Source organism: Lutjanus erythropterus, chromosome 4, assembly GCF_056507025.1.
Source record: "Lutjanus erythropterus isolate fLutEry1 chromosome 4, fLutEry1.hap2, whole genome shotgun sequence".
Taxonomy (NCBI): domain Eukaryota; kingdom Metazoa; phylum Chordata; class Actinopteri; order Lutjaniformes; family Lutjanidae; genus Lutjanus; species Lutjanus erythropterus.
Window position 1 is genome coordinate 24,709,903 of NC_139320.1, and position 62,362 is coordinate 24,772,264.

General features: G+C 38.1%; 6 protein-coding genes across 6 annotated transcripts; 5 read left to right on the top strand and 1 right to left on the bottom strand.

Moving 5' to 3' along the window:
• Positions 1-4,590: 4,590 nt before the first annotated feature.
• LOC146328400 (capZ-interacting protein) lies at positions 4,591-29,218 on the top strand. The gene is made up of 6 exons (XM_084717410.1): positions 4,591-4,611; positions 24,010-24,096; positions 24,185-24,256; positions 25,168-25,236; positions 27,154-27,360; positions 28,111-29,218. The coding sequence occupies exons 1-6, from the start codon at positions 4,606-4,608 to the stop codon at positions 28,522-28,524; spliced, it is 855 nt and encodes a 284-aa protein (XP_084573536.1). The 5' UTR covers positions 4,591-4,605; the 3' UTR covers positions 28,525-29,218.
• A 2,689-nt stretch (positions 29,219-31,907) lies between these two features.
• Positions 31,908-38,408, top strand: c15h3orf52 (chromosome 15 C3orf52 homolog). Its single transcript, XM_084717411.1, has 8 exons — positions 31,908-31,992; positions 33,794-33,871; positions 34,441-34,506; positions 34,744-34,782; positions 35,165-35,297; positions 36,211-36,371; positions 37,639-37,709; positions 37,839-38,408. The coding sequence occupies exons 1-8, from the start codon at positions 31,918-31,920 to the stop codon at positions 38,035-38,037; spliced, it is 822 nt and encodes a 273-aa protein (XP_084573537.1). The 5' UTR covers positions 31,908-31,917; the 3' UTR covers positions 38,038-38,408.
• A 4,290-nt stretch (positions 38,409-42,698) lies between these two features.
• guca1c (guanylate cyclase activator 1C) lies at positions 42,699-47,480 on the top strand. Its single transcript, XM_084717412.1, has 4 exons — positions 42,699-43,624; positions 44,180-44,329; positions 45,001-45,088; positions 46,021-47,480. The coding sequence occupies exons 1-4, from the start codon at positions 43,430-43,432 to the stop codon at positions 46,155-46,157; spliced, it is 570 nt and encodes a 189-aa protein (XP_084573538.1). The 5' UTR covers positions 42,699-43,429; the 3' UTR covers positions 46,158-47,480.
• Positions 47,481-49,554: 2,074 nt separating this feature from the next.
• On the top strand, positions 49,555-50,092 carry thrsp (thyroid hormone responsive). The gene has a single exon (XM_084716392.1). It carries the CDS (start codon positions 49,636-49,638, stop codon positions 50,053-50,055), a length of 420 nt encoding a protein of 139 aa, XP_084572518.1. The 5' UTR covers positions 49,555-49,635; the 3' UTR covers positions 50,056-50,092.
• A 262-nt stretch (positions 50,093-50,354) lies between these two features.
• On the bottom strand, positions 50,355-52,998 carry ndufc2 (NADH:ubiquinone oxidoreductase subunit C2). Its single transcript, XM_084717415.1, has 3 exons — positions 52,758-52,998; positions 51,190-51,333; positions 50,355-50,549 (listed from the first exon to the last, which is right to left on the bottom strand). The coding sequence occupies exons 1-3, from the start codon at positions 52,894-52,896 to the stop codon at positions 50,500-50,502; spliced, it is 333 nt and encodes a 110-aa protein (XP_084573541.1). The 5' UTR covers positions 52,897-52,998; the 3' UTR covers positions 50,355-50,499.
• Positions 52,999-54,086: 1,088 nt separating this feature from the next.
• Positions 54,087-60,331, top strand: rab30 (RAB30, member RAS oncogene family). Its single transcript, XM_084717413.1, has 5 exons — positions 54,087-54,195; positions 56,710-56,808; positions 57,059-57,142; positions 57,236-57,419; positions 58,613-60,331. The coding sequence occupies exons 2-5, from the start codon at positions 56,716-56,718 to the stop codon at positions 58,861-58,863; spliced, it is 612 nt and encodes a 203-aa protein (XP_084573539.1). The 5' UTR covers positions 54,087-54,195; positions 56,710-56,715; the 3' UTR covers positions 58,864-60,331.
• The last annotated feature ends 2,031 nt before the right edge of the window (positions 60,332-62,362 follow it).

Below are 62,362 nucleotides of genomic sequence, written 5' to 3' on the forward strand. Positions count from 1 at the left end.
TGGCTTCCTGTGTCTGCTGGTCCATGCATGCAGACACAGGAAGGTGCAAAAAAATGGAGGTTATATAGAGGAGAGGTCTGCAGAACAAATCTTTCGAGAAAGTCTGCAGGGGTTCACTATCTCACCTGCTGGTTTCTGTTCTAGCTGCTCTCCTTGTGGCATCTGGCGTCATCTTGCTCTCTCTCCTCCTGCCCAAACCCCAAAGCTTTGCCTGTACTGATGACTGTGAGGTCAAGTGTTCACTGTGAAAGCTGCTATAATGGAGAACCCTGGGAATTCAGTAACTGCCCCTTTGGAAGTGCGAGGTGTTTTATATTGTGTGAACATAAAGCCTGACCCCAAAAAAAGTAGGAAAAGTGGATGGAACTTCCAGGTCTAAATAGTGAAGCCAATGCAACAATACCTTAAGCCTACCTTCTTTCAAATGGCCAGCAGGAAGCGACTCTGCTGGTTGCAAAAAGAAGTCTTGTGGCAAAATGACCCTACTTCTCACTTGATTTATGACCTTGGCGAATAAAAGTTTTCTAATGTGTTTATAGTCTCAATCGCTAGTTTCAAATCTTCTTCAGTGATGTTGATTAGTAGATTATGGTCCCATTTAGAGTAACATAGGCGATAAAGAAGGATATGCTTTAGGACAAGGCTACAATGTGATTGACAAATCAGTCTCAGTGAGTCCATCCAGTGCTGTCACAGTGGCTCTGTCCCCTAATTTGCCAACAGTTGGCAGTTTTGTTTCTCTGCTATAAAGAGTCAGATGTCCACCAGTGCCACCTCACTTTCAGTCTGCACTCTTGTTGTCACAGCTGGGTGACTGTAAGACAACAACCAGGAACTCCCACAACGCCTTTAAATGCCTTTAATGGCAGTGATAATGACAATAAGCTTCATTTATAAAGCCCTAATCACCTCATCTTTTAAAGCTTTTAGCAAACAGTTTCCATTGTTTAATGAACCATGTTACACACAGTAGATGTAGATGTGATAGATGACTGATTCTTCCTCCGAATTAGAAGAGTTCCCTGCAATTTGGAGGATAATTTATGTCTAGTTTGTGTCTATGAAGTGTTTGTTCTTGAAAACTCTTTGACATTTGGCCTACTGAGAGAAAAATGTAAAGTCTCTACAAAACAGAACCTGTAAATATCATGATGATGAATTTATCAAACTGAGATAACTCCAATGTTCTTTGTCTCCACCATGACTGAGGACTAAGATGATGTAAGGAATATTGCGCGGTCAGTATACCAGCAGGAGAAACAGTCTCTCCTGCAGTTGTGTGGTGTGTTGTTGGTGAGTCTGAAACCAATCCATTAGATGGCTTCTCTACATTTCAACACCACAAACCACTTGAGTGACTGACTCTCCTTCCTCCTGGCTTCAAGCAGGACACCACAGTTACTCCCAGATCTTTCATCCTCACTCAAAAGGAAACTCAAAATGAAAATACTGACATAAAAAATGGCTAATACTTACGTTATGTTTACATGCTTGCCTGCTGTGAGTGTCCAGGACTTGCATCATAGGAAAACCAGAGAGAATCTGCAAAATGACTACATTCTGAAGGGAACAGACAGCATTAGAAATGTGCAAATGTGAACACAAACTCTTGCAATGCTCCAACACATGATAGAGTAGTTGCAGGAGGAAGTGAGGCTTCATATGCGGACATATCAGACAAGCAAGTTAAGGCCTGGACCTGATGAAAAACCTGCAGCCTGTGGTTCGTGTGTGAAGTGGAGTTCTTTAACCAGCTATAGTCAGCTTAAACTCCACCTTCTGCTTTTTCTTCAGCTTTATCATCAGCTGTTTTCTAGTTTTGCATCTACATTTTTTGTTACATTAAATTATACTTGATGGAAATGTTGATATATTAAATAAATAGATGGAACATAAACTATTTTTTTAAATTAATAGCACCCAAAATTATAAAATACTTACAAAATACTTGTAACATTATTTATCAAGATAGTTTTGGTGTGAAATATTAGAGATGACTACCTTCTCTCCAATATAATGTATGAGATGACTTTGTGGTGCTCAAAGTGCAAAGAAAATATATTTGAAAAACTCAAACAGCAATGTCTCTTTATAGAAATCATGACCCAGTTACTCGAGATAATCCACAGACCTTGTTTTGAGCAGTTTCATGCACAAACTATTTTCTTTCTAACAACCTATGACAGCCAACCACATCACTGTGCAAACTGCAAAAGGAAAGGTGTACCAACTCATGGACGAGAGGTTACAGCTCAGCCAAGGAAGATGCCATTAATGTTTATATCCCATGCTTTCATAGTGCCATGCTACTCTTCCATGTAGTGCAGGGGTGGGCAATTATTTTTCATGGGGGGCCACATGAGAAACTGATCAGGCTGCCATGGGCCAGACAAAAATAATATAAGGTTATAAGGTTCTGAATTGCCATGTGATGAATTGTGGGCTAATATTGTTTTGGCAATGTCCAAAACTTTGTGTTTTAAAGTGTACCATGCATGGCTACAGGCTGCAATGATAGTTGTAGCAAAAGTAGAAGAACATAAACAACATGGATGTACAGCATTGAGTGAACAGAGTTAGAGATACAGTTCATCATCAACGAACACCAAAACATTCTAGGTGGATAAATAAAACTACAGAGGAAAGGCTACAGAATTGTTTTTTTATATTTTAGATAAATATAACTTTTTTAAAAATCAGGGTTGATATAAGTGGGTGGAGGACCAGTTAAATAGCGCACTGCACAGTTACTGTGTACACACTGACAAGCTGAGTCAACACAGACACATCCAGATATGAGAAAGTGCCCCCTTCAAAATAAAAGCACACATAGCTATCCTGTACATATTGTGTACTGTTCAGGTGATCATATGGTAAGGTTTAAAAAAAGGTAAACAGAAAAGTTTGTTTGTTATCCACAGGTTACATAGTGCAGAAAACTGCTGTTACACTCTGCACTCTGGAATGAAACCTTCAAAATGTTTCTCATCTGGCCGCATTCCAATCACTGATGTCACTGCAGGTGTTTTCCATCAGCTGGTGAAAGGCAGAAGACCTGCTGACATAACTCATGTGCGAGGAGCAAAACATTCTTAAAGGTTTTAACTCATAGACAGCAGGCCTGCAGCACTGTTTGACTGGTAAAGCAAATGGCATAAATGATTTGATTTAGCAATATTATTTTTTTCCACTGCTACCATCCTCTGGCGAATGTTTACATTTCTGCCTCAGTGATAAGAATGTGAGAATAACAAATTTTCCTCCCCATTTTTGATTAAACTGTTTTCTGGTGCTCAGTACTATTAAAGCTCCATATGGTCCCTACCAAGAATACAAATCCACATGTAGATTTTCTATAAGACTTTTTTTTATTGCTTTTTCAGTATTGGAGCAGACATTACATAAAAAAAAAAGAAAAGAAAGAAAGAACATGCTGCACATTCCTCATGCAATGTGTATTACAGGCCACCATACAACAATATTACACCTCATGTTCATCCACTGAGCATAAATGACGACATGATGCACAGAGAACAGGGATGGGCCATTTGATTATCAATAGTCATGGTGATAATCTCTAACTTATGTAAAGCTTTTAAATTTATGTACTGCCACTATCTAATGCTGAAACACTAACAAGTGATCATTTACATTGATTTTAGATGCTCTCACCATATTTTGCTTATTGGGTTACACCAACAGGTTGTGGTTAAAAAAAACATTTTATTTAAAATTTCAGTTTACATCTGAAAACCCATCAATCTACAAGAAAAAAGAAATTTGTATTTGAACCAAGATGATTAATAATTATCATCACTTTGTCGCAAGTTAACTAAAAACTAAAGCTAGTGGTGAAAAAACTCAAATGTTTTTGTAAAAACTGAAATAAAAATAAAAATAAAAACTAGACTTTAGTGGTGAAAAACTAACTGAAACGATATTGTGTGCTTTCAAATTTAACAAAAATAAAATATAAATATAGAAAAATGTCTTTACTTTGAGTCTTTGCCAACACATGACTGAGTCAACTGCCTTCACAAAGCCTTGTGTTTGTAATGTAATACCTATTTTTAACTTTTTAAATTTTGCCTCTGTCAAATACCCTTCATATAATAGTATATAAAAAAAACTGAACAGTGAAACTAAATCAAACTAAATGAAAACGAAACATTTTAAGTAATAAAAACTAATCTGAAATGAGCAAACTAACTCTGGAACCTACCTGAAACTAAACTGAAAATAAACTGAATTGAAATAAAAACTAACGAAAAATACAAAACTCTCATTTGTTGGTTTTAAAAAAGCTCCAAATGTTGTGTTTTATTTTGAAAGTCTTTAGCAGAAGTAGCATTCCTTTAAAACCCGACTAACTTGACGGCGCACTGTGAGCCAAATGCGCGTAAAAGTTGTCCACTCCTCCTTCCCGTCCATGAGGCTGATTTGGCTCCAGATATAAACACAGAGTTGCTGTCTGTCTGTCCGCGGTGCTGCGCTCCTCAGTCTCCTCCGTCTTCTCTCTCAACCAGCAGACAGTTTGCATCAAGAGGCTGAAAAACAGAAAAAAAAAAAAAGCAGCAGGGGACGATCTCTGGCACATTCCCCAGGATGGAGGTAACAACTATCTGACTCTGAGCGGAGTTTTCTGTTGTAGCCTGCACTTTTAGGCCACTTGAGCAGATGTTTTTAACATTTAATGTGGTTTTGCGCAGCCATGTGTGGTTGAAATTAAAACATTACATCACTGCAGCACAGTGAGAGACTTTATAGTAATAGTGTGTTATGACTGTGATATTTCTGGAGGGACTTGGGGCCGGCTGTACAACCACTTACCATTTAACAAATCGCACTGTAGTTGTATCAGTACGTCTTCGACATAGGGGAGAAAGGGGGCAGTTGCAACACTTTTTGCATCCTTCTCAGTAACTCAGAGACTATTTGGACAAGACCAACATTTTTTTTAAAATATATTAAACTTTAAATGTGTGTGCTAACCATCCTTACCATTTAAAGATGATTATATATGGCAAATTGTTTGCAATATTTAAAAAGAAGAAGTTGCAACAGATCAAAACTCTGGACACAGTTGCAACACAATCAGGGAACGGGTTACAACACATTAAAATACATTAAATTCAACTAATTAACATTTGCTTTTTGCCTTATAAAGTATAGTGTTCATATGTGCATTGTTTTACAATAATAATATAATATTGTATATTTATTTAGTAATATTTATCATGTAACATTTATTGTTTGTTTATTTGAGTCAATGTGCAGATGTTACAGATGCTGTTCAATATCATTGGAACAATTTGCAATGCACCAAACGTGTAAATTTCTATTTGTGTGAGCTATCCCACTATGTACCTGATAATGACTTGTTTATGTTGAGAAGTCCTGTTGTGTGGTCTGTTTTTAATTTTAACATGTCACAACCATCCCGACCCTAACAGCCATGACAGAACATCATGCGCTACTTACTTACACATTGAGTGAGACACATGCTAACCGTGCTATTTAGAAGTCAACAAAACAAACCTTAAAATTAACTGTGCATGTACAATATGAGTTTCACCATCCTAACATGTTTGTGATTAGTGCAATAAGACCTGTTGCCACTGTCCCCAGTCTCAGGTGTGTTGGCGCCTCATCACTACAAAAGTTTTAATGATCTTTACTTTATTTACCTCTTTGATATTATATGTGATGTAATACTAATATTTATTAATACAAATATAAAACTAATATTTTTACTTATGACAAACAATGTTATATAATATATTACATATGATATATAATAGTTGAGTAGTTCAGTAGTTGCACTCTATAAAAGGATGACTGTACTTCTCTTTCCTAAGGGTGTAGTCATTCTGTTATTAAAGAGCATACAGTTCTACATACACACACACACACACACACACACACACACACACACTTTTACATAAGTAGATTCACCAAAAGCAGCAGGATTTTGCCTCTGGTGCCTCTTTGGCTCATATTTGAGCTTCAGGCTGGTAGAGCTAAAAAGTAGACTTGCGGTAACAACTTCATAACAACTAACCACCATGAGAGGAAGGAAATGTAGCTGACAGAACATCTGTCACGAGCTGTAGTTTGTGCACTGTGATAAATGTGTAGAGTAAATACCATTAGTCGATTTTCTTTTCACCGTGTTTTGCTTTTAGGTCTGAATTTTCTCATTATCAGCAATTTCCCGCCCACTGTGCCCTCAGCTGACAGGCCATGCTTTCTCTTCTCAAAGGCCAACTGTCCCTCTTGCACTGAAACTCAAAAAGAAAAAAGTGTGCTTCTTCATGGTATAGGAGGCCCGTCCAAGTCTTTCCACATATGTTTTTCCCTGCAGGGTCTGCTCGCAGGTTTGTGGCCTCCTCCCTGCAAAACAAGCTGTTCCCTCAGACTTTTAACATCAGTCTCAAGTATTTAATGTCATGTGGCAAATAGGAAGAGAAACACCCATTTTTCCCCACAGCACGTGAGGGAGCACATTAGTAATCTACCACAGAACTACTCTCATATATTTAGAACACTCAACCTAAGGACTCAGATATGCTTTAGGCCAGTTCAGCTTCAATTTAAGACATTTGTCTTCTTTCCCTGTTGTGAAGAATTGAGAGAAAAGAAATTGGACTGCCCCCAAATCTGGAAAAGGTGAAGGAGTGGTTAAAAAGACTTTCTTAGATAAACATTTTGTCTGATACAGTATAGTCACAGTTTCTGTGAGATAAAGTTGTTTTTGAGAGAAGAAAAAAAAATGCATGTACAAGCTGAACACTGAGATGGTGAAAGCAGGTTCAGTTATTACTGGGGAGTCCCAGCTTTTTCTGGATGAAACCTCACAAACCAAAATCAAACCACACAAGCACAGTTTTCACTACAAGCTATTAGCCTCGCAAGTGATTAAGAGGGTGTTGCCAATTAGCAGCACTGCAAATTATATTCAAACCAAATGCTCACTTGCTACTTCTTAAAGCGATAGTACCAATATGGAAACCAAACAATGAACTGCTGTGGACAGGGTCAGCGGCAAAACGTATTTCAACCACCTAAAAAATCTAAATCAGTTTAAATGTATGTTATATATAGAATATTTTAACCACTTTACCTTGCAGTCAGACAGCCTTTTACGACAGAAAACATTTGTTATAGAGGGCAAATATCACCAAACAAGACTCCATTGACAAAATCAGTGATTTTAACTTGCAGAACAGGGGCATTGCTGGTCTACTGCCACCTCAATCTGCCACTTTATTTGTGTTGTGTGACTTCAGTGAATCCGAACTAGCCTTTTAAAACATGTCAGAAAGTCACACAATAGCACAAACAAACTAACTGATCGAGGCCACAGTAGACAAGTAACTTCTGTGTTCTGCGAGGTAAAATGTCTGATTTTGTCAATGGAATTTGGATGGTTTGGAGAGAGCAATACTTGGCTTACATAAGAGTGGTTTCCCAGTGGAGAAGGCCATCTGATGACAAGGTAAATATGTGAAAACGTTCTAATATTGTGTAATATGATATATTATTCTAATAATGGCTCTAATGTTGCTGGCCCTGTCCACAGCAGTGTATTGCTTAGCTTCTGTGCCAACCGTCATCTACCATAGGTAATATACTGACTATGGACAGGTACTTCATACAGGACAACCCCACTTCAAATAATCTGAACTATCCCTTTAACTGTCTGCTTTTGGGTAACAGCGACCTAACGAAGGCACTGTGATACATTTAATTGTTGGCCAGTGATTTTAGAGTGGATTTCTCCCCTCAGATTTATTCACAAATGGATTTATGTCGATGGTTTAGGCAAAATGTGACACTTCCATCGCTGCCACTGTGATTTCCAAGTCTTAAAACTTAAAAACCTGCGAACAGTCCATTGAGTTCAATCAGGATCAGGTCTTGGATGTTTCAGATGTTTCAGACAGTCATCTGACTGTAGCTTCTTGCAAAGTCATTTTGGTCTGACACCCAAACAATGCTTATGGTGTCTTGCCACATCACCTTAACAAGTGAAGTGAAATTTGTTCACTGGTTGTGCAAGTGGATGTTGCTCCTGTTGAGGATATAATTTATGTTTTGCCCTCAATTTTTGATTTGTCACTTCCTGTTTGCTGAGAACTCCTACCAGTAAACAGTCTGACACCTGAAATGCGTTTGGGCAGAATGGATCAGTTCTCCCAGATGTTAGATGCTGGGACAGTTTCATCTGCTGCTGCCTGAGTTTGACTTTGATAGAATGGTATTTTTGCATCCTACATTTTGCCTAAAGCTCTTGTAAACAAGACTAGCCTGTAAAGTCATTCTCACACCCACTGTCGTTCAACGACATCACGTATAAGTTTAAATTCTTCTGTGTGTTTCTGTTTTTAGGAAAGAGTTGTTCATGTTCGCAAACATAGATTTACATCATCCGCCTCAAGCAACCCTTAAAGGGCGATTAACACATGGAAATTCTTAAGTTCTGTGTTTCCCGTGTTGGAACGACAAGTTATTAGGTACATAAACTGGATTTTTTGTGCACTCGTGTATGTATGTGTGCATGTGTGCATGTGTGCGTGCACCTATAGAGATTTGTGTGTGTGTGTGTGTGTGTGTGTGTGTGTGTGTGTGTGTGTGTGTGTGTTAGGTTGTGGGGTGGAGGTGGGGATTTCCTTTGATGGAAAAACAACGCCACAGCTAGAGGAGTGAGTATTTAGGATTGCCTTGCCAACCATATGGTGTGCACATTTATTATGTAATCCATAGTAAAGTTAAGAGAGCAATAACACAGGAACTCAGTCTGTAACAGCCAGACGTTTGCTAATGAGTTTTTCCCCTTTTGCTTTGCAGCAGTACGTCATTTAAATAGTGCCACTATTATTTTCATTATTATTATGATTATTTTTATTATTATTGTTATTATCATTACGCAATGCCTCTACTACTGCTTCTTTGCCAGTCACTGCCACTAGAACTACTACACTGTCCAGCATCACAGACATTGGACATTTTCCCCACTAGATTTTTGAAAAACATATTGAGATATTTCAGACTGTTAGAACACTAATTCTCTCTATTAATAACTGCTCATTGTCGACTGGCTTGTTTTAAAAATGCAATAATTTGACTTCTCCTCAAGAAACCTTCACTTGACCCTGTGGTTTTAAACATTTTTTGACCTATTTCAAACTCAGCTTTTTTTATCTAAACCTTTGGGTTTTTGCTTCTTGATTATTCAAGTGACTAATAATTTACTGTGTGCTGCTGATTCTGGGGTTTGTTCAGTTTTAGTTTTGCTTGATTTAACCTCTGCATTTGATATAGTCAGCCACAATATTCTTATTAATCGCCTTAAAAACTGTTTGCTCTTGACTGATTTAGGTCCTACCTTTCTAATGGATTCTTCTCCATTGCGAGGGGAGAACGCTCCTCATCCCCCACCCCTCTTGTCATGTGGTGCTCCCCAGGGGTTAGTTCTTGGACCCATATCATTTTCTATTATGCCCCCATTGGGTGAAATAATCTGCAGATGTAATATTAATTTTCAGCCACAAGTCTATGTTCCACTGACTTTTAGTAAGGAAACACTTTCTCAGATTATGGGTTTGTCTCTGGATGTCACTAAAGTTCTTGCGGCTCAATGAAACGAAACCTCAGATCCTATTATTCAGCCCCTAAACCTGACCTGTGGCCTTAAAAAGAATCTCGGGAACCTGTCCTCCAACATTAAGCATTCCACCCACAACTTGAGTGTGATCTTTGATTCCGAGCTTTACTTTGACACACAAATCACTAAGGGTGCAACCATGCTCTCTCCAACTGAAATATTGCAAACAATAATCAGGTCTGGTAATAGTCATCCATGTTTTTATCTCGTCACGTTTGGATTATAGTAATTCCCTGTATTCAGAGCTCTGCCGTAAGGCCGTCTCCCACCTCCAGCTCATTCAAAGTTTGACAAATTATGACACAGAGTAAAAGCATCCACTGTTTTTTTGTTCAGAGCTTGTCAGAACTGGACATTATCAGTGACAGATGCAGTCCGAGGTGTTTGCTGAGGCTGTATATTAAGCTGTATGCATTTCAGTGCAGGATGAATGGTTCGCTCTGTCCTGAACATAAAACAGACACCTAACTGACCGTGAAGCACAGAGGAATGTAAAGCATCAGCATCAAGGAAGGCCTATGAAACTTATGCCCAGTCTGTAAGTCACGGTGTTGTTATGGTGGATCCCTGCTCAGATCACACTGCACAGTGGAGTGTATATAAACTGTATAAGTGTTTCCTGATTTTACTGCTTATACAGTTCATTAAAGTCCTGTGATTAAAGTGCTTCCGAGCCATAATCAGATTAGTTGGATGTAGAGCACGTAGTGATGAGAGGACAAACCACCAGCATCTCATGTGACTTTAAAAACTTAGACTCCACTGAGGCTTCCTGTTGCGTTTTTTTTATAACATCCTCCAACCATCCTCCAGTTTCTCTTATATTGTCTCTTTAGCATGCTTTCAACCTTTAGTCTCCATTTTTTCTTTACTTTATTGTGTTTTGAAACCAGCACAGTGACAAAAATGTTGTAATTGCAAAATAAGTTGGAAAACAGAAGCAAGTGGCAGGAAGTGTATGCATAGCTTTTGCAGAATCTTCATATTTAACACAGTAGTTACTGCAGTTTGTCTTCACTGTTTCACAACATTTAATTTCTTTGGCGACAGTAAGAAAACTAGACATGTGAATTAGGCTACCCTAGAGCTGGGTATCACTTTAAAAAAAAATATGAAAGCAGTACCCTTAATGTGATATTGATACAAATAAAAAGAGTACTTCATTTAATAACATCATGTGAATGAAAGCATTCTGGAAATTATCCCCATTTTATGCATTTATTTTTATCACACCACCAACTCCATCAGATACACCACGCTCAACCTCACCACCCCACAAACTGTATGGGTTATAGCTGGTGCAGTTGTGGGCCAGTCACATTTTGCATTAAAAGGACGCCCGTAGTGATTGGCTGTGAAGCCAAACCATACAACATACATACATGTTTTTCTGGATCTGGGTACAAAAAGGATTGAATGCACTCATCATAAATGTAACATTAAAACTTTTAAAAAGTTTTTGACCACTTATGACGCTGTTTAGAAAGATGCAAATAAACACTTACGAGTAAGGTGATTTTCAGCTCTGCTGTATATCAACAGTTGTCAGCGGTATTGTGTCGCAAAATGTGCAGTCAACTAATAAAAAATGATCTGTGGTCGATGTAATTGATGCCCATTTCAAAACATTCAAAATATGACTTTGGAAATGTTTTCAGTTGCATGCAGGTTGTGTAAGAAATATGTTTGACATGTTTTTCAGCTCTGAATGATACACGCAATATGCTGTAGTTGACAAACGTCATCTGTAATGATGTGTCCTAATGTCTTAATGAAAATGCAACTTAATCTGGTTCTGTAGACTCTGAAGGCCAAGTATCAGCTGGAACATTTTCAGCAGGCTCTTATAAACAGAAGATATATTTGATTAAAAAACATAAGCAGCTCACTGTCTTTGGAGCTTGTTTTGTGTGCAGATTGCCAAATTAATCATTTAAAATGTTCGCAGAAGATTTGTGATCACCTGAAGTTAATCTATTATATTGGTTGTGTTTTCGTGTGGGAATGTTTTACTCTCGGTTTGTTGCATTTATTTACATGTCCATGCTGACTTTTCTTTTAAAGTTATTGTGTTGCGTTGGCTCGTTGGAGGATAGTTGCACCTTTACGACCAATTAAATGGTTCATAAAGCCTCATGATTCCATAGCTGCTTTTCATTTTCAGAGTGGTGGTTGTTCTTTCCTTAAACATTATTGTTATTTGCTGCCGTTAGAGGCCCTTCAACTGTATGTGAAGTGTGTTTTTCAGGGATGAGTCTGTGAGGCCCCGCCCCGCTGAGTTTCAGTCTGCAGCAGTGTGTGGGGCCAAGAGATAGCCAAGGAGGGAAATACAGAGAAGATAGTCAGGAGGACAGTGTGATCTCTAGAAGATAAACATACATGCTGTTTGCTTTCAAGGAAGTTATGTCATGAATTGATACATGTAGACTCAGAGGAATTCCTTGAAATAGGGAAGGTGATTTCAGCTATCAACGCTGCACAGCTGTTCAGACAAGTTTTTGAGATCTGAGATGTGTCAGAACCAACATGAGGCAGTGCGTGTTATTGCACGATCAAAGCTGGCGAGGTTTGAACGGGCAGAGAGGCAGCCTGAGACGGGCTTTCAGCTGTCTCATCTGCAGATTGTCCAATGTGTTGGTCAGTATGAAGTCCACAAACGTGAGATTCGTGCAGACAGGTTTTGAGAACGCTGAACCAGGCAAAGGAAGTTGCAATACCAAAAAGAAAACATCATCAACTTTATAACTTACTTCTAAAGAAATCTCTCCGCAGAACAGTTAACCCATACTGCCTGCACCTCCTCAACCACCCTCTTCTAGCTAAATTTGGCACCTAGCCATGCTCCTTATTTCCTTTTTTGGCAGAAAGCAGTGCAAACACAATAAGTGCTGCAAGCTGCTTTTACTTAACAAGTGCCATTTTTCAAAGTCAAGTCTTACATGTTTACTTATGCCAGCTGTTATCAAGCTTTGTCACAACCTAATCGAGATTATCAATATTTCTGTTCCTCTAAGCCATGCTTCATTTTTATTGTCTGTACTGTTATATCGACAATGCAAGGAAATTGTGAGGTTTTCTTTTTTGTTTATTTTTTTGCAGCTTTGAAGGCAGGTGCACACTACAAGTTTGAGCATGAAATAAACCCATTAACCTTTTGGAAAGACCAGGTATAAGATAGATGAGGAAAAAAAATCTAATTAACATTAACTGCTGTCTGAAACAAGACAACTCAGCATCACAGCAGAGACAACAGAGACAAGTCCATGATGTTAGTAGAGTGGCCTTTATATTATAGGATGGCCAATCTAACCAGTTCCTTTATAAGGAAGTAAAGGGAAGTTAGGGTTTCAAAGTTAACAAAAAACAAAAACAGAACCTCATTATTGCAAGTAAAAGCAGTGCATTCAAAAAAATTACTACATGAAAATAAGGGAAAACATTCAAGTATCAAAGTAATACTACTCATTACTGAGAACAATTACTTTAAAATTGTTATATTAGTATATTATTACTATATTATTACTGATGCATTAATGCAGCATTTTAATATTGTTGCAGGTTAATGTGGGTTTAATTTGTATACTATTAATCTGCATCAAACTTGATAACTCATCATTAATTATATGTAAACTCTTAATCTAAAATATATCTAGTAAGTTAAAGGGATAAATCTGATTATTCAGAGTGGGGTTGTATGAGGTACTTATTGAGTGTCAGTGTATTACATACAGTTGATGGTGGTAAATACGCCCCCAGTTTGGCAGGAGTCCTGGTGTGGGAATCTAAGCGATGAACTGCTGTGGACAGGGTCAGCTGAAAAATGCATTTTAGCTTCCCAAAAAAAAGTCCAGCTAAAAAGAATCAATGTCAGTTTAAGTGTATGCTATATGCAGAATATTTTCACTGCTTTAGCTTGCCATTAGACAGCTTTTTCCAATGGGAAACTGATTTTATATTAGCTGCATATCGCCTTTTCCAAACTAACCAAACTCCATAGGCGAAATCAGTAATTTTATTTGGCAGAAGACAGAGCTATTTGTTTGTCTTACTGTGTGACTTCAGCATTATAAAGGTTAGCTCAGATTCACAAAAGTCACCAAATAACACAAACAAACTAACAGATCGAGTCAGCTGTGGATCAGCAACTCTCATGGTCTGTGAGGTAAAACTACTTTACTCTACTTTTTCATCTATGGAGTTTGGTGGGTTTGCAGAGAGTGATATTGGTGTATATAACGACAGTTTACCTTCAGAAAAGGTTGATACAGACCTTATAGGTGGAACTTTTTTAAGAGGTTAAAATAGATTTAAGGGCTGACCCTGTCCACAACAGTACATTGCTTAGCTTCCATGCTAGTGCCTCTCTCCAAAGTGGGGGGCATATCAATCATGTTATCTACTAATTAATACAGTATTGATAAGGATCTAATATAGCCCCACTTCTAAAAATCTTTACTATCTATTTAAGATGTTAAATAAATTGAGTAAATGTACTTAGTCACTTCTATCCACCACCGAATCTGTTCACATGCTCTCCACATCACCCTCCCTGTGTGAAGTCCATGACCTTCCACATATGTCACTCCCAATTCCCATAATGCAGCAGAATATTTGATCCTGAAGTATGCACTGTCCCGAGTTTTGCATGGATGAACGTACATCAAACCCTGTGGCTCTGGATCTCTGCAGCGGTTTGGAAGGCGCAGAGCTTCGCTGAATTAAGTCATCCCCGTGTCTGTGCCACTCAGCCTCCACGTTAACCATCTGATCCACTGTCCAGATGGTTTTTGTCGTGGTGATTGCCGGATCAGAGTGGACGAGAATAACAGAACACCACGCAGAATCCCAAACAAATGCTTGTGTCACAGTTTTCTTGCTTAGGCTCAAAGGTTTGGTGTAAATACTGTATGCACTGAGGTGTTAACATTTTTCATCTTTTCTTACTCATCATTCACTCTCCATTACCTCGCCTTCTTATTGCACAAGAGTTAAGATTATCTTAAGCAGGCTAGTGCAGTTATCATATTGAAATATCACAGTACATTCCACTGACAGGCCTGGCTCTGTCATCTGCTCTCATATCTTCATAATTTGCCTGTCAAATTGCAGTTAAACAGCAAAGCTCAAAAGCTTCTTGAGGTCTTGACTGGTTTGTTGTTGCATTTATCACATCTAAGAAAAAGGTGTTTTGGTTGTGTGGTTTTTCTTGGGAAAAACAACTTTATCAGCAGCGCTCTGTTCTCGGGTCATCAGGATTTATTATCCTTCTCTCTGGATGCTTATTCTATTTAATATTTGTTTCCCCATCCTGCAGAACTAGTCTGTGTCTGCAGCACCTCCCATTTCCCTGGAGACGGGGACTCATAGATGACGAGTGTGTCCATTTACCTCATCATCGCTCTGACTGAGGACCTTTCTAGTGTACTTCTGCACACACCCAACGCATGTGAAAACACATAAACACTGTGCCAGTGAGGGCAGTGGAAAAGTGAGATATTCAGATGAGGTCCAGTCCAAAAGCACATCATGTTTTCCTGGAAAGGCAGCGAGCGAGAAAGTGCCTGTCTGCTCTCGTACCACTTAACAAGTGTAGGCAGAGGGGAGCTGCTCACTGTGGTGGTTTTCCCCGTGGCAGAACATGCTGACTTGTGAAAACAAAGTCTGCACATTCAAACTGAAGCCATTACGCTTGGTGAGCTTATTGAACAAGATCTTGCTGAACAGCTGTGCTTTGGTGTGCTTTATTTATCTTCACATTCACAGATTTGCGCTGTGTGGGGCTCACCAGCGAGAGCTTATGAGGATTGAGAGTAAAAGCCATTCCTCGGGAAGGGTTAAAGATCCTGAGCCAGACATCATCTTTATCAGCTCCATGGTAGATTACATGGCCTGTTGCTCTCTGACCGCCGCTGTTATATCAAGCAGATATGTTGGGATTTACTGAGACTAATATCATGTGCTTCTTCTGCCGTGCCTCTGGAAACAGGGATCACAGGAACAGACAATAGTGGGCTTTGTGTGATCTGTTTGTCTCTGAGTTCTCTCTCCACGTCTGCCCGTCATACAGTAAACCTCGTGTCTTCATCTGCAGCCTGGAAATTAAGGCGCTGGTCAGGATTAACCTTCTCTTATCCAAACACAGCTCACTGAGGATGCACGCACTTTCACTGCTGCACATTCACACTGAAAACCACAGGCTTCTGTAGAGGGGTTTCAGCTGTGGTCATGTGCACTGTGTCAGCCATATCACAGCGAGGTCATGCAATTTTTTTTTTTTTTAGATATAATGGCTCAAAACAGCTGATTACACCTTTAAATATATATTTAAATATATATAATATATGCCATAAGATGATAGTGAATTGTCCATCTATTCTAAAGTATCTACCCATTTGAAATTTCATGTTGTATCATGTTTCATGTTGTGGGCAGTGTTGCTAATCAATGAGCAGGGCTGCTTTATGGTAATATTTGGGTTCACAAAATTGGTGCATCAGTGTGATGAAGCATCTTGATTTTTGCATTGCTCTCTGCTGCACTGTCACCACTACAGGGATGCCAAAGTCATAAGTTTGCAGATATTTTTCTGCTGAATGTCCTGTGAGTTTTCTGAAATCCGGTCAAGAATTTCATGTCTACTGTATTGTGATATACATTGCTATCACAATATAGATTTATATGTACCATATGATTTTAGCGATATCACCCAGTCCTCCCTGTCAGCTGTCTAAACCAGGGGGTTTCAAAGTCTAAGACTCTGGGCTTCCCCTCAGACAAGGACTGGAACAAAAAAGGTCCAAAGGCATTTATTAGTTTCTGACTCCGGGAAAGTGGGAAAAATGGTAAAATTTCATAAAAATAAAGTGTCTCTAAACTATCTATTCAACCAGATCACACACATTTAGACTATTCTTTCTTCTCTAACCTGAGCTTAAAGCCAGCTCTCACATTCAAACATGTTTGCCTTCTAGCTGAAGTCATTTGCAAATAGCAAACAGTTTTACCTTTACAGTACATTGCACTGCTAATTTAGCATTCTTTGAAGTTAACACAGTATCTACTTAACTATCTGCCGAGATTTGAAGTTATAATATGTAACATTTCCACATTAAAATGTCTAAAAAGTCTACACATTGCCTATATGTTATATATTTTTTGAGTTGTGTACTTACATTACCCCAAATGTTTGCGCTTTGGGTGAAAAAGCTCCAGACATTCACAAGACAAGAGAGATTACTGCAATTCAGTGAAATTAATTTAGCAATATGTCTTGTTAATCAGTTCATGCTCTTGTTCTTAAATCGTTCGCCACTCAGCAGTATTACTGTTATGCTTGAGTGGCAACAGTGTTCACAGGGCTGCAGTGCAGACTGACCATAGAATTTTTTTACAGAGGCTAGCTGAGTTTGGGGGGAGTTAAAACAACTTAAGAAGATATTTGTTATGTAGACACTGACACAGTGTCCCAGTCCCGCATCGCAAATGAAGTATTTTCTGAGAATTTAACCATACCATGTTTCCCAACTGGCTAATTCTTTCATTTATAACACTGAACTGTCCTCAAGGTAACAACAGTTCCCATGTACGTGAATTCCTACAAACATAAATTGACTTTTAATCATTGGCTTATGCTTTTTATGTTTTATTTAAGGCACTTTGAATGCCTTGATGTTGAAATGTGCTTTACAAGTAAATTTGCCTATTAAATAATGGAATAGCTCCTGATTTTTCAGAGTAAAAATATTTCTCATAACATGGCGTTAAGTCTCTACTGTATGTACTCTGCGTACTGTATGTAAAGGAGTTTCCGGGGGAGTCCAGAAATAGCTTGTTTCTTTTTAGCGTAGTCTCAAGCTCGTTTTTGGAAAAACCTTAATCACATGGGTAAGGCACTGCTTTAAGTAGCTTTTTTTCTCCATCGTTTCCTTGTTTAGACATGCTCAGTTGCTCTGTATGCTAGATCTCAGTATGTTTCAGATGTGGTCGAGCATATCCAGGGACAGTCTCTCTGAGGAGCTGAGGGGTTACAGAGCAGAGCTGTGATCCAGGCTGCCTACACAGCTCTGGGGCTTTTTCCCAGGCTGAGAGCCCCAGAAATAGAGTTTGCCCTGCTCTCTCCTACAGTGAACCAAAGTTTCCCACTCTTCCACTGAGCTGGGGTCCCAGCTGAGTTAACCATGTGCAATACTGATAACCAGCTGAAGGCTCTGTGTAGCTCACTAAAATAGTGTGTGTAAGTGTAAGAGTTAGTTCAATATCAGGATACTTTATATATTATACATTTTATGTAAAACTGCTTCAGTGAAAACCTGCTTAAGTCATAGCAGATAAAAAACTTTACAACAAGTTTTCTGAAAAAACATTTGAAGTTTTAATTTCACTTTAAGTCCTGGACAAAACTGGATCTGTCAAATGTACTATATGCACGCAAATTGAATTTTAAAGGAATAGGTAGGATTTTTTTAAGTGAGGTTGCATGAGGTACTTTTCCATGGTCAGTGTGTTACCTACTGTAGATGGCAGGCAGCACACTCCCCAGTTTCAAGAAGTACCCCAGCACAGAAGCTAAGAAATGTACTGCAGTGGACAGGTTCAGCAAAAGAAATATCAGTTTAAGTGTGTGCTATATTTAGAATATTTTCACCCCTTTACCTGTCTGTCAGACAGGTGTTCCTGATGGGGAACTGAAGCCATTATTTCCATCTAAGCTTTCTCCAAAGCCACCAGACTCCTTTGACAAAAAACAGTAGAACACAGGAGTTCCTGGCCTACCGCTGCCTCAATCTGTTAAGGCTTAATTCCACTAAGCACGGCTGCGTCGCATTATGACTGCACAATGTCCACCTGAGTTGATCACTGCAATTCTACACAGTGCTTCTGATTCCACCACCTGTGCAGCAGCGCATGCATATGACTTAAGTGTTGTAAATAGTTAATTCAGATCCAAACTGCGTTAATATTTTAGGTGGGCTTTGCTTAGCTTCCATGTTGGTACTCCATCAGCATCCACTGTGGGTAATACACTATTAATAAGTACCTCATAGAACCCCACTTCAAATTATCTGAACTATCCCTTTAAGTTGGGGAGGTATTTGCATTGAGTCTAACATTATTTTCATTCTACATGAAGAAGCTCATTAAAGATAAGGGTTCACTGTGAAAAGACGCATGGAAGGATATTAATGGATCTGAAATGACTTATTCTAAAACTAGAAAGTTGTTGAATAGTTAATGTTGCTGAAGCTTTTTAAATCCTCATATAGGTCAGGTTTTACTTAACTGATCATTTGTAAAATAATCAAAATATGGTAAGTATAATCTTTGGTGTACGTGACCAAATTTCACTTCAAATTAAAAATGAAAAGTGTTGTGGTCACCTTCAACATAGGTAGAGATGGGATGTTTTTACAGCAGAATTACTTTTTTAAAAATTATTAAACCATATCCCAGGACTAGAGGTAACTCACTGGAAAGAACAAAGAAATGACTGATTGTATGTTTAAGGGGGCTGGTAGACATCCCTCTTGTGTGTTATTTAACGAAAGCTGGACAATAGAAAAACTAAAAACCGTGATTTTCTTCACCCAAAACATCTAAGCAGCGATTTCAACAAACAAAGCCCCACTTCCTTTGCTTGCGCTGTTGTGACAAGAGTTTGTGCTCTGAAAGAGGCATTTGTTTTTGAAGGACAGGAAAGAGTTAAACAATTAGAGGTTACAAAATAATGGTGTGGAGGGTGGGTGGTCCCTGATGATTACTATTTATCACGGATGAGAAAGGAGAACTCAGGAAAAGGGTTGGGATGTGGATTAGGACATGGAGGCGGTGCAGAGAAGCGTTAACAGAGGCACCGCGGGGCTGGATGATGCTGTAATACGTTTGGGTGGAGGGAGCAAGGTGGTGAGGTCATATTGAGAACAAGGGGAAAAAGGAAAATAAAGCATGTGATTAAAGTGTGGAATGTGTGTATCTGTGCAGCTCGGTAGATCCATGTTTCCATGGGCTACGGCTCAAACTGTTCAGAGAGGAGGCAAACTGAGAGTGCACACCCAGGAAATGTGACAGAATTGGCAGTTGTGAGGAGAGACATGAGCTTTTTAGCGGTCAGTAAAAGCAGGATGGAAATTAGATGTAGTATGAAAGCTAGAAAGAGAAAGGGAGGAGCACCATAAGCAGTGACCATACAGTGCAAGTCATTAAAGAGACAGTTGACCTCAAAATCAAAAATTGTTTTGGGGTGAGTTTACAGAGTTTTGGAGAGATGTGTGGCTTCTCTAGAATATAATGGGACTAAATGGCATTCGCAGTTTCTCATGATTTCTTTGTTGTGTGCAGTTTCATGTAGGAACCACTTTCTTTCCGTGGTAGAATCTTTTTACTAGAAAGACAGTAGTTCCTACTTAAAACTGATGATTTCTGGAAAGAGACTCTGCTGTTGAACATTTTCAGTTGTCTTACAGTTGCTGGAAATCCTTTAAAACACTTGAATTTTAAAGAAATGCTTTCAGGGTTTGCAGCGTGCTTGGATTTTGGTTGAAGCGCTTGAAGTCGTAAATGCAGTAATTTCATGATAACTCACTCTCTGACTGAACAGTTTGGTCTTCAGATAAAGAAATAAAATAAGTCAGAGAGCCTAATTGCTTTTGGCGCTTGCACAAAATATAGATGACTCTGCGCTTGTGGCTATGCTTAGTGTGATTTGTGAGTTTTTGTTGATGAGTGCCCTGGAAAAGTGAGTGGGAGGCTAACAGATGACAACATGGTGGGAGACTGCTGTTTCAATTAGTTTTAAAATGAAAAAAAAGGATTTTATTAGAATTGAAATGATTTGTCTAGTGACTGAGTGATTGTTTTATATTGGCTTAGCTAGGATGCCAAGTCTACATACAGACAGGTGACAAATTTTGAAACATGACACTTTGTTTTCCTTTAATTTGTCACCTTTCTGTGGAAATCCATCATGAGCCACTTTTGGCTGTTTATAGAACAATATAGTCTGATTTTATGTGATGAAGAAATTAAATAGAACCTAATTATTTTGAGTGTACATCTGTGTATATATACGTATAGAAATATTAAATTTCCCCCAGCTGTAAGGTGCTGTAAAAGCTTGAAAATGCACCTTGAATATGCTTAAATCTGATTTTTGAAACATGTAGTAACTTTGTGTATTTGTAGTGCTTTCAGCATCACAAACGGAGTGCCATCTAGTCATATTAGATGGTCATCATATTGGAGGGAAGACAGACAGCTGATATGTCCCAAACTCAGCAACTCACACCAAAACGATGCAGAGAACACTGAAGTTAAGAAGAAAAATGTGTACATTTGATTTTGGGGCGAACTATCCCTTTAAATGACGACATAATGCATGAGAATCTGCACAGTCCTGGCAGAGCTCAGGCTGCCATCATGTCGTAAACAAATGTCTGAAACCATTCACAGCCCAAATACTTGGCACAAAAATGTCTAGAACCTGGAAAACAAACCAACACTGGTGTGTTGTTTTCAAGGCTTACGTTTGTGCACATTCCAGCCTGTAGACAACTTATCACTTCGGCCACAGATATGTGGAGTGAGTTAACGGTCATCAAAGAGCAGCGCGGAGGAGGAAAGTTTAGCAATCAGCTTGGGAATAGTGGGAGAGACTGAAAGTAAAGAGGCCAAGAAGTGATAACAGTGTGAGGCTGCAAGGACAGGTCCCTCCTGTCACAGGCTGCAGCGTGATGTTGAACAGCTGTGGAGAGAGAGAGGGGCTCATTTCCTGTGTCCTAACCCACAAAAAATCTGCTCTGTAGCAGGAGAAGAGGCGAGTTCCTGCAAGAACGGCATTCAACACAACACACTGGTGGAGACTTGTTTTTTTAAGTTTGCATATTCATCCTCCTTGCTGTTTCTCAACCCGTCTGCAAGGAAGTGAAACATGTTCTTTATCTGAAAATATCTCCTCACTCAGCTACGAAATGGCTCTCTGCAGATGCCTGCTTAATGAGAATATATTGTTCTTTTTGCTTGCTTGTTCAACAAGTCACTGGCCTAAATAATATTCAGGTTTTGTGCCTCATCTAATGGGGCAAAAGCACGGCATGTGCATATCTTAACATGAACAACTGACATTCTGTGTCACACTTCCAGGAGTGAAAACAAAAAGATTTGACTAGGCAATCAAGTTAGTAACAAATTTATACAAAACAGCCTGGCTAATGTAACTTTGCCGTGAAGAAGTTGTGGTTGAATATAATTTGAATTTGTACAGTTTCAAAACACTTTGTGGCAACTCATCTCGTCACAGTGTGTAGCAACTGAGAATATCTCTCACCATCTAAACAGTGCATGTTCAGTGTGCAGGGATAAAAATAAAGGTGTCAAAGAACATGCTGGTTTTGCATCTTAAATTGGCCACATTTTACCCATATCAAGCTCATACTGAGGGGTGGAAGGTATAAATGATATAGTAGGTACACTGGTATAAATTTGCCCTATGGTTTGAATTTTGCCTAAACCATGATAGCGTGGTAGAACCTTTCCTTTGCTTGACCAAAAAGCAGCATGATAAGTTACAACAAAATGTTAAAAGTACATCGAAAAGGACCAATAATGTCAGAGCTTTGCAAAATTTTATGATATATGCAACAGACTGCATATAGACAGCTTTAGTTTGAGCTTGTTTGAAAGACCAGTCATGTCATGTCAGATGACAGTGATTATAAGTGGTGGTATCTTTTGTCTACTTATGTTTCCAGTTTTGCACATTAAATGTTCTTGAAATACCTCTGAACTATGTGAAACATGCCCTAATACAGTTAAAAGTGTAGTTATAGCTGCCATGTAGCTGTCATAACTTTGCTTTACCCCTGCAGAAGAACTGAAAAAATACAAAACAATTATACTGTGATATTACGCTACTGTCCATGCTTTAAATTATACCATAATATAAATTTTAGGCCATACCACCCTGCCCTACTAGTACTTTTATTTTGATTTTATAGGTTTGCATGTGTTCATATGAAAGAAAACACATTGTTTTTCTCATACTAGCCATAGCTGCAGCACCTCTATTCACTCTGTCTCAAACACTCCTGTCTCTTTAAGTCCCTGGACAGATGTTTCCCTGGGATGGACTTTGGTCTGTGTGACTTCGCAGGCCGTTTACATGCACAATATATATATACATATATATATATATAAATAAATATAATACATCAAAGGAAAACGAAAAAAAGCCCAAAAGCCTAATAAGAGTAAATTTAAGACACATTTGTTTATGCTTACTGGTACTTCGAAAAACCCAAATCATCGCTATATACACTGAAATTTTGCCGTAGAAGATACCTCACGCTGAGAATTAGGCATCTGGGACTGGTACCCTGACCCACTCTGCTACCACTGAACCGTTGCATCTTTTATCCATGTTGTATGGGAGTGTTAGGATTATTATTGTGGGAGGATTAATGGTGGCACAATTACCAATGACCCTGCAGTACATACTCTAAGTGATGACCTCCACCTTTCCCTAACAGAAAAAGCATGCAAAGTCTGGCTGGCAGGCCTGACTGCAGCCAAGAAGATTGTAGTCGGGTGATGGAAGCCTCCTTACAATATTTCAAATATTCACTGGCTCTGAAGCATTCTTGACATTTCTTACCAAACGACCATCAGCAAGAGTCAATGATGCAAAGCCAAACTTTTAATGTGGACTAACCTCATATCTAACTTTAAAAATCCTCTTTCTAAATTACAGCTTTCTGTTTGTGAAGGTATTACTATCCTGTTAGTTGGGGGAGGAGAGAGGGATGGAGAAGGAGTCGGGGATGAGGAGCAGATGCAATGAACATCCAAAAAGTAATTGGCAACCTGTTGTATTGTCTGTAATTTGTTGGTGTTACAAAAAAAAAGAAAAGATTGAGGAAAAAGAAGCATTTGCATATATTTTTTTTTATTGTTTTGTGCGATAAGTCTGGAGTGATCATTAATCTTTGACATCTGTTTAAATCATATGAGAACGAAATACAAAAAAATAATACCATTGGCGTCAGTGCATTAACATTTTTCTAATCCTGATGAGCAGGCGTTCTGATAGTGCTCAGGCCTCAAGCTGTATTTCCCACGAGTCCCACTATGCGTGTATGCACTTTGGCAGTTTGCATCAAGGAAGTGAAAAAAGCAAGGTCACACAAGTAACCCTTCAAATCAAGTGTTATATGTGGTCAACTCTTACATTTCATATGTTTTTAGCAGTCATGCGGACAACTCACAGAAGGCATTTTAAAACTTTAAAAGCTGTTGTTTTTAAAAAAAAAAAGTATTTGTCAGGTGTTTGATTGAATGCCTTTCTTTTCCAGAACGATTCTCCATCCAAGCCATCTGTGGCTGAGCTGGCTGGAAAATTCAAAGGTCATATTCTACCGATGCCCACCTCCAATGATGAGGTACTTTATTTATATAATATGATATGTTGCAGTATTCATATAAAGATATACAAAAAACAAGTGTTTGGCTCCTCCTTTTTCTTTGTAGGTGCCATATCGAAGAAGACCGCCTTGTTCCCTGAAGTTACAAAATCAAAAAGATGACAATGAAGAATCAGATGTAAGTGATTTTGCTCCTTTACTAACCAATGTGCTATAAATCTGTCTTCTTGATTTACGAAGAAGGCCTCCAGAAAACAGACTTGTTTACTGTACACTTTGATTGCAACCTCACACTTTCAACACAGTAGAACAGTGTGCTGTTGCCAAATTGACAATTTATCTAGTTTTTTTTTTTTCTTCTGCCTAAAACATTGGGGAAGTTGTGTTTGTGCTTCTGTTGTGCTTCCAGTGAACTGGATACCAAACAAACAACACCACCCTGTAATTGCTTCATGCCTAGTCGACAGAAGTGGCAAAAGGAAATACATTTTTTACTCAAGTAAAAGTACAGATAATTGTGATACAGATACAAGACTGTTAAATGTAAATGTCTGAAATGTACTCAAACAGTAAATAGTTGCCCTCTGAGGGACATTTCTACCTCCTGTTTAAGTACAAAGCTAACTGAACCTCACCTTTTCTCCACAGCAGAGTCTCCCTCCCTTGTCTGTTTCATCTTGTTACATCTTTTATGCCGTTTTTCATCTTGTTATGTCTTACATGTGTAATATGTTCTGATGGATACACCAAGGAATCATCTTTTCTAGGTTGAAACTGGTCTTGATGTCAGAAAGGTGGCAGACAATGATACAAAATAAAAATAACTAATAATTCCTCTCAAATGCATTAAAACAAAAGAACACTTATTAGGTTTTTTATTTGAGTGTGTGTTTTTTAAAACTATTCAATATATATTGTATAGGCTTAATACTTACCAGGACATGTGCTTGTATGTGATAGTATACTGTATAATGAAAGTGCACATTATAAACATCACAGAATTATCACCAAACATGTCAGTATTAGCGTTCAGTGTTTCTAAATTATGTGAATTTTCATTAACTCTGGCCTGACTGTGTTTTCTTGCAGAAGACTACTGTCTCCTCAAATCCCTTTAAAATTAAGATGAAGAACTCCTCCATCATTGAGAAACTTCAGGTACATGCACCAAACAACACTTTAATGTTTTATGAGTGATGGAGGACAGCGGTTACCAAACTTTTTTATGTCAAGGACCTCCAAAATATATGCACATTAGACCACAGACCAAAATTCAGGGATTATGTCTTAATGAATCAAGAGTTGCGACGATTAATCAATTAGTTGTCAACTATTAAATTAATCGCCAACTATTTAGATAATTGATTAATCATTTTTAATATTTTTTGGGTGAAAAAAAGTCAAAATTCTCTGATTCCAGTTTCTTAAATGTGAATATTTTCTGTTTTCTTTACTCCTCTGACAGTAAACGGAATATATTTGGGTTATGGGCAACAACCATACATTTGAGGGTACCACCTTGGGATTTGGGAAACACGGATCATTTATCAGTTAACCAAGAAAATAATTGACAGATCAGTTAACTGAAAATAATTGTTACTTCCAGCCCTAAAGGACTCCCCTCTGAGTATTTTTTTATTCAGTCAATTAAAAATGGCCAACATGATTTCTGTACGTGTTCCTCCAACTTCCAAAAAGTATGATAAAAATTAAAATTTTCTATTCCACCTTTTGCTGGGGACCACTGGGGCCCCAGTTTGAAAATCACTGATGTAGGAAACAAGTATTAGTACCACTAATGAGCTGTTATTTCAGGATGTAGCACACAGGCAAAGTTGTCCGGAGACATTTAAAGCATTACTGCCCCCCGCTGTTCAGTTGACACTGATGCCTGAGCTGTTTGCATGCTGAGAAAAAAGGGGGAGGGCTCCTCCCTGATGCCACAATCGGCTCAGATTAATGAGCTAATGGGATCACGGGCCACCCAGCCTCTTGTGAGGCTCTAACTCACCACCATCGCTCCTTTAGTTAGCAGTTCACACGGTGGGCAGCCATGGGACAAAAGGGCTGCCGCTTTTCCCTCTTCCTCTTCTCCCCAGTACAGGTAGGATACTGGAAACTTAAACAGTTGGTGGGGGGGGCTAACTGGAAATGTTTTTTAATATACTTTAGATCTCAGTGTGAATGTGGCAGGTGTTGTTTTTGACACTTAAAGGGGAATGTGAGGTCATACTTCCTGCAGGTGAGCTAGCTAAGTAGGACGGTGACAGGTGCCAGTGTAATGTCCTATGTGCCAGTGTGTGTACCTGTACAATATGTATGATATGATGATAGTTAGGCCTGCAACTAACAATTCTTTCATTATCAATTAATATGTCAGTCATTTTCTTGATTAAGTAATTAGTTGTTTGGTCTATGGTCTGTTAGAAACTTGTTAAAATGATGATCTGTGTTTCCTAAAGCCCAAGGTGACGTCCTCAAATGTCTTGTTTTGTCCCCAAGCCAAATATATTCAGTTAACTGTCATAGAGAACTACAGAAACCAGAAAATATTCACATTTGAGAAGCTGAAATCAGAGAATTTGAACATTTTTTCTTTAAAAAATGATCCAAAACATTTAATAAATTATTGAAATAGTTGGTGATTAATTTAATAGTTGACAACTAGTTGATTAATCGACTAATCATTGCAGCTTTTCATACTTTTTACATATGTTTGTTACTTACAAATTTTAATTTCACATTAACCCTTAGTTCGTAGTTTTTAAATATTATACAGTATTAAAATATTTACAATAGTATACCCATGATTAAATATGATATTGTTTCCTCTTTCATTCACTTATTTTTTTTATTTTCTAATAGAGTGATGTTGAATTTAACCTGACTCACTCTCTAAGACAGTCTCAGCTTTTACTCTCATTTTTTTTTAGTTCGTAGTACATTCATTTTGATAAGTGCCATTAATAATAACAAATTTAGGCCATTTTTTTTACAAACACAAAGTTTTATGAGAACACGATGTACTAAAGAGATTATAGAGTCCAGGCTTCAGGATCTTCCTCCCCCCTGCAGGCCAATCTTGCTCTGTCACCCACTGCTCTGCTGCCTTCACCCAAGAGTCCTGAGGTGAAGCTCCAGCCAGCACCACTGTCCCCCACCACCACGCCCTGCAGCCCGCTGAGCCCCACCCTGCGAACCTCACGCCAGTCCAGTGAAGAGGAGGATCCCGTCAGCTTCAACGACCCCCCTGAAGGCACCCCACTGCCAAGCTTCAACAAGGTAAACATATAGACTCATGCAAAAGCTGCACATTAGCATGACAATGTGAAGGACAAATACATCTGAGCATTTGGTACAACATATATAATGCAGTTACCTACTTTTGTGGCATTACTGTAAGTATCAGGACTTTCACAGAGACAAAATGTACCCTTGGTCATACTCTTTTGATATATTTGTGTGGGTTTTTTGCATGAGTTCTGGGTCATTGAAATGAATATCAAAATAACCTGATGAACGTCCTTGTACTGACATGCTGTTAGTGATTTAAGATCTCTGATTGTGAGTGATGAAGACAGTGCACGGGAGTCTTTTTTGTTCTGAGTCACTAAATGACAAACATGAGCTGCTGTCACATTGAGGGCCCTGAAGTGTTTCTCACGCTATTCGCTGAGTGGGCTGTGACGTCACAGCTGGACACGTGCTCCTCGTCCCCATTGACGTGTCTCTCAGTGGGTGTTCTATATCTTCTGTTTAAGCAGGCCTCGGATAAGCCAGAGCAAGATGCCCCTGTAGTGCCTGAGTGCTGTTGCAAGGGGGGATTGAAGATGTAATCCCCTTAGCCTAGTTAGAGTCCCTAGGTACCATTTTGTGCAGTGCTCTCACGCATATACTAATTAAACTTGGGTAGTTACCATAAATTATTTTAAAGGTACAAATTAGTTGATATTAAATAAAGATTCATATCTGGCTCATAAATCTTTGTTCATGTGTTTAAAAACATGATCTTGCTGGCATTTTCCCACACAGACTCGTGCACGACTGTCATTCAAGAGACGCCCGCCTACGAGACAGCACAGGAGGTCGGCTGGAGAGGAGGCAGGAGCCTTTGGGAGTGGTCTGTCCCCATCTGAACTGAGCCCAACGGAAAACGGGGACAGGGACCAGGTTTTCAACAGCCCGGCAGAGGAAGCTGAACACGGACAGCCGGGCAGTCTGAGAGAAGCTGAGGAAAAGGACAGGGACTGTGAACAAACAGAGGACGAGGTAGCAAAGAGTGACCGGAGAGATCCGGAGGAGGAGCGGGAAGCAGAACAAGCCCAGAGCTTGGAGACTTTGGAGGAGGAACCTTCAGAGCTTTCCCCTGCCAAGCAAACAGAGGGCGATGTTGAGGCAGAAGAGGAGATGGCTCAGGAGGAACAAGGAGGAAGTGATGGGGTGTGAGCTGTGAATGTTTATCTAAGAAAAAAAATATATATATGAATAAGTTATTCAGTGCTTTGATTAAGAGAACTCTTTGAAAAATACTACTCAGAAAAAGTTTTAAATGTCTTGGTACCTGCTCTGTTAAAAGTCCTCTGTCGCCCTCTCCTGGCCATCGATAGAAAAGTCTATAAACACTGGAGGGTTGTGAGAAGCAGCTGTTCTCTGCACATGGAAATAAGCATCAGAGATGATACTGTATCCATTATCAGGCAGAGGAAATGTGTGTCATGTTGTGCTGAGTCTGTACAACCAGATTCCTGTTTTTATGACAAATCAGATTTTTTTTTCTCTGTGCTGAGATTTGACACAAGTCAAAGACATTGTTAAGAGTGCACTTCCATGTCAGAAGTCTCTGTCATGTACACAGGACTTTGGAAATACTTAATGCTGGGTTGACAAAAGGCAAACAATATTATTAGATTCACATATATGTTCTCACATCATATAAATCACTATCACTTTAGATTGAAATTATGTAATTTGCTTATTTAGTTTTCTGTCGGTGTATGTTCTCTGCTTATCCTTTATTTTGTATATTACAGATTATCTACATCACAGAGCTACTATTGGGTGGCTCAGGTCCTCAGCCATTATGCACAGAAATGTTAAGAGAATAAACAGGCTTCTTCTTATGTAAGAAGAAAAAAGTTGACATCATATGTGTTTCGCCAAATGCTTGGGTTGAAAGAATCAATATGACTCAATATTGATGAATATTTTAATTATGGAAGGCCTGTCAATAAATGGATTATGCTGCATATAATTTTTATCAATGACAACAGCCATTTTGACATGAAACAATAGGGTAAACACAGGTGTTATCAATGTTACCAATTAGAGTTAATTTCCATTCAGGTCAAACAGAGTCAGGGTGCTGCTGTGGTGCATGTTGGCTCACTGGAAAGGCTCTACTACACTAAATGGAGCGTCATTTGCTCGCTGTGCTGGACAGTCTTAAGCCAGATGAGGTCAAAAAGGTATGGTTTTGAAGTCAGAGGTTGTCAACTACGATAAGAGATAGCACTGTCAGGATGCAGAATTGAAGGCCTCTGCACACCTGCAGAACACCAACACAGGTGAATTAAATATCCCTGGTTAGACCTCTTCTCATGCCTGTGTCTGTACATTTCTCAGCCTCTGTCTCCAGAGCACCAGCAAGGAGAGTTTTCCTTAATCAGCTCTCACGGCCTGACAGGCCACTTAAATGTAGCTGGTAAAGAAAACATTGTGTGACAGCTGCAACTAAGAAGTGTATAAGTGTTGATTCACATTGGCAGCTTCACATTAGTAGCACAGCTAGCAGGGCTCATAACTTGTGTGTCTACATGAATGTGCAGACTGAGTATAAAACAAACACTAGGAAAATAACTCATGGATGTTAAAATGTCTCAGAAAGCTGAATGATGTAACAGACGCTGCCTCTGGCCTGGTAAATAACAATAATGATGATTCTGAAGTGTTGACGTCTCTATTGTTAACATTTATAATGATTAACAGCTTTATTGCACCTGTTAGGGTTGGACAAATTACACCTTCATGATTCTTACAAGCACATGGAGTCATATAATTTTTCAACTGCAGCTCTGCCCATTTTCAGCTGGAGCTGAGATCTAAGTAGAATAACAGGAAAACACTGGTGCGCATGCAGGGCCTGTAAATCACATGCCAGAACATATTCTATTTAACCTTCAACATAATGAATTATTTTCAAGAAATCTGACTAGTTATTTAATTCAATTACTTTGATATTAGGGATGCACGATAGGGATTTATTGCAGCTCATGCAATTACCAGTATTTACCTGCATCTCATGGCTGACACTGATAAGATTTCAATGATTTCACATTTTTGTATTTTACAAATAAGTTTATATAACCTGTTGTTTATGCACACCTGAGGGCAAAAAAGGATAAGACGTGGTGAGCAAAACTGGATGATTTTCTGTTCCAAAACAAAAACAAACAACAGTTTTTCTGACTCTTCAAATGTTCAGTTTGGCTTTTATAGAGCATTTCGCCTCAGGAATTAAAATGAATGCTTTGCCATAATCTGTCAAATCATATATTAATATAATCACTATTTATCAGTTACTATGTGCACACCAATTTGGTAATCTTTTAGGAGTGTCCTGAAGGCATTATTAGCATGATGTTTAAGCCTAGTATATAACTTTTTGCTAACACTGTAATTCATCCAGATTTTCAACCGTGACCTTTGTCGACCTCTAGTGGTGATTATTTAGAATTGCAGCGCTTGCAATTATTGAAAAAAAATATTTATATCCCTTGTAATTGGTGCTTTATCTCCCAAATTGCAACGTAACTTGACTGTATATCTTCACAAGCCCATGTTTGATACTGTTAGTCCCTTTTTAAACTATTTTGTCCAGAATAAAGTTAAAAGCAGGCCTACCAATAGGTGACATCTAGAGGAGTTGCACACTGTAAATATGTGCCTTAGCCTACTGTATTAATATATATATATATATATATATATATATATATATATATATATATATATATATATATACATATATATATATATATATACACATAAATAGGGCCTACTTGGATGTGATGTGTTATTCAGCTGACAGCTAAATTTATGGCTGATTTTTGTTATGTAATCTCTTATCAAAAATAGTTTTGAAAAAGCAGTCAGTTCACATCATCAAATGCATTTGAATAATCACTTATATTTGATAATTGCGGCAATAAAACAGTCCCCAGCAGCCATCTGACCCATCATATGCATCCTGCCTTGGTTGAGTAAATATTTAACCATCGACAATATATCCAAGCCTTTACCTGCGGGAAAAAAACTGGGTCACGTGGTGTGCATACTTCAAATATCTCAGGATACAGTCAGGATAAAAGACTTTACGCACAGTTTCCGTTGTTTTTACTTTTATTATGTGTCTCAGCAGCTGTAAATCGGCTGATTGTGACCCGCAGTTCACTCATGTCACGTAGAAAGAAAACCGTCATGTTGAATCGTCACTTTCTGCTCAAGTTTCCTCCCACATTGTTTCTTCAGGATACTCGTCAACGCCTTCCGACGTCAGATGCACTGAAACTTGAAGGAACTCACCTGGCAGGGTGAGAGAGGAGGGGGACGACAGTGAGAGAAGACGTTCCCGTCTGTTAAAAACGCGCACCCACGGGCTGTCAGGTCACTGACAGTGTGAACTCGCTGAGTGACCCGGTTTTAGAGGAAATGTTGGGTTTTTGAACCGCAGCCGAGGCGTTCATGTCCCCGCGGAGTTTAGTTTCATTATTTAAAGAGTAAAGTGTTCAGGCTCTTCCGGGTTGGGTAACTATTATAATAACCCCCATTTGGAAGCGAACCAACATGGAGACTGGAATTCAGATGGAGACGTTCAGGAGTAATGGGAACGATAGGACAACACATTTGTCTGATGAACAGGTGAGTTTTATATCACAGAGCTACTGCCAATAATTATAGTAATACTTCTAATAACAATATTGTATGATTAAAAACAATTGTGATAATAACTAGAAGCATATTAACAGCCTATCTACATAGTGTACTACTGTATTTGCTTTTTTCCCCATGTAACATTAGAGCTGAAACAAATAGTTGATTAATCAAATAGTCAGTCGTCAGGAAATTAATCAGTTACTTTGATAATCAATTGATTGTTTGAATACTTTTTCAAGCAAAATGCCAAATATCTCTCTTTCCATCTTTTTAAATGTGAAGATTTTACTAAAGTTGCAAATTGTAAGCACTTTTATAAATGAGTGGAAACAGTGGTAACATTAACAATTCAGTACTTAGCAAAACAAAAAAAATTAGCTTATGCCAAACATTACCGAATGTGTTTTTTTCCCTCTCAGTCACAGCTTTATTTCCACAGCAGCAATTTGCATGTTCTCTGACTGCATTTGCCTCTATGAAAGATAGAGACGCTGAACGTCAGATAACATGCAGTTCAGATTCATAAAAATAATCTCCACTATATTTCAGGTCATTATTTGAAGGGAGATCGATTCAATTTTACGTGAATGATCAAATTCTTAATGATTATCATCTCATGTCATGGACCTCTATGTAATATACCCAATGGTGGACAAAGTACTCAACCCCAGTACTTGAGTCAAAGTATAGATACTCCTGGTCAAATATTACTCAACTACAAGTGAAAGTTGCTCAGTCAAAATTTTACTTGAGTTAAAGTACTAGAGTACTTGGTTTTAAAAATACTTAAGTGTTCAAAAGTACATGTTTTTAAAAATACTTAAGTATTCAAAAGTACAAATTACAAAGTACATTTTCTAATATCAATACATGCTGTATTGTTTTCATGATGCATTTACAGAAGCTTGTAACTCTCTGAAACCATCTAATGATGCACTGATGCTTGTAGAACCACTCTGCTACACAAAGCCTATAGAAACACCTATAAACACTTCAGCATAGAAATACAATCAAAACCAAAAAGGACAGCTATTGTCATTTTCTGATGTAACTGTATTAAAATCACCACATAAAATTAGATTGAAGCCAACTGTAAGGAGTTCTCCAAGTCTGTTAAATAACTGAGATTTCTTTCTGTCTTCAGAGGCAGTATATATACATGAATTATGCTGTATTTTTCACCCCGATAAAAACAATCCAACTTTAAAAGCTACCTGGAATAATGAATAATTATAATAACATCTTGAGATTTAATTTTGTCTTTCTCCTGCCGTCACCATTACAGCTTTTTGTTTGAATGAAAGAGGGAGAGCTTGCTTGTTCTTGTTACAGAGTGCACCTGGATGATGTATTTCCACTTTTACATCAGTCCCATTTGAGAGGAGCTACTGTGATTGGTTTCCTTCTGTGAGGAACACAGCATGTGACCAATTGCATTTTAGAAAAGAAAAAACAGCAACAGCTGACTTCAAAGCTCAGTCGAAAAGTAAAAACAACCTTCCTAGAAATGTAGTGGAGTCAAAAGTACAATATTTGTCTTTGAAATGTAGTGGAGTGAAAGTAATAAGTTTCCAAAAAAACAAATACTCAAGTAAAGTACAGATACTCAAAAAATGTACTTAAGTACAGTACTCAAGTAAATGTGCTTCATTACTGTCCACCACTGAATATACGTCATACATTTGCACAAAAAAAAATATTTGTGATGTCGCATTTCATATGTTATGATTGGGCACTGAACTCATAAAATTAAATACTGAATTCTCCAATATTTCCGGTCTCCAAGGCAACAGCAAGTAATGGAGATGGTGCAGTCTGTAGGACCAACGATGCAACAGACTCAGATGGGTTGAGTTCGGTTCAGGTGAGTTTCCATCAATCAATCTTTATCTTTAATCTTTATCTTTATTTACAGTCCGTTCATAGGATAATAATTCTATACGTTTTCTTCATTATATTTTCATTTCTGTGTAAAAGGCAAAAAAGGAGCTCTTTTTGTTTCTGTGGCAACAGCTTGTGCTCGCCACTTTCACCCCTTTTGGAAGTGAATGAATTACCAAACCATCAGATAACACAAATTATCTGCGCAGATATTTATTTGATAGTAGATCGATTACATTTTACATGATTGATCAAATTCTTAACAACTATTGTTGATTAATTGTTATCAATTCTAGTCTGTTCTGCTGGATGGATGAAACAAGCGATTTGAAAAACATCCAGCTTTGTGAACGGTGATGGACATATTTCGCAATTTCTTCTGCTTAAAACAACTAATCGATTAGTCAAGAAAATAATCAAGATATTAATCGAGAATGAAAATAATCTTTAGTTACAGCTCAATGTAACATACATTGTAATCAGTTTGCACAAAAATTTCCTTTGTGATGTAGATTTTCATTGTAACATGGATTGATATTTGCCTGTTCCTAGGTGGTAAGAGGTAATGGAGATGGGGTCAATGATGCAAGAGAGACAGATGAGTTGCTTTCCAATCAGGTGGGTTTCTATCAAGGTTCTGCTCCTGTGTATCTTTACTGTGTATCTTTACTTACAGTCTGTTAAAGATATAAATAGCACATACATAAAAGGCAAAAAGGGACTTCTTCTTCTTGTCTGCAACTTACTTTCAGTTCTTTTGTGAGTGAATGAATCAGAACACTGTCCATAGATGACTTCTACCACATAAAGTAAAGAGAGAGAAGTGACATGTGTGTGTTGTGACTTTTTTCATAGACTGCTGGTTTTCTGGGAAACAGATCGACTCCACGAGAGGTATGAAGACTTCCAGTAATAGATGTTAACATTCTTTTGGTTATTTGGTATTTCCTCCTACACAGGGAATAAAGGAAGTGTAACTTTCCTGCCGCCATTTGAAAACTCACTGAGTTATTTTCCTCTCCAGCAGTGTAGCTGTAAATAACTTCAATGGATGCTATCAGATTTGTTTCTTTTTCCCTTTGTTTGTTTGTTTCTTGATGTCTGTCAATAATTAACAGAATTCTGTTTGTGTAACTCTGAATAATGTTTAAATGCTCTTTCAGAATTTTCCTTTAATTATGTGTCACTAAAGTGATACTCCTGTCTTAGTATCAAACTTGAGCCGTTATATAGGCTGTAGCCATATCTTGATAAAGACATTTCATTATGCCTTTAGACTAGCAGTTTGTGCAGGCTAAAGGAAGAGCTGGATAAGGTCGTCTTCTGGAGAGTCAAACTATGGATGGTCATAGTCTTCATCTTTTTCCTCATCGTTGCTGCAATTACAGTTTCACTGGTCGTGTGCTCAGGTAAAGTTTCATGATGAGTGTGCGCATGTTAACGAGTGTTAAAGGGATAGTTGGGATTATTAGAAGTGGGGTTGTGTAAGGGACTCATCGGCAGTAAAAGTATTACCTACAGTAGATGGTGATGGCACTCAGCCATTTTGGAGAAGCAGAGCAGAGCACCAGCACCAGCCTTGAACTGCCATGGACAGGGTCAGCAACAAAACATATTTTAGCCACTTAAAACAGGTTTACCTAAAACAAACAATATCAGTTGCTTTACTTTGCTGTCAGACAACCATTTCTGATGGGAAACTTCTTTTAAATAAGCCAACTATTGCTCTTGCCAAACCAACCAAACTCCAGAGGTGTAATCAATAATTTTATCTTGCAAAACACAGGAGTTCCTGGTCTACTGTTGCCTCAATCTGTTAATTTGCTTGTGTTATTTTGTGGCTTTGGTATATTAAGAGGATAGCTCTGATTCGCCAAAGTCACACAATGCTCGTACTCCTCTCTGTTTCTCCAAACTGAGGGCATGCTGACCACCATCTACCGTAGGTGATACACCGATTATTCATAAATACCTCATACAGCCCCACATCAAATAATCCAAACTATCCCCACAGAGTATGCTACATTTATTAAAGCTTACAAGTAAAACAGAGTGAGAAGTCAGGTATGCCAGGTTTTAAATTTCTTTAAATGACTTTGATCTGTAACTTATCATACTTTGTAGCACAGATGTTATAAGGTCATGGCAAGCTAAAGGCCAGTATGTAAGTGTTTAAGAAATGCTAATGCTGGAACAAAACATGAACACACTGTGCAAACAGACTTTAGACCATTTCAGATATATAAAACGATTGACAGCTAGTCTTAACATAATGATACAGCGGACACATTGTGAGTTTTGACGCATTTCCTCTTTGAGCAGTGATCCAAGTGGATCCAGATGAGAACTTTGACCTTTCGTTGTTTAAAGTTCCTCTGCACTTCAGTGGAAGATTCCAACTGCCCAATCTGGTCTTCAAAGAGGAACTTCTCACCCTGTCCTCCAATGAAAGCCAAGCACTCGCTGCAAACCTTCAACAAAAGGTCTGGCCAACTATGAGCTTATTTTTAAATAATGTACTTAATATTAATTTGCTGTATTTGTAACTCAGTATATATAATAACTGTTGATGCTGCTGTTGTGTCAGTGGTGTGTCTCCTGGCAACCACATTTATTTTAACATCATGAACAGAGACATAACAAGATATATTTCTATTAAATTGGACAAAAACTAGAAATAATAATATGTTCTTAAAGAACATTAGACTTCAGAAGAGTGAACAATAGAACTGTACTGTAAACTCACACTTAACATATAACAATATATCTTTTAATTCCCGATTTAAAAACAATATGTGAATGAGATCTACCAAGTAATGGCCAAAATTCTAGAGGTAGAGGAACAATTTGTCCATTATGTGACTGCACAGACTTATTGTAATACTGTCGGCAGATAATATGATTTAATACACTTTAGTTTACTGTACAGTTCTGTTCTGTAATTACCCTCTAATAAAGACTAATATGGGTCTAATAAAGGGTTTAATTCTGAACAATGAACATATTATTCAAGTTGTCTGTTTTGATAGTAGTGTTTTGAAAGTACGGCTTGTTACATCTTAGCTCTCAGATATACGTTGCTTTGGATCAAAGTGTTGTAAATCGTACCATTAGATGTATGTATGTACAAAGTACAACTTTTGTCTTATTAGTGTACTGTAAAAGAGTTGCATACAACATAGGTGATCACAATACAACAATGTGTGAAATATGTAGAGGCAGTATGTACAGTAAAACGTACTTAATGATAATAGCAGGATTGAAATGTTAAGGCAAGGTATAAGTATATAGCACATTTTATTACAAGTAACATCAATGTGCTTTATATTAAAAACACACGCTACCAACATACACTACAGAAGAACATGATCAATAAAACACAAGAAAATACACAGCAACAAAATATTTGAAAAAGGGCTAAAGTTGGTTAAGTATTAAGGTGGATTTCACACTGATCTCACTGTGGTCTGACAACAGCATATTATTTTGATGTTAAATCCATCACTTCAGAGTGAAAAACACCTTCTCGACAGAGACAGTAATGTTTTCACAAAACAAAAACCTGTTTGTACCTCCTGCTGCCAAGAGCTGAAAGCCCTCAGTAGCTGGTTTTATCTCTGACAGAGACTTTAAAACGAAAAGCCCTCTGCGGCATAATAGAGCTAACAATGAAGCGAAAGTAGGTTAGTATCAGCCAAAAAAAATCTCATTCTCATTGTTTGCTTGCATGTCTGAACCTGCCCCACCCAGATCTCTGACCTCTACAGAGCCTCCCCTGCTCTGGGAAGATACTTCTCTAAAGCTGAGATATTTGCTTTCAGGTAAACAAACATCTTGACTGCATGGTTCTTGACTGCATTTTTCTTCACTGTTACATGGAAAACCCTGGCTTCAGCTTTGTCATTTGTACAGTTCACGAGGAAAACACCTCTTTTTATTCTCCCCCACAGAAACGGTTCCGTCATCGCTGGCTACCAGCTGACATTTCTCATGCCTGAAGAGCAGCAGGATCAGCTGAGAAACTTCACTCTGAGCAGGGAGGTGGTGTACAACGTGTTCAGACAGTTCCTGTATGACCAGGAGCTAGATGAGTCACAGCAGATGTACATTGATCCAGTTTCACTAAATATGTTTTTAGCACACCAATAATGACACATTTTCACAAAAAGACAGCTGTGTATCTTACTTTATTTGGTATTTAAATGAGACACTGAGCAAACACCAAGCCTCATACGCATGGTGCATGTTTGCAGCATATGATTGTCAGGCTTTAGTGTGATTCTCCCACGAGTCTGTTTGCATACGACGCAGCTTTACCACAGGAAAGTACGTGACCACAGTCACACAAACCCAATGCAGCTGTAGTTCATATTGATGATGTCACTGTCTGTTAAACAGGCTCTTAAGACTGTTCTTAATTAAAATCAATCAACAGTGCAGGATTTATCAGGTAAAATGGACATCTGCCTGCTGTCAAACTGAGTGATTTAACTCACAAGAGATTGCTAAAAAAAACAACAACAAAAAAAAAAAAAAAACAGGACTTTGCAGAATACCTGACACAATTTTTCAAACTGTATTTAAGATTTTATTGTGTATGACTGTGCATTGTTTAACTCCAAGTTTGTGTTAACTGTAATAGTGTTGATATGAATGCCAGTGCTGTAATTATTTATATTCTTTCCTTGACTATCACTGTGATTCATGTATGGTCATTTTGTACAAAACCTGCAGCTGAATAAGTACTATTAATGGCAATACAAGTGTTTATATTTGCATATCTGTGCCATCATTTCCCTCCACCAAACCTTATTTGCAAACTGTGGAAGGCTACTAAAATATTTGCCTAAAGAGTGACAAACACTGTAGGAAAATCAGCTTTAGAGAACTGTGCAGGATAATTTGCCTGCTGGAGCAATCATTTTGTAACTGAAGTCTATGTATGTATATTCTATATGCAAAGAACCAATACTCTGTTTAGGATTAAAATTCAAACCAGATTAAAGTATGGTTTAACTCTTTAAACCAGTTAAGTTTTTACTGTATCGCTAGATCAAATTTAATTCTGTTAAAACTTTAAGCTCGTTTTTAAAATCTGATCCAGTATTAACTTTACACTTGAGCAGGTTTAACTTTTAAAATACCTGCTTTTTGAGAGGTACTGAGAAAAATTATCAGCACAGAAAGTTGAGGGACAAACGTAAACTAACTGATTTTATGATCTGTATCTGTTATTTCTGTCACCAAGTTTATAATTTGAGAAAGACAAGTTCTCCTCTCTTCTCTTCTCCAAAGGTGCTGACTAGGCTAGATAACTTATGAGAGTGTGTGAGTATATAATGCAACGTATAGTTAACTTTTAAGCAAACAATATAACAGTTTTTCAAACATTTAACGAGTTGGCAAACAATATAACAGGAGTTTTTGTGCCTTTTAGCAAGCTAGCAAACAATGTCATATTTTGTTAAGGAATGCGTAGCAGCCAAAAGTTAATGGTTTCCCCCCTCTTATTTTACTTACTTGGTCCTGACAGGTCTCAAACTTATTTTTTATTTCTTTATGTATTTTAATAATGTAAGCAAGCATCTCCATACTGATGAAATACATAATTTTGTATTACATCATTAAACTTGGGTTTACGAACTGAGATTAGTTTTTAATTGTGCAGGAGAGCTCTGCTTGATTCTGAATATACTCATTTTAAACCTAGTTTGATAAAACTGATTACCTAACCTTAGATTAAATTAATCTTTGTTGGCGTAAATCAGTCTAAATGCGTCGCATTTGTTGGTCTTGTTTGACATGCATATACAGCTCTCAGGTTTTGTCCTCATTGACCTGCTGGACTTACCACATACAGGTGGACAGGTACTGCTTCCTGAGTGCATTTGTCCACACTGATTTTTTTCTCCTTGAGTTGTGTTTGTATCGTTTAATAGCACTGCTGGTGTGTAACCTGTTCATCAACTAGAACTGTGTCAGTATGTCAGACTGCAGACTGCTTTTCCTGACAGTGATCAAGTCAACATGTCCGTCCGCTAATGAGATTACAGCTTTGCATAATGTTTATGCCGCGGTAACCAGTCAGAAACAGTCATTCTTCCACCACATGGTTCTTAATTAGTCATCTTGTTACTCTTGGTACAGCACTTCATGGAAAGAGCTGACGTTTGAGCCAATTAACACACTAATTACCATGTCGAGTTTTTTTTTTTTTTTTTTTTTTCAGTTCATTTCTGTGACAAGAACACATCCAGTTAAATTTGATGATATTGGTTTGATAAAATAATCATGTAAGATAAAATGTGAGACCTGTATTTTCTCAAATAAAGAATATTTTTACAGATATATTTTGTCACGGCAGTTAATGTGAAGCTCAAGTGAATTTTTAGTTACAGCTTAACTTCACAATCAGGTAATCCTGTTTTTGTTTTTTGTTTTTTTGTGGAATAATTAAATACCCAGATATGGTGTAAATAAGTACTTTATTGGCATAGAAATTATACCTGAATTTTATATAGATATAAATTATCATTGCAATTAGGATTACATAACAAGGAAATATTTTGTTTGTCATGAATTCTTAATAGTACTGTATATGGAAGGAAATACTCATTTTTTTCCTTTTTTACTGAAGGCGAAATATGTTTTCACATGTAGTTCTCAAATGTCCTTGACAGTCACATGCTGGTCAAAAGGTCAAGTTTAAACAGCAGTGCATCAGTGCAATCCAAGATATTTCAACACCTTATTACTGTACAAAAAAAAAAAAAAACTAAATTACCCCACCTGCTCTTTGAAACTCTCAAATATTGCAGCTGTTGGGATAAACAAGAAAAAACCTGCACTGGACTGGATTTATCGATTCAGACTGGACAACTTTAGTTGGCCTGAGCTGCTCTTGACTGTATTTAATGTTAGGGAGGGTATTTTCTGCAGGTGTCTATCTCTATTCTGTTTAAGTAAACACTTTTTTTAATCTGTTGGCAGCAGTGCGATCATGTGCCATGGCACAGGGCAGCAGCACGGATCCTGACTGTGTACATAAACCTGATAGGCTTGATACCAGCTTTCTGTAGGTGATTCATTTTCTCAATCCCATTTTGAGAATTGTTGATCGTCTGAAGTCAGATTAACTATAATAAGCACTCTAAGCTTTGATTGCCTGATTGGTTTAAGCAGCGTTTCACTTCTCTCAAGGTTTTATCGTACCCATAATCCTCGGAGGTCAGCCATGGGTCAACAGTGCTGGTTAAACATATATTTATCCATCTTATAGATTTATTGTCTTGACCGCTGTCACAAAATAAAATATAGTCTTGAATGTCTTTAAGTATAAATCTAGTTTTCATCATGAGGCTTCAGTCATTAGAATGATGATTATTTAACGTGTCTTAAGGAACTTCTTGTTATTTTACGGTCAACATGAACAGTTGGATTTGGGTTTCAGTTTCTCAACATTAATAGAAAAGTGGCAAATATGTTTTTAAGTGTAATACCTTCTTTGCTTGTCACTGACAGAGATTACATGAAGGTGTTTGGCCTGGGTGTGGGAACGAAGGCTGAAAGGCAATACAAATTCTTTAAAAATGTTAGGAAAGCCAATTTTACTTATTTCATTAAACTTAATGTGCTTTACATCAAAGTGCATACAGCAACAAAACAGTACAAGAACAACAACACCGACAACCACCTGCAAAAAACTGACCAGAGCTAGATCTTGTTCTAGGCACAGATACAGGTACCATGACCTGATGACCTGAGAGGTCTGACTGAATTACAGTCAGTGAGCAGGTACAAAATATACTGAAGGGATTAAACATGCAGACAAGTATACTTCTACTGGATGATCTTCACTTTTTTGTGTATTTAGCTCTTATTTAATTTCTTGTGTCCTAAATGTATTATTAAATTGTTGCAAACCAGCACAACATATGCACTCTTCTGCAGTATCCCTCAATGATATAAGCTCCCCTCATGTCCAAACTGAGCCCCAGCAGCAACCTCTTCATTTTTGGCCAGTCATCATTATTAAAGTGACATCACACAGTTGTGATTATCTTTGTCAACCAAACCAACAACCAAATCACAACAGTGCTGAGATTCAGTACAACAGCATGAACTTGAGTGTAATATTGCTTCATACAACAGTTCTACAACTTCTGCATTATTTAATAGTAATAAGCCACTATGAATTACTAATCATTTGTTTTTTGTTAATTTATTTATTATTACAGAAACATTTTCCTGCACACTAATGTTGCTAGCTGAGTCTGAAAGCAGTTCAAAGAGGAGTGTATGTATCAGCGAACTTACTGCACAGGCACATTATACTGAGCTTTTGTTTTGGGATTTTGTCTTCAGGACCCAGCACAGCGCTGTGAAGCTTCAACTTTTTCATAGAGTTTGTGTAATATTGGTAAGTTAACATCTACGTAAGGGATAAAGTAAGCAACTGCAAGCCTGTGGTGGCAGTATAAATGCTGACAGGGTGATCACCAGGGAGTTAAAGGCTAAATAATAAGATCTCATAAACAAACTGCCAATAAGGTTATTATTATAAAGTTTTACAGCGCTTATAGAACATCTGTAATGCAGAGTGATACATGTAGTTAAAAGTGCCAGTGCTGTCAGAACTCATGGACTGCCTCTTGTGTAATCAAATTACTTGGTTGTCTTTGAAAAGTGTAAGTCATTCTTCAAAAAACGGATAACAAAATATTTTAGAAGTAATGGGCTTTTAATACTCATAAGCTCAACATATAAAAATTATTAGCTTTTGCAAAAAAAAAAAAGCATGTTTCATCTATTTAACACACCCATACTATTTATGTCTATATTTAACATGGATAATAATTTTTATATAACATTTCATAAGGGGCTTAATGTTTGTTCTGTAGGTCAGAAATATCCTCTAGTCTCCTCTTCATGGCTGAAAAGAGGATAAGTACTTTCCAAGAGGAATCCCCTCAGTTAATTCCCTGAGGGATCCTAAAGGTGTGTGATAACATTTCTGAATATAGGTGCACAGTTATGTAGGCAAATTTAGAGCATTTATTTGCATAGATTAAGACAAGTGAGTATACAGATGAAAGTACAAAATTATAGTAGTAATGGAAATATGTCACTAAAGGAAAATGTAAAAAGAAAGAAAAAAAGAGAAAATGAAAGACAAATAAATACCGGAATAGAAGTGTGGGGGAAAGAAAGAGAAAAAATAAATGCCACTTTGTTCCCGAGTCAAGAGTTCAAAACTGAGGGAGACCCTTGTTGCAACTCCCCTGGATATGACCAATCAACCCACTTCAGTCGTAGAGCGTGTGGTGTCCTGAGGTTCTTGGAAGACTCTGCTGTTATCCCATTAAAGGGTTATCTCTCCTTTTGGCAGTCCTGAGACTTAAAGATTAAGGGAGTCGTTGCATGAGGTTTCAGACAGACCTCATTGCTCCCAGGGCTCTGTACGCACACTACCCTCTCCTGCCTCGACTTCATCACCAGCTCCCTGCAGGATTCTGGACAAAATCGTACCTCTTGAAGAATAATGGGAACCCAGTGCTCCAGCCTGGATGATATCCTGGAGGAGGACATGCACCACTGGTACACCAAGTTCATGAGAGAATCTCCTTCAGGGCTCATAACACTCTTTGAGCTCAAGACGATGCTTGAAATGAATGGGATGACAGAGGAGGCCAGCAGCTATGTGGACCAGGTCTTCTTCACTTTTGACATGGATGGGGTAAGAAAACACCTGCAACAGATTTCTCCTTCTCTGCCCAGGAAAAAATATGCGATTTCCTCAAACTTGTGGTCAGTCTGGTAATGATTTGCCAACTGATGAGTTGCTGGGTGGATTCCTGATGCATGAACCTTGAACTTTGCAGTGAAAATTAGGAGACTCACTGCATTATTTCAAATGTTTTTTGTGAAGAGTGTAGCCTAACATATTAAAGGACTGAGAAATTAGAGATCTCACATAATTTATAGGAGACAAGGTTGCAGCAAGAGGGATCAACAGTGTAGAGATCAGCTCTTCTCTATGCCATGAGTCCTGAACTCTTCAGCTTAGGATGAAAGGTCAAAAATAGTGCACTAGAAATACATGATTAACTATCTGTAAATATTTGCTATAGTTTCTTCAGAATGGCCATTGCATAGAATGGTAAAATGCTAAATGATACAAATCTGAAAAGAATATAAATAGTATAAAATAAATAATAACTTTTGATGTTGCAGTGCAAACACATGCATCCATAGTCCTTCCCCTAACCATCTTTCATGTGTATTTTTGCAGGATGGCTACATAGACTTTGTGGAATACATTGCAGCAATAAGTTTATTACTGAAAGGAGAAATCAACCAGAAACTAAAGTGGTACTTTAAGCTCTTCGATCAAGATGGAAATGGGAAAATTGACAAGGAGGAGATGGAGACTATATTTAAGGTACAAAATATTTTCTTTTTTTTCTTTGTGTGTTATGTAACCTAATCTGTATGGTGATTATTGTATGACTTCTTTAGTGAGTGAATTAGGTTACGGGAAAGGTCATTAGACTTGGCGTTAGATAAGAAGCCCCCTGGATTAGGTGTCATGTCTAGTTCACGGGCAGTTAAACCCATTGCCTCTCTTTCAGCAAAGAGCAGCTAAGCTTCTCGATTCACGAAACTGTAAATGCTCAGTTCCTCAGTGAAACCCTAATGATAAAACATTCAACTATATAATTTATTATACATATTTATTCTTCATTAAATCCTCAATTCTGATTGGTCAATTATGTCATTCGGAGGTGTGATATTTCTGAACAGCAGACTGTTGCTATGAGAAACAGGCTGTTGCTATGGACACAGTTCTGATCATAGCCTTTGGAGGAGCAAAGTTGATGTATGACATGGGTTAGTAGTACTAGTATGTGTAATTTCAGATTTAGGAGCAGATTTAGTAGCATAAAATTGTATTTTTAAAAGATGATTAGTTTTACATATTACTCACTTATTAAGACTTGTAGTTAGTTTTTGCATTCAGCAGCTGAATGAGGAAAGACTGTTTTCTTCAGATGACAGACCTATGAGATCGTCCATTTAAATAACAATTAACTGTTTGAACTCTTCCGTCAGGCTATTCAAGATATCACCAGAAGTTATGACATCCCTCCAGAAGATATTGTGACTCTTATATATGAGAAGATCGATGTCCACGGAGAAGGTAAAGAACATCTTGTTGTGAATCCAGGACTAAAGTAATGATGTAACCAGAAGAGGTCACTCAGTAGAATGCAGATCTTCACCAGGGACCCCGAATAGAATAATAACATTTTTTCACAGTAACTGTAATGGATTACAATTAAATTTATTTTGTAATTTAAATACATGTACCTAGTTACATGTAAGTAGTTACTCTCCTGCACTGCTAGTATCCTATTAGACGTGTGTGAAACTTTTTTAGTGTATAAATTATTGAGTTATGCCCAAAAATGTGTTTAGTGAGGTCAAATGAACTTGACCTTTGACCACCAAAATCTAAGCAGTTCATCCTTGAGTTCTACTGGACAATTGTACCAAATTTGAAGTAATCCTCTCTAAGCATTGCTGAGATAGTGGGGTCCAGGAGAGTGGGATGGACATGAGGGCACGGTGACCTTTGATCAGTTCATCCTTGTATCCAAGTGGTCTTTTGTGCCAAGTTTAAAGAAATTCCCTCAAGGACACCTGTGGCCACAGCCGTCACTGGTGTGGAGGCATTAAAAAAAGAGAAAAAAGTTTTCAAAAAATTCAAAATCACAGCGGTCCTTCAGCATACAGTCTTGAATGTACAGAAAAAATTGGCTGATGGTTCAACTAATGTTGGAGATGAGCTGCGGACAAACTCCAGGTCTATTGGTCACACACACAAGTGATCCCATGATCCCCTCCAGGTTTACGCTTGGCCGAGATAATGATTTACCAGCCCAAGACATAACAACAGGGTTTTTGGTTAGAAGTAATGTCACCATGACCGTGCAGACTTGTGAAATATTGCATTAATATGAAGTATCAACAAAAATAGTAGTCGTAAAATTTCCTAACATATTATCTGGTATTTTAAAATGGTATTCCCCATTATGACATTATTATCATCTTTGCTACTTGTGTCCTCAGGTGAGCTGACGCTGGAGGAGTTCATCAGTGGAGCCAGGGACCATCCCGACATCATGGACATGCTCAACAAGATGATGGATCTCACCCACGTCCTTGAAATCATCATCAAAGGTCAACAGAAGAACGCTATAAACTGAATCTGTGATTGATCAACACCCTGGACTGTGTGGAGAAAACCGAGATCGTTTTTGGAGGATTTTCAGAATGCAGCAGTGTCGAGGAGAGAGTGTATGTGCTTGATTGACAAAGAGCCAAGTTCCATCTCAAACTGCACAGAATGAACTGAATGAAGTGACTGAACAGTCCCATGCGGATATCATCTCTCTGTATGTCGCCCAAGGGAAGCAGAGGACTGGTCCTCTTCCCTCTGCTTGTGCTCTCCTATTTCCTGGTCTAAAAGGTTTACAGCACCTAGGGTGATGTGTCTGGAGAGTCTCAGTGAAGGGAGGCCCATCTGCCTTCACGTGCCCCCTTAGAGAAAATGGCACAAAGCGAGGCGGATACCTCACTTTGATTTATTTTAAGAGCTTATTGAGCTGGAAATATTGTATGGGGCTCTTGGTTTGCACAACTTTCAGGCACAACAAAAAGCAGAGTGAAAAGCAGAGTGGGCTACTGCTTACTGTTATTTATAAATTCTTCTAATTAATTTATAATTGAACATATTCCCATTTTTAATTTGTATTAGGTCCTGTTGAAGAGAACTCTTCAAGGTGTAGGTCTATCCCACCTCTTAGACAGCTCAACCCCTCCCCATAACCCTGCAAAGGATCAGCTGTTGTAGATAATGGAATATTTGTTGTATGGTTAACATCTCAAACACTCGCTGAGATTGCTTGTTCTGTGTTCTCTGTTGTTGCTCTTGTAAAATCTACATGAAATCTATACTGGTGCCATGGGTGGATGAGTGAACGGCCTGGGCACAGGACCAGCAGCTCAAGGTGTAAGGAGGCCCCCTGGGACAGAGCATCTGTTTGAAGTGACCATTTCTTTTCCATAAGTCAATAATGCTACTACAAAGAGATACAAAACAACTACAGTGGCAGAAAAGTACCACAAAGAGACACAAAAACTACCAAAAAGATACACAGGCTGGCTACAGAGACACAAATGTACCATTAAGAGACAAAAAAACATCACAAAGACACAAAAAACAACATTTAGTGGACACAAAACTACTACAGAGACACAAGTTTCACAAAGAGACACAAAACAACTCCAAAAAAACTCTCTTTCAGTCTGGGTGTCGTCCAGTAAGGGAGGAGTGGGGGCCTTTTATGTGTCTGTGCCCACAGGTCTGTCATCTCGTAATCCATCCATGTCTGCTGCTTGTATAAAACCTGGATGTAAAGTGACTCAATGTAAAATATCTGACATGAAATGTAATGTTTTACTGTTTTTCAATAATTAAGGTTACACTGTTGCCTTAAAAATCAATACAATATTTTGTTAAAGAAAAATGTTTCTTTTCCTCAGTAATTTTCACTCTGTCAGTTTACTGTCTGATTCCTCCATTTTTCACCAGATCAAGCTGCAGGAGTAGAAGTCCCTCGTGTATCCTGCCTACATTGCACAAACTGGACTACTTTTTCCTTGAATGAAATATACCCACTACATGGTTATGCACAGTTCAGAAGCAAGTACTGGAGGCTATGTTAAACTTCCATGAGTGACAAAAGTTTTTTAAAAGTTAAGTAACATAATATCACATACTGCATGTAGATGCATTATTATTTGCTTGTTTAGACATCTGACCACTGAAAGAGATGAATGATGCCATCTAGTGAGCGCAAGAGCTGACGTGATCCAGATCTGTCTTTAGTTACGTGCAGAGAACAAAATACAGCATGCAACTTCAACTCTTATATTTAAAGACTGAGGAATTATAGCTTTATGATTTTATTGATTATGGTCCAAAGAGAGCATGTTTGCAGCATGCTTCATAAAACTCTATTCTGTTGAGCAGAACACTGTCAACAGGACACAGGCTTTGTAACCATTGGAGTTTTAAATCTAAATTCCGGTCAAATTAATCACTCTCTAAGGCTTGGTGCTTAACTTTTTTTTTTTTTTGCACAGATTAGATTTTTTTTTGTTTGTTTGTTTGGTTGTCCACATTATCTTCTAAATGTGGCCCATGTCAGGCTCCAGTGTGATTCCAGTGTGAACTGGTCACACTCCTGAAGTGAACCACATGCACAAATGAACAATAGCAAAGACTTCACATGCAGTGCTCTGCCATGCGAAAGTAGACATGGAGGCCACGGAAGTCAGCATTTACAGTTTCATTTACAAGTTGATGTGCAGTGGAAGCCATAATTTTCGTTGGTAGATGATAATGATAATAATGGCTGCTACTTCAGTACAGAGATGCCTGTAGATGCAGAATTGGAGCCAGGAGTGATGGGATTGATATGAATGGTTTCACAGAAATGGATTTTATCCAAAATTTAAGAATGTCAAGGGGCTACTTTTAAAGTTTATCTGTAGGCTCCTTTCCACAAGAGTCTTTGAGGACACTTCAGGTGCATGAGAAAGTGATGTGAAAGTTGCATGAATTCCATGACTGTTCACATTGCAAAAAATCAAACACCTATCTGATTTAGCATTATTGACTTTAGCAGCTGAAATCTGTTTTGATATGAAAACTAATTTAAAAAAAAACATGTCAAAGTCAATGCATGGTGTCCAAAACAACCACTGTTTCAAACTGCAAACATGCTTTTTGTCACTGAATGAAAATATGTTTTAAATCATGCCTTATCTCTAGAGCATCTCTCATATTCTACACAATAATGTTTTTGTTTTTAAGTGACACAAACTGGTATTTCGTGTTCAGGGTGGTGCTTGGCTCATCTGCTGAGTTAATCTGCCAAGGGACAGACTGTCTGCAGAGCTTTCATTTCCATTTCTGCAGAAAATGCCAGAGCTCATCATACATGACAGAACCTTATTATCAGCCAGCATTTAGTTTTGAGGCAAACCAGAACCAGACGCAAATGTTTGCACCCTGCAAGCCCATCTGGATCGTGTCAGTCCACTGTTGACTTTGTTAATTTTTATGATTAGGCCATATCAGGGTAATGATAAAGCGTACATTTTCCAATTTAAGACTAATCACCAAAGTTCTCTTTACCTTTGCAATACTCTGTGCAAATAGACAACAGAAGAAACTGAAGTTGAAGTCTATTAGATAGCCTGCAGATAAAACCCACACAACCTTGACACAAGTTTCTATAATTTGGATCAACATTGACATACTTTAGCTCTTTTTTTTAAACTTAATATCAAACCATGTTATGCCCTCAGAGGTCATGGTCAACCTGGTTAATGATTTGACAGAGGTTCATGTGGTGATCAGTGGTCAAACATTATTATGACCCTGGAGATATTTCAGACTGTGTACATCAAATAAAGATAAGGGTTTGACCCCACATAGCAGTCAAAGCGTTCCCAAATGTATCGGATGATGCAATTACGTAACTGGAGTGATCAACCCACCTGTGCTCATCATATAAATTCACCAGTATCTGCTCCCCTGGCTTTGCACTGCCCACTGCTTCCTACTGTCAGCCACCACAGCACAGGAACAGTCGACCACATCCAACTGGAATCATGCAGTCTGCCGAGGCCAAATTCAACAGAAACAGCCTGCTCCTGGCTCTGAGACGATACAGCTCAGCTGTCAGCAACATGGAACAAACCGTTCTCCTGCCGAGCCTGCTGCGAGATGTACCCTCCGATGAGGCATGGGACTGTGACGCAGCAGAGGAGTCCTGCAGTGACCTGTATGGGGACTACCTGATGCTCAAGGCCGTAAGAAACACAGTGGAGAGCAGCCTGGTTTCCCTCGATGACCACAAGGCCAAGAACAACACGGTGCTCAACAAGACCCTGGAGCCTTTACTGGATACAGATCCCGAAGCTCTCTTCCACTTCCACCTGAAAGGACTATTTTCTGTGATGACTGACCTCACCAAGAAGACTCAGAGTCTTACTGAGAAATATATGGACATCATTGGAGTGGCAAATTAGAAAACACATAAGATATGTGGACATCAACAAAACACCAAATGTTTGTAAAAAATACAATCACAGGAACATCTTCAACGCCTGATTTTTTTACATTCTGTGACCCCAACCTTCTAACTTAATACCTGTGGAATAAATGTGCTTCACCAAAACTGATCAATTTGATGTCTTCATTTGCTAACTGTAATACATGATTGATTAAATTATAATTAAACAACAAAGCAGTGTTCTAGGGTTGATTTATGTATATCCAAACCTTATAGGGAATCATTATTTTGACTAATCGGGAAAGTTTGTCAGAATTGTTTGTTATCAGTATTTTTATTTACATACTTATATTTCACACAATACATGACAGAAAGATTTCACAAAAGACCATTAAAGACAGATGGTAGTTTAGTGGTCTTCTCTCTCCCTCTTTCTTCCAACTTCACCAGCCAGAGAGACTTAGCGCACAGGGTGGAAAGGTTCGACAATCTCTGCAAAAGTCTTCGTTTCTGGTGAGACAAAAGAAACAGGATTCATTTTATTGCACTCATACATAAGCCACCATGCTTTAAATTTCTCTGTAAAAACAGACAAATATCCTATTGTACTTCAAACACTTACAAAATTATGGTACAGACTACTCAGCATGAGACTTAAAACCCTGATACTGACCATGTTTTAAGATTCTGGTCTGTTATGAGCATATGACTGCTGTTAGTAATGGTAAAACATATGAAAAACATGTGAATTCATATAGGATAATATGCAACAGAATTGCTGAAAAGAGAAAAACTGTTTTTAACATGCTGAAACAGGAAATATTAATATTTATTCATACAGGGTACCACATGCTTGTATTAAACAAATATCATCAACACTGCAGTTCCTTCTTCAAACAATTGTACGTGTGTTTAGATTCACTTGACAAACATCAGGCCACAAATATTCATCAAAAACCAATTGATGATATCCAATACAACTTGGGCCTATTCATTGTCCCTTCTCATACTTTAATAATTGTGCACTGCCATTATGGAGTGAAATGTCAGAATGGGAAGAAATGTGCATGAAACATTTTGTTATGAGGACAGCGGTATTGTAGGGTTCTTGTGTCTTCTGTTAGAGCAGAAACACTGAAAATGTACTCACCCTTCGCTGCAAATTCCTCTGGGTGGAGTCTGATATATTCGTTCATATCTCGATCAAGTCTGGCGTAAGTGTAATTTTCATATTTTGTCAGATGGTAGCCGAGAAACCAACCAATTGTTGCCAGCAGGACTTGTCGATGAGCACCTAAAAAAAAGAAGATGAACAGATTATATGAATATGTTTTAAGCACACAACATGACAATGCTACAAAACACTGCCTGGCCAAAAAAATGTCACACACTCTAATATTTCATTGGACCACCTCTAGCTTTGATTATTGCATGAATTTGCCATGGTATTTTTTCGATAAGCTTATGCAATGTTACAACATCCACAACATCCAGAGTTGCGGTAAATTTTTGCCAAGGTGATGATGGGAGAATCGGACTGCTACATTAAGTCTTCTCCAGCACATCCCAAAGATTTTCAGTGGGGTTAAGGTCTGGACTCTGGAAGGTCTGGTGGCCAATCCATGTATGAAAATGATGTCTCATGCTCCTTGAACCACTCTTTCACAATTTGAGCCCGATGAATCCTGGCATTATCATCTTGGAATATGCCTGTACCATCGGGGCAAGAAAAAAAATCCATTGATGGAAAAACCTGATCATTCAGTGTATTCTGACAATGAGCTGACCTCATTTTTTTGGGCACATAGCCTTCCTGAACCTCAACCTGAACAACTGAAGCAAGAATCAGTAGCATTTGTCTAAGCTGTGAATTGCTGAGTTTCATTACCTGCCTAACTACTGAAGTGTTGGGTTGATAAAGCATCCCAAGCACAGCAAAATAATGAAAAAATAAAGAAATTAAAGACAAACTAAGACAATGACAAATTAAAGACAAGCAGAGAGCAGGGTCTCTGCAGATACAGCCACCACTTCAAACTTAAATAGGTCATAAGTGATGACTGAAAAGGATTATGTTTATATTATCTATGCATTGGTGTGTTTTTTAATAAACTGTTACCTAATATGCAAAACTACATACACATACATTTCATTCCACAAAACTAGAATGAAATACACAAGGCACATCAGGGACCACGGGGGGAGTAAGTATTGGACTTTATTGTGCTATCCCTGACAGTGTCACATGATGTATTTGACCCTTTGTCAAATAAACTAAACTAAATATTAAACTGAGTATACCGTTTGGATCTAAAGAAGCTCTGAAACTAAAATCGGAACCAGAGGAGATGTTGTTAGGAGCATTTATAGCCCATTTTGTATTCAGCAAAGCCGATACCTTGGATACTCACATTATTACTTAGGCTGTTCTATGCATATCTACAGTAGATGAACTAAACAATAGTTAAATTGTAATTATTTAACAGATATTTCTTATTTGAGACCAGAGCAAATAAAAGTAGGAAACTAAACCATACAAATTCAGCTGTCATAACTGAGGTGTCATAACAAATACTTGCTCTGCTTTTACACAGACAGGCTTTTTACAAATGCACCATGTTAGTGCAGGCTGTTGATAGGTTGGGATACAATGTTGCATACGCTTTCCAAGACAAGGTAGCCTGAGCAGTCTGAAAGACAGCTAGCAAACATGCTAACCTGATTTCAGCGGCGGCCTGTGGTTAATGGCATTATGAAGCATCGCGGAGCACCAGCCGACACCGGCCAGCCACAACGAGTTCCTGTTCACGATTCCCGGAGGAGGGAGAGACTTTCCCTCGTCTGGAAACAACCCCATGGCGACAATTTTCCCCTTCAATTCAGAAATTTCAGCGACCTCCCAGCTGCCTGCGTTCACTTATCCGCGATCACCTCTCGTAGGAAGTCAAGGGCATGGTGTGCAACCGAAAGAAACGTCCGATAGGAAACAACAAACGCGAGCCGCTTCAGTTCCGCGTATTCTGTTTCCTAGCAACCAAAAATAGACGGTCAAACTTTACATTTAGCGATAAAGGAGATTATTTTTAGATTACATCACATTGATTTGATTTTTAAATTTAAAAAATAAAATAAAATAAGCATAAAACATTTAAGTGAAGTTCTCGCAGTGGCTAGCATTCTAACATTACCAGTAAGCCTATGTGGCATAAGTAACTAAGTGGCCTTGTCTAGAAGGGAACCTCTGATCTGTGAATCTGTCGCGAGATTTGAACTAATTGTTTCTGAGTGTTTTTAACTAACTAACTTACTAACTACCAAATTATTATATTTTCTAATGTAACACACTACGGATAAAAACTGGCTAACTCTGGGGAAAGAAAGAAAACACCTGGTTAGGGTTAGAGAATTATCATAGTTTAGGTTACAATATTTACTCTCGCGAGAATTTCACAAATCAAGGATTCCCTTCTAGACACTACCAGCCTATGGGATAGTACAGCAAATTAACTGTAGTATATTCCTTCTGCCCTTTTAACGTTCATAACAAACTTACACAAGCTGCAAAAAGCCATTCATTTATAAAATAACCATAATAATAATTATTATTATTATTTTTTAAATCGTTACCTGTCTGTCAAAACTTTAGTTTATCTTTCACATCGCTGTTCGTCTAGCTCATATATATACATAACAACAACAATTAATAAGTTATTATTTATATTATAATTTTATCTATATGTATGGTCTAGCTCATGTATAGGGGGAACTATAAGTTCTATAATATGAGCATACTGCCAAGGGACACTGGCCACACAGCCGACAGACAAACCTACAGGTTATAGAAAAAAATAATAATAATATGAATAAAAAGTTTATTCTGTGTGAAATGCAGTGGAATAAAATCATGCCATTATAGACAAATAGAAACACTATTTAATTAACAGCTCCTGAGTATTACTCTGCATGTGAACTGATGACATCATTGAGTGCAGTCTTCCTCCTCCTCCTCCTCTACAGACAGGCTGCTGCTGCTGAGCTGCTGAGGATACACACACACAGAGGAATTATGCCCTGCCCAGCAGCGGCTCTGCCTGTTTGATGAGGTGACCTATGCATACCGAGTGGTTGTAAGTCCGGGGATATCCCCGTGTTTTTGGTAAGTCAAACTCTTTCCAGGCTCGATGCGCAGAGCTGCTTCTGATTTCTCTCTCCTGCATCTGCAGATAGAGCCAAAATGGCTAGAGTCACACGGTAGCTGCTAGTTGCTACTGCTGTTAGCTTCGCCCTAATGGCTCAACTCAGACTAAGAATGAGACATAATGAAGAAGAAATGTGATTTAACTCAGATTAAGTCTGTGCAGAATGAAAGAGTGTTTCTCTGCGGTGCAGAATTAGATAAAAAAAAAGGCTGAAGAAGGAAATGCGACACGGATTTTTTTTTTTCATTTATATGCAGGCGATTCCTGTTGAATTAAATCCTGAAATATGGTTCGTTGTATCAAGGTTGACATTCGGTGATTCACGTCGTCTTGCACTCAACAGTTTGATTTCTTAATTTGTGTTTTTGCAATAAAATGTTTATTTTTAAACGCACGTATAGGCCCGATTCACAGAGCTGGTGTCGGAGCAGATATAACGGTGCTGCAGAGAATTAGGCTTAAACTCAGCGTTACCATCCCTGTTTACATTTCACACACCGCTGCGCTGTGTGTGGACACTGACAAAAGACACAGACATCCATCAGCTACCCCTCTGTGCTCCATTTAACGGATTATTCACTCCCATCAGTGTTTCGAGCCTCTGTGACTCCATTATCCCTCTAAAAAGTGATGCACGGCCCCCCAAAAACTGAAACTGCGCTGAGCAAAAACATGACAGGAATCACTTCATGTCATATGATTTGAAAAAGGGAAAATCTAGTGGAGAAGTGAAATAGAAACATTTCCTCTGTGACTGAATTTTGTTGCTCTCAAAGTTCAAACTGTGCTCAGTGTTTGGGGCCTTAATGAAGGAACATTGGGGACAAAATACAATTTATTTGTACTCAAGTATGCATTCCAAGCTGTAATCTACTTAGTTACTTTTAAAATCACAGTTGAGCACTGAGAACAGTTTGAATTAATGTCCAAGACCTTTCATCTTCATTTTAGTAGCCAATCAGGTAATCCGATCACAAACAGGCCAGTGAAAACAAAGACATACAAATGAAAAACAAAACATTTGGAGTTACGATGTCAATGATAAATGATTAATGATTAACAATTTAATTGCCATTAAGAAATTAGTCAATTACAAATGTCTTCATGGACATTTAAATAATAGAAGTGGCAGCAATTTGCCCCGAGCCATTTGTTGAATAAAGACAATTAGCATTTTCAATTATTGGTGAGGGAAAACACACCCTAAATTTGCAACCCTAGTTTGGAGAAGTGATGCTGACATCAGCAGTTAAAAGTAACTAATACTCTGAGTAGTTTTTGCAATGAATACTTTGTACTTTACTTGAATAATATTTTAGCAATGTGACAGTACTTGTACCTGAGTACAGATTTTCTGTACTCTTTGCATCACTGGTGAATAGTGCAAAATGGACATTTTGTTATATCATATTTTTCCATATACATATGATGTTTATGCTCTATTTATGGCCTGTCTGTACATATTTCTGCTCTTGTACATATTTCTGCTCACTAGTCACACATTCAGAGACCCAGGGTAGATTTCCATGACCAGCTGCTCTGGAGTTTTATCTTACTCTAGTTTTATTTACATTCTTAATCTCTATATGACAATTATGATATTCCATATTATTATTCTTACTAACTCAGTTTTGCCTGTACTTCTGCTCTTTAATTGTTCCTCACCTGTGTGTTTAATTATCTTATCTTATCTAATCTTCAAGTGCTATGAGTGCATTTGAGCTAGGTCTTGGCAATATATTAATATGTAAACGATAACGCACAGTGAGCAGGTCATTATTGTGAAATAAACCCCAACGGGGTGGTTCAGGACCCTGACACTAGGTGTAGAGGTCTTTAATCAATCAATCAATCAATCAATAATTTAACATAAAATATTGCTTTAAAAATTATTTTGTTGATTTAAAAATTTAGTTTATTGCTCCTCCATAGTCAGAGCCGCGTCCATAGCAACGGTCTGTTCTTCATAGCAATGGTCGAAATAATAGGCTTTAGAATCCTGTAATTGACCAATCAGAATCAAGTATTTAACAAAGCCCTTGAATCATCTTTGATTATGGATATTGTTCGATTGTGATGTGGCATAACAGCATAGCCTAAAAATATCAAGATATTATTTATAAGCCACAGCACCCAATACTGTTTTGAGCTGAATCTGGACTCAAATTTACATAAAATAAAATCAAAACCCGATAATATTTCACTTACAGTTCCTCTGATTTGTGTGAGTGAAGATTATTCAGGTCAGATGTCAGCTGTGATCTCTCCTGAGGATGTTGGCCTGTACGCCAGTTTGACAACAGTCACAACACAAAACATTTTCACTGTCTGACCTCAGGACTGCTCAGACTTGAGCCCATTGTGTCAACATGTGCTGGAAACAAATGTGATCACTTTAGTCAAATGCAGTGATTTATAGTGTCAATGCATTTACTCATAATCCCTGTCTTTTCTTCCTTTACTTTTCACAGTTTAGCATGAGCATGGAAGATTATGACTACCTGTTCAAAATAGTTCTGATAGGAAATGCTGGAGTTGGGAAGACATGTCTTGTCCGGCGCTTTACTCAGGTTTGTACAAGTCTGAAATTATGAGTCTAGATTTTATTAGAATTATGAGACTAATCTGTCACTCATTTTCTCAATTAATTGATTAGTTCTTTGGTCCATAAAATGTCAGAAAATGGCTACTATTTCCCAAGATGATGTCCTCAAATGTCTTGTTTTGTCCACAACCCAAAGATGATCAGTTTGCTGTCATAGGTAATTAAAGAAGCCATAATTAACTAGACTGTATATTTCTGTTCTTATTTTATTTCAGGGCCTTTTCCCACCTGGACAAGGGGCTACTATTGGAGTAGATTTCATGATTAAAACGGTGGAAATCAAAGGGGAGAAGGTCAAGGTAAACAAACATTTTTCTTAATATAAAATCTGTTTCGGTGTTTTGTGATAGTTTGCGTTGACAGTTGCTCATTTCAGATTGAATGTTTTCCAGCTGCAGATATGGGACACAGCTGGACAGGAGAGATTTCGCTCCATTACTCAGAGTTATTACCGTAGTGCCAACGCCCTCATTCTTACGTATGACATTACCTGTGAGGACTCCTTCAGGTGCCTTCCAGAGTGGCTGAGGGAGATCGAGCAGTATGCCAACAACCAAGTGGTGACTATATTAGTCGGTAAGAAGCTTCACTTTGTCACTTTTATAAATGATGGACCTCTTTTATCATGAGGCTGGTTGTTCGTTTGTGACTGTCCACCATATCTCACTGAAATTGGCCACTTATTAGCAGTATTTGATGCGGGGTTGTCGAGGTATTTATTGATTGTCAATGTATTGGCGACAGTAGATGGTGATCAGCACACCCCCAGTTTGGAGTAGCATTGAAACTCAATGAACTGCTGTGGACAGGGTCTGCAGCAAAACGGATTTTAGCAGCCTAAAAAAGGTCCACCTTAAATAAAAAATCAGTGTAAGTGTTCCCTATATTTAGAATATTTTCTTCACTTTACCTTTCCATCAAACAGCCTTTTCTTACAGGAAGTTGTGGTTATATCAGCCAAATATTACTCCCTCCAAAATCACCAAACTCCATAGGCGAAGTCCATCATTTTACCTCGCAGAACACAGGACATGCCGGTCTACTGCTGCCTCAATCTGTTAGTTTGTTATTGTGTAACTTTGGTGAATCAGAACTATTTTTATAAACAGCTACAGGCAGTGGTAGACCAGCAACTCCTTGCTGATGAAGTTTGATTGGTTTGGAGAGAGCGATATTAGGCAGTTTCTCGTTAGAAAAGTCTGTCTGATGACGACGTAAAGCAGTGAAAATATTCTACATATAGTGTTCACCTAAACTGAAACTATTTTTTTTAGGTGCAGCTAAACACCTAAACCAAAGATTGGTTGTTGACCCTATTCACAGCATCTTAATGGTTTATTTCTGTGCTGGTGCTCCTCTCTGCTTCTCCAGACTGGGGTCATGCCAACCTCCATCTACTGTAGCAAATATTATCGATAAGTAAATCGTACAACCCCACATAAAATGATCTGAACTGTCCCTTTAAGTATGAACATGAATTACCGAGCTGATGCGGCAGTTCATGAATAGGGCAGACAATGACAGTTTTTTCTTTGTTAACATTTTATTGTGTGATTTCTGTGAAATTCTGGTCTCTTGTCAGGAAAGAAAGCATTTTTGTCTGGGATAAAAATCTCCCACACTCTTTTCTCCATCATCCCACACATGCGTCCACACATGTACACCTCCACTTCCATCTGTCTCATCTACACCCACCCACAAAACCCACCACTGTTCAGACTGTGCTGTAAGAAGCCACTTTTTTTTTTACTTGTTTGTATGTCTTACAGGTAATAAAATAGATCTGGCAGAGAAGAGGGAGGTTCTCAGACAGAGGGCTGAAGACTTCGCTGAAGCTCAGAGCATGCTGTATCTGGAGACCTCAGCCAAAGAGTCCGACAATGTTGAGAAACTTTTCCTCGACCTGGCCTGCGAACTCATTCGAGAGGCCAAGCAGAACAAGCTGGACAACAATGACACTGCCCCAATGCCCGGCGAGGGTAAAACCATCAGTTACTTGAGCTGCTGCAGCCTCAATTAGGGAGAATTTAGCCTTGTGGCCGTGGTAACTCAGTAGCCATTGACTGTAGAGGGCAGATGGCCGAGCCCCAGCGCCTCCGTCCCTCTAAGATGGCACAAAGCCACTTCTTAGTCCAGTCATTTCTAGTCCCATGCCTTTTTTAAGTCGTACAAGGGAGTTAGTCAACTTTAGTTTGGCCTTCCAGGAACAAGCATTTTAAGATGCTGCCATTATGGAGAACATTGTCCTCACTGCAGCAGGATTTAAAGTATGTCTGCCTGATGCATCCATGAATCTGAGTAGGGCTCCATTTTGTCCTCTTCATGGTCAAATGGCAGAATTTTGGTTTGTTTGTGGGTTTTAGGATCCATCTGTCATTCAACGTCACCAGCAGTATTATGCGAGTAAAAAGTTGTACCAGGTATTTTGTTACAGATTCCACAAGAAGTGTCATGATCATTGGAGATTATCAGTAAATTGTAACGATATGTTTACATACAGTACATGTTTGAGATTACCAAGTCCATTCATGTTGCAAAAAAAAAAGTTTTGCAAACTTAACCTACAAAAACAACCTGTCGCACAATCATTCATTTCCCACTAACTCCGTCTGCTCTAAGAATTGCATAAAATTTTATTAACTTTCATAATGTCATTTCTGAGTAGTTGTTTGCACCTGTCATTACAAACTGTGAAATATTTGTTCCCAATAGAAGATTTTTACTTGCTGCTAAAATATGTTTTTATGTCAGATAACATAAACTGAAACACAAGTATAAAAATACTACATTGAAACAGTATTCTGTGACGCTATTATTTTTGTTTTCAGCATATTTGCAGTGCTTGAAGTTAGTTGGTTGATATGAAGCAGTTGGAAAGGCCTCAGTAGAAATGAAACAGTCTAATTTAACTGACTTTTTATTTTACTGTCAGCTGTTTCTTTTATCCATAGACGTGAATATTTCTGCCTTTGTTGTTGCTGCCTAGCCATGAAATTGTACCACTTTTTATTTGTTTGAAAGGGTATGTTCATGTAGTTGCGTATATGACTTGTTGTACTTCATATGCTTTTATTGTGAAAGTTATTAATTGTCCAGCATGTTTTGCCATAATTTGTAGTGTCTAACTTTATCTTTCATATATTTGCCATAACTGTAATGTACTGTATTGCACAATGCCATATACTGCACATTTATTTTTATTGTAACATTTTGTCTTTTGTTGTACAGACCTGTAGTACATCTTGGCACTTTGCTTTTATACTTTTTATTTTCAGTAATCCCTTTGTACAACTGGCGAGCCTTTTGTTTGGCCTTTTACCTTAGGTTTAACAGCAGTTACTTATTCTTCAATCCTTTGCATCTTCTTGTCAACACAGTATTGGAAATACAAAGGAAAACACTATTGGGATGTTGTGCTTCTTTTCCTTTATGTGTACAAAATAATCCAGAGAAAAATACTCTGTATAACATTAAATAATTACACTAAATATCTTGTATTTGTGATGTCATTGTTTACGGCTGATCATTACACTGTAATTGGTTAGGTGAGGTCAAAAATCAGATGACTAAATTGGATTATTGGATAGAGTTGCTCTTTGTTTTATTTTGAATGTTTCAACAGGAAGTGTGAGCATTTTATGTCTCCCTTGACTGTCATCAGTGTAAAAACACAAATGCTCTGTGCCATTTAGTGGTCACAGTGTGTGCCTATGTGTTTTTTTTTGTTTGTTTGTTTGTTTTTTAATATTATTTTGAAAGTCTTCACCGGAAGTTGTAACCAGAAGCTAGCCAAGCGCTTCTGGTAGCCTAACGGACTTTAACTCTCCAGTAATCTTGCTTATTAGTCCAACCATCAGTCTAATGGTAGAGGATACTCATATTTGTGCTAATTCCTCTCTGTGTTTAACAGTTTCGTGCTAATTAGAATAAATAACTGTAGTATTTCACCTGAAAAACGCCGATATCGTTCCTTGTTCGCTTCATTAGTATCATGAGTCTATAATTATGACCATACACTGCCCGCTTGTGGTCACAGTGTATAACTGCACCTTCGTGTACGTTGACCGTTTTATTTTGAAATGATTCACCGGAAGTATCATTCAGGTCAACGTCTGCTAGCAAGGAAACTGCCTTCTGGCATCTTGATACTTCAGAGGAATAGCTGAAGAAATAACATTGACTATGATTAATAATTACATACGTTACAGATTTGTGTGTTTGACGGATATTAATAATCAGTATCGATGTCTTCTAAGAACGTGTAGATCGATCCATCTGTGCCTCAAGGGCGACAGGAGTCATGGTAATATACCGCCCTCCCGTGGTCAAAGTGTGCAACTACATCTCCGTGTACTTTTAAATTCTTATTTTGAAATGTGCTACCGGAAGTGTAAGTATGCTACAATGTCTACATTGATGACAACTTGACTAATTTAATGTTGCAGTTCAATGTTGTGACCACTAGAGGGCAGCACATAAGAGTGTGGTTTTGGGTGAATTCAAGCCAACATCTCCTCCTAACGAGGAACTTTTCTAACATCTTGATTCTCCGAAGGAATTACAAATTCTTCAAAACTAAAATCTTATTGACGGTGATATATTTACATACATTACAGAGTTGTATGTTTGCGTAATATTGCTAATCAGTATTAATATCTACTGTTAGGTCGGTCAATAATTCAGATGAACATCTTAGCAAGGAATTTAGGAGTTACTTCTCTTGTTTGCCAACGCTTCAAAAAACACTTTATTGTCATGTTATGTCAGTAATTAATGCTTAACCCCCCACCACACACACACACACACACACACACACACACACACACACACACACACACACACACACACACAACTTAATAATCAATTATATATAATTGAAAACGATTGTTAAGATGAATGAAGTGTAAGTATGTGAGTAAGTCTTCAACGAATTTAGAATGCAGTTTCTCACTGTGACCACAAGAGGGCGGTGTGCACTCGTCTCTACCTAGCATACAACAAGGCTAAAGACTCCTACTCTTATGACTGCTAAGTTTTAAAATTAAATTGTAATCATGTACACAGATAATAATATATTACTAAAAATATATAACTACTTAAGAAAAAAGCGATTGTTTAACACGGTAACTGGTAAATAACCTTGGTGCTTATATATGTGTAGTATATGTGATTGCCGCCCTCTAGTGGTCAGAACGAGGAACTGCTACATTAAATTAGTCAAAATAGCGTCATTACAGACATGACAACACATTACCACTTCCTGTAAATGGTTTTAAAAAATAAAACTTACAATATATACAGCGACGTAGACATACATCTTGGAAACACACTTTGGATATTAGCTTGAAGCTAACAAATCCACGTTGTCATACATGTCTCCAGTATATTTCTGTTTTTGGAGATAGCTTGTAACTTCAACGCGCACGTACAACTCAAATTCCCATCAGCCCTAGCGCGTGTATTTACAGTGGGGACCATCTGCTCTCTGCTAACTGCTAGCCGGCTAACTTACAGTGATA

Coding starts and splice junctions, on each gene's coding strand:
- LOC146328400 (XM_084717410.1), top strand. Junction 24,097..24,184: donor TGCCCACCTCCAATGATGAG/GTACTTTATTTA, acceptor TTTTCTTTGTAG/GTGCCATATCGAAGAAGACC. Junction 27,361..28,110: donor CACTGCCAAGCTTCAACAAG/GTAAACATATAG, acceptor TTTCCCACACAG/ACTCGTGCACGACTGTCATT.
- c15h3orf52 (XM_084717411.1), top strand. CDS start 31,918: ATGGAGACTGGAATTCAGATGGAGACGTTCAGGAGTAATGGGAACGAT. Junction 31,993..33,793: donor CACATTTGTCTGATGAACAG/GTGAGTTTTATA, acceptor CCGGTCTCCAAG/GCAACAGCAAGTAATGGAGA. Junction 36,372..37,638: donor CTGCAAACCTTCAACAAAAG/GTCTGGCCAACT, acceptor TGCCCCACCCAG/ATCTCTGACCTCTACAGAGC.
- guca1c (XM_084717412.1), top strand. CDS start 43,430: ATGGGAACCCAGTGCTCCAGCCTGGATGATATCCTGGAGGAGGACATG. Junction 44,330..45,000: donor AGATGGAGACTATATTTAAG/GTACAAAATATT, acceptor CTCTTCCGTCAG/GCTATTCAAGATATCACCAG. Junction 45,089..46,020: donor GATCGATGTCCACGGAGAAG/GTAAAGAACATC, acceptor TTGTGTCCTCAG/GTGAGCTGACGCTGGAGGAG.
- thrsp (XM_084716392.1), top strand. CDS start 49,636: ATGCAGTCTGCCGAGGCCAAATTCAACAGAAACAGCCTGCTCCTGGCT.
- ndufc2 (XM_084717415.1), bottom strand. CDS start 52,896: ATGGGGTTGTTTCCAGACGAGGGAAAGTCTCTCCCTCCTCCGGGAATC. Junction 51,334..52,757: donor CAGGCCGCCGCTGAAATCAG/GTTAGCATGTTT, acceptor TCTTTTTTTTAG/GTGCTCATCGACAAGTCCTG. Junction 50,550..51,189: donor AGAGGAATTTGCAGCGAAGG/GTGAGTACATTT, acceptor TTGTCTCACCAG/AAACGAAGACTTTTGCAGAG.
- rab30 (XM_084717413.1), top strand. CDS start 56,716: ATGAGCATGGAAGATTATGACTACCTGTTCAAAATAGTTCTGATAGGA. Junction 56,809..57,058: donor TTGTCCGGCGCTTTACTCAG/GTTTGTACAAGT, acceptor ATTTTATTTCAG/GGCCTTTTCCCACCTGGACA. Junction 57,143..57,235: donor TCAAAGGGGAGAAGGTCAAG/GTAAACAAACAT, acceptor AATGTTTTCCAG/CTGCAGATATGGGACACAGC.